The sequence below is a fragment of the Microtus pennsylvanicus genome, chromosome 7 (genome assembly GCF_037038515.1).
Source record: "Microtus pennsylvanicus isolate mMicPen1 chromosome 7, mMicPen1.hap1, whole genome shotgun sequence".
NCBI lineage: Eukaryota > Metazoa > Chordata > Mammalia > Rodentia > Cricetidae > Microtus > Microtus pennsylvanicus.
Window position 1 is genome coordinate 108,150,459 of NC_134585.1, and position 60,948 is coordinate 108,211,406.

At 38.3% G+C, this 60,948-nt stretch overlaps 1 protein-coding gene across 1 annotated transcript; it reads left to right on the forward strand.

The window, feature by feature from the left end:
- Window positions 1-16,504: 16,504 nt before the first annotated feature.
- On the forward strand, window positions 16,505-45,246 carry Cd53 (CD53 molecule). The gene is made up of 8 exons (XM_075981661.1): window positions 16,505-16,612; window positions 28,904-28,982; window positions 32,141-32,329; window positions 36,201-36,275; window positions 36,800-36,895; window positions 40,742-40,822; window positions 41,935-42,018; window positions 42,883-45,246. Exons 2-8 carry the CDS (start codon window positions 28,920-28,922, stop codon window positions 42,952-42,954), a joined length of 660 nt encoding a protein of 219 aa, XP_075837776.1. The 5' UTR covers window positions 16,505-16,612; window positions 28,904-28,919; the 3' UTR covers window positions 42,955-45,246.
- Window positions 45,247-60,948: the final 15,702 nt, after the last annotated feature.

Sequence of the window (60,948 nt, forward strand, 5' to 3'; positions counted from 1 at the left end):
TCAATCTGTAGAAGAATGAAAATAGATCCTTATCTATCACCATGCACAAAACTCAAGTCCAAATGGATTAAAGACCTCAATATCAGTCCGAACACACTGAACCTGATAGAAGAGAAAGTGGGAAGTACTCTACAACACATGGGCAAAGGAGACCACTTCCTACGTATAACGCCAGCAGCACAGGCATTAAGGACCTCATTTAATAAATGGGACCTCCTGAGACTGAGAAGCTTCTGTAAAGCAAAGGACACTGTTGCTAAGACACAAAGGCAACCCACTGACTGGGAGAAGATCTTCACCAACCCCACAACTGACAAAGGTCTGATCTCCAAAATATATAAAAATCTCAAGAAACTAGACCGTAAAAGGCTAATCAACCCAATTATCAAATGGGGCATTGAGCTGAACAGAGAATTCTCAACAGAAGAAGTTCAAATGCCCAAAAGACACTTAAGGTCATGCTCAACTTTCTTAGCGATCAGGGAAATGCAAATCAAGACAACTTTAAGATACCATCTTACACCTGTCAGAATGGCTAAAATAAAAAACACCAATGATAGCCTTTGCTGGAGAGGTTGTGGAGGAAGGGGTACACTCATCCATTGCTGGTGTGAATGCAAACTTGTGCAACCACTTTGGAAACAGTGTGGCGGTTTCTCAGGAAATTCGGGATCAACCTACCCCTGGACCCAGCAATACCACTCTTGGGAATATACCCAAGAGAGGCCTTATCATATAACAAAAGTATATGTTCTACGATGTTCATAGCAGCATTGTTTGTAATAGCCAGAACCTGGAAACAACCTAGATGCCCTTCAATGGAAGAATGGATGAAGAAAATATGAATGTATACATATTAGAGTACTACTCAGCAGTAAAAAACAAGGGCTTCTTGAATTTTGCATGCAAATGGATGGAAATAGAAAACACTATCCTGAGTGAGGTAAGCCAGACCCAAAAAGAGGAACATGGGATGTACTCACTCATATTTGGTTTCTAGGCATTAACAAAGGACATTGAGCCTATAATTAGTGATCCTAGAGAAGCTAAATAAGGAGAACTCAAAGAAAAACATATAGGCATCCTCCTGAATATTAACCTTCATCAGGCGATGAAAGGAGACAGAGACAGAAACCCACATTGGAGCACCGGGCATAAATCTCAAGGTCCAAATCAGGAGCAGAAGGAGAGAGAGCACGAGCAAGGAACTCAGGACCGCGAGGGGTGCACCCACACACTGAGACAATGGGGATGTTCTATTGGGAACTCACCAAGGCCAGCTGGCCTGGGTCTGAAAAAGCATGGGATAAAACTAGACTCTCTGAACATAGCGGACAATGAGGGCTACTGAGAACTCAAGAACAATGGCAATGGGTTTCTGATCCTACTGCACGTACTGGCTTTGTGGGAGACTAGGCAGTTTGGATGCTCACCTTACTAGACCTGGATGGAGATGGGGGTTCCTTGGACTTCCCACAGGGCAGGGAACCCTGATTGCTCTTCGGGCTGAGGAGGGGGACTTGATTGGGGGAGGGGGAGGGAAATGGGAGGCGGTGGTGGGGAAGAGACAGAAATCTTTAATAAGTAAATAAATTAAAAAAAGGTTTCTCTGCAAAAGACCTTACTAGAAATACAAAAAGGCAGGCTGTGTAGATAGACACTGCTGTTATCCAAAAAGATTGCTCAACTCCACTGTGGTGACTGAGGTGTGAAGAATTTTTGTTTGGTTTGGTTTGGTTTAGGAAGGGGAGTGACGTTGTTGTCGCTGTTGTTATTGTTGTTGTTGTTGTCATGAGAGATTGGGCTGTGGAAAAGGGTCTCACTACATAGCTAAGCTGGTTTTGAACCCCTGCCCCTCCTGCCTTTACCTCTCAAGTGCTGGTATTAGCGGAGTGTGAAGCCATAACTAGCCCACCCCTGGTGTGTTATTAAATGTATTGTTCATCAATGAAAAAAAAGAACTAGATTGAGAATAATTACAACATCATATTATATTTAGAATTTTTGGGATCACAGAGACAGGGTTTCTTGGTGTAACATTCCTAACTGTCCTGGAACTCACTGCAGACCAGGTTGGCCTCAAAGTAACAGAGATCTGCCTGCTTCTACCTCTTCAGTCCTGAGATTATAACCATGTGCCCCCATGCCCAGCCATACTTATACTTTTATAAAACTTTTCTACACTCCTCATTTGGTTCAGAAGCACAAATAATTCCCATGGTACACAAAAAGTCACCAAGGCTCAAAGATACTAAGTAACTGTGCTGAATAGTTTTATGTCAACTTAGCACAAGTTAAAATCATAGGAAATGCCTCTATAAGACTGGGCTGTACACTTGATGCACAAAACTCAAGTCCTAGTGGATCAAAGACTGCAACATAAATCTAGTTTCTCTAAACTTGATAGACAAGAAAGTTGGTAATAGCCTTGAATTCATTAGCACAGGAGAAAATTTCCTGAATAAAATATTAGTAGCACAGACACTAAGACTGACAATTAATAAATGGGTCCTCATGAAACTAAAAAGCTTCTGCAATGCTGTCAATAGGACAAAACAAGAGCCTATGGAAAGGGATAATATCTTAACCAACCCTATATCTGACAGAGGGCTGATCTCTAAAATTTATAAAGAACTCAAGAAACTAGACATAAAATATAAATAATTCAATTAAAAAATGGAATACTCTAGGATCACGAATTATAGGCTCAATGTCCTTTATTTATGGCTAGAAACCAATTATGAGTGAGTACATCCCATGTTCCTCTTTTTGGGTCTGGTTTACCTCACTCAGGAGAGTATTTTCTATTTCTGTCCATTTGCATGCAAAATTCAAGAAGTCATTGTTTTTTACTGCTGAGTAGTACTCTAATGTGTAGATCTTCCACACTTTCTTCATCCATTCTTCCATTGAAGGGCGTCTAGGTTATTTCCAGGTTCTGGCTATTACAAACAATGCTGCCATGAACATAGTTGAGCACATACTTTTGTTGTGTAATTCGTGATCCTAGAGAAGCTAAATAAGAAGGTGAACCCAAAGAAAAACATATTGTCATCCTCCTGGATATTAACCTTTATCAGGCGATGAAAGGAGACAGAGACAGAGTTCCACATTGGAGCACCAGACTGAAACCCCAAGGTCCAAATCAGGAGCAGAAGGAGAAAGAGCACGAGCAAGGAACTCAGGACCGCGAGGGGTGCACCCACACACTGAGACAATGGGGATGTTCTATTGGGAACTCACCAAGGCCAGCTGGCCTGGGTCTGAAAAAGCCTGGGATAAAACCGGACTCTCTGAACATAGCAGACAATGAGGACTGCTGAGAAGTCAAGAACAGTGGCACTGGGTATTGATCCTACTGCACGTACTTGCTTTGTGGGAGCCTAGGCTGTTTGGATGTTCACCTTACTAGACCTGGAAGGAGGTGGGAGGTCCTTGGACTTCCCACAGGGCAGGGAATCCTGACTGCTCTTCAGGCCGATGAGAGAGGAGGAGTTGATTGGGGGAGGGGGAGGGAAATGGGAGGCGGTGGCGGGGAGGAGACAGAAATCTTTAATAAATACATAAATAAATAAATGGGATACTGACATAAACAGAAATTTCTCATCAGAAAAATCTCAATTAACAGAGAAATAGTTAAAGAAATCTATATCATCCTTGACCATCATGGAAATACAAATCTAAATGAATTTGAGATTTCATTTTACACTTGTTAAAATAGCTAAGATCAAAAGCACAAATCACAGCCTATGCTGGAATGGATGTGGAGCAAGGGGAACACTCCTCCATTGCGGGCAGGAGTGCAAGCTTCTGCACTCATTTTGGAAATCAATGTGGCTATTTCTCAGAAAATTGGGAATAAATCTACCTCAAGACCCAGTGATGCCAAGCTTGGTCATATACACAAAGGATGCTCAATCATTCCAGAATAACACTTGTTCAACTACATTCACAGAAGCTTTATTTGTAATGGTCAGAACCTGGAAACACCCTAGATGCCTCCCCCAACTGAAGAATAGATAAAGAATATATGGTACACTTGCACAACAGTGTATTTATTACTCAGCTGTTAAAAAGAGTAACAGAGGCCAGAATGGGCCTGAGGCAGTGGACTCCAAAGGAGCAGGACTGAGCCAGTGACCTGGGCCTGAGTGGGCCTAGGATGATGAACTCCATGGGAGCAGAACTGAACCAGTGACCTGGGTCAGAGTGGGCCTGAGATGATGAACTCCATGGGAGCGGATGCAGAGCAGGGACATTTGTGGAAGCAGGACTAGGCCAGCAACCTAGGCTGGAGCAGGCCTGAGTCTGAGACCTCTGACGGAGTAGGCCTGAACCAGGATCTCTGCTGGTTCAGGTACACCTGACTCTGGGACATCTGAGGGACCTTTGCAGGACCAACCCCAAGCCAAGGACCTCTGAAGGAGCAGATCCTGACCAGGGACATTTACAGAAACATGCCTGAGCTGGCAACCTATGCCAGAGCAGGTCTGAGAGAGTGAACTCCATGGGAGTGGAACAAACCCCAGGAACACTGGGTGACCTCCTGGAACACAGAGTGACCAACAAGGTGACACTGACTGCACCACAAGAAACAACCATCTGACCCTTGGATCCACTGGCACCTGAAAGACTGATCAGCAGAGTCACAGACAGCCCCAACTACACCTTTGCCATGCCTCTCCTTCCTGCATGGTCACCGCACATATACTTCCTGCCTGGATACTGGCCAATCAGCATTCATTTAAAATATAATTGACAGGGTACAGATCATTGTCCCACAGCAGCCAAGTAACATATAAAGGTAGACCTATTAGAATTATACCTGACTTTTCAATGGAGACAATGAAAACCAGAAGGTCATGGTCAAGCATTATACAGACATTAAGAGATTACAGATGCCAGACCAGACTACTATACCCACCAAAACTTTCAATCACCATAGAAGGACAAAACAAGATATTCTATGACAAAACCAGATTTAACCTAGCCACAAACCCAGCCCTACACAAAGTACTAGAAGGAAGACTCCAACCCAAGGATGTTGCTACATCAACAAAACCACAGATGATTGATGATCTCATAGCAGCAAATCCCAAAGAAGGTAAAAAACACACAAATTAACATCACCAACAATGAAAACTAAATTAACAGGAGATAGCAATCATTGGTAGTTATTATCCTTTAATATAAATGAACTCAACTCATCTATGAAAAGACACAGGCTAACAGATTGAATACAAAAACAGAATCCATCCTTCTGCTGCATACAACACACCTCAACCTCAAAGACCAACATTGCCTCGGAACGGGTTGCAAAAAATATTTCCAATCAAATCGTCCTAAAATTCAAGCTGGTATAGCTATCCTAATATCTAACAAAATAGACTTAAAACTAAAATCAGTTAATAGAGACAAAGAAGGACATTTGATATTAGTCACAGGAAAAATCCATCAAGAGGAAATCTCAATACTGAGTATTTATGCACCCTTATATGTAAAAGAAATACTTCAAAAGCTTAAATCATACATTAAACCCCACACACTAATAGTGGGAGACTTCAACACTCCACTTTCACCACTGGACAGGTCAGTCACACAAAAATGAACAGAGAAATAAGGGAATTAATAGATGTTATAGCTCAAATGAACTTAACAGACATCTATAGAATATTCCATCCAAACATAAAAGAATATACCTTCTTCTCAGCACCTCATGGAACCTTCTCAAAAATTGACCACATACTCAGTAACAAAACAAACCTAAACAGATACAAAAATTGGAATAATCCCATGTATTTTATCAGATCAACACAGTTTAAAACTAGAATTCAACAACAACACTAATTACAGAAAGCCCACAAACACATGGAAATTAAACACTTATGATCATGCTCTACCTCCTTAGCAATCAGGGAAATGCAAATCAAAACAACTTTGAGATATCATCTTACACCTGTCAGAATGGCTAAAATCAAAAACACCAATGATAGCCTTTACTGGAGAGGTTGTGGAGGAAGGGGTACACTCATCCATTGCTGGTGGGAATGCAAACTTGTGCAACCACTTTGGAAATCAGTGTGGCGGTTTCTCAGGAAATTTGGGATCAACCTACCCCTGGACCCAGCAATACCACTCCTGGGAATATACCCAAGAGATACCCTATCATATGACAAAAGCATTTGTTCAACTATGTTCATAGCAGCATTATTTGTTATAGCCAGAACCTGGAAACAACCTAGATGTCCTTCAATAGAAGAATGGATGAAGAAAGTGTGGAATATATACACATTAGAGTACTACTCAGTGGTAAAAAAACAATGACTTCTCGAATTTTGCACGCAAATGGATGGAAATAGAAAACAATATCCTGAGTGAGGTATCCCAGACCCAAAAAGAGGAACATGGGATGTACTCACTCATAATTGGTTTCTAGCCACGAATAATGGTCATTGAGTCTATAATCTGTGATCCTAAAGAAGCTAAATAAGAAGGTGAACCCAAAGGAAAACATATAGTTGTTATCCTGGGTATGGGAAGTAGACAAGATTGCCAGACAAAAAATTGGGAACTTGGGGGTGGGGTGGGACGAGGGTAAGGGGAGAAGGGGAGAGAAAAGTAAGAAGGGGAGAATGGGGGGAACTTGGGGAAACGGGATGATTGGGAGAAAGGAAGATTGGATAGAGGAGCAGGGAATCACATAACTTAATTAAGGGAGCCATCTTAGGGTTGGCAAGAGACTTGAACCTAGATGGGCTCCCAGGTGCCCCCGATTAGCTCCTTGGGCAGCTGAGGATAGGGAACCTGAAATGACCCTGTCCTATAGCCATACTGATGAATATCTTGCATATCACCATAGAACCTTCATCTGGTGATGGATGGAGATAGAGACAGAGACCCACAATGGAGCACTGGACTGAGCTCTCAAGGTCCCAATTAAGAGCAGAAGGAGGGAGAATATGAGCAAGTAAGCCAGAACCACGAGGGGTGCACCCACCCACTGAGACAGTGGGGCTGATCTATTGGGAGCTCACCAAGGCCAACTGGACTGTGACTGAAAAAGCATGGGATAAAACCGGACTCTTAACATGGCGGACAATGAGGGCTGATGAGAAGCCAAAGACAATGGCACTGGGTTTTGATCCTACTTCATGTTCTGGCTTTGTGGGAGCCTAGCCAGTATGGATGTTCACCTTCCTAGACCTGGATGGAGGGGGGGGAGGACCTTGGACTTTCCACAGGGCAGGAAACCCTGACTGCTCTTCGGACTGGAGAGGGAGGGGGAGAGGAGTGGGGGGAGGAGGAGAAGAGTGGGAGGAGGGGGAGGGAAATGAATTTTTTTCTTTCAATAAAAAAAAAGAAAAGAAAAAAAGAACCACATTTTCTGAAGCATGAAGAAGTATGAGTAGAAGAAAGTTTACATAAATGGATGCTCATTAATTTTAAATAAATAACTATTAATTCTAAAAAAAAAAAAAAGAAATAGAAAGAGTCATCAAAAGTCTCCAAACCAAAAAAAGCCCAGGACCAGATAGTGTCAGCTCAAAATTCCACAAGATTCTCAAAGAAAACTAATATCAATACTCCTCAAATTATTCTAAACAATACAAACAGAGGGAACATTGCCAAACTCTTTCTATGAGGCCACAATTACCCTGATACCCAAGCCACAAAAGGACATTACTAAGAAATGAATTACAGACCAATCTCACTCATGAACATTGATGCAAAAACAGTAAAATGAAATACTGGCAAACTGAATCCAAAACCATATCAGAACCATTATCTATCATGATCAAGTTGGTTTCATCCCAGGGATGCAGAGATGGCTCAACATACAAAAATCTGTCAATGTAATCCGCCATATAAACAAACTGAAAAATAAAAACCACATGATCATCTCATTAGATGCTGAAAAAGCTTTCAATAAAATACAACATCCCTTCGTGATAAAGGTCTTAAGAACAGGGATACAAGGAACATACCTAAACATAATAAAGGCAATATACAGCAAGCCAACAGCCATTTTCAAACTAAATGGAGAAAAACTCACAGCAATCCCACTGTAATCAGGAACAAGATAAGGTTGTCCTCTATCTTCATATTTTAGGTCCTAGCTAGAGCAATAAGAAAACAAACGGAGATCAAGTGGATACAAATAGGAAAAGAAGAAGACAAACTCTCACTTTTTGCTGATGATATGATAGTTTACATAAGCAAACCCAAAAATTCTACCAAGGAACTTCTACAACTCATGGACACTTTGAGTAATGTAGAAGGGTACAAGATTAACTAAAAAAAAATCACTAGCCCTCTGTTACACAGATGAAAAATGTGCTGAGAAAGAACTCAGAGAAACATTACCCTTCACAATAGTCACAAATAGCACAAAATATCTAGGAGTAGCTCTAACTAAACAAGTGGAAGACTTGTATGACAACAACTTTAAATATTTGAAGAATGAAACTGAATAAGATACTAGAAAATAGAAAGATCTCTTAAGCTCTTAGGTAAATAGAATTAACAGAGTAAAAATGGTAATCTTACCAAAACCAATCTACAGATTCAATGCAATGCAAATCAAAATTCCAGCAAAATTCTTCACATAACTCGAAAGAACAGTATTCAACTCCTTATGGAAAAGCAAAAAAAAAAAAAAAAAAAGGATAGCCAAAACAATCCTGTACAATAAAAGAACTTCTTGAGGCATCACAATCCCTGACTTCAGACTCTACTACAGAGCTACAGTACTGAAAACAGCCTGGTATTGGCATAAAAACAGACAGGAAGACCAATGAAACCAAATCAAAGACCCAGATATTATTCCACATACTTTTGAACACTTGATTTTTGACAAAGAAGCAAAAAATCAAATGGAAAAAAAAGAAAGCATATTCAACAAATGATGTTGGCACAACTGGATATCAACATGTAGAAGAATGAAAATAAATCCATATCTATCACTATGCATAAACTCAAGTCCAAATGGATCAAAGACCTCAGCATAAAGCCAGCCACACTGAACCTCACTGAAGAGAAAATGGGAAGTACACTTCAACACATTGGCACAGGGAACCACTTCCTAAATATAACCCCAGCAGCACAGATACTGAGAGAAACAATTAATAAATGGAACCTCCTGAAACTGAAAAGCTTCTGTAAAGCAAAGGACATGGTCAACAAGACAAAATGGCAGCCAGCAGAATGGGAAAAGATCTTCACCAACCCCACATCAGATAGAAGTCCGATCTCCCAAATATACAAAGAACTCAAGAAATTGGTCATCAAAAGAACAAATAATCGAATAAAAAATGGAGTACAGAGCTAAACAGAAAATTCTCAACAGAGGAATCTAAAATGACTGAAAGATTCTTAAAGAAATGCTCAATATCCTTAGTCATCAGAGAAATGCAAATCAAAACAACTCTGAGATTCCATATTATACCTGTAAGAATGGCCAAGATCAAAAACACTGATGACAACTTATGCTGGAAAGGATGTAGGGTAAAGGGAACATTACTACATTGCTGGTGGGAGTGCAAGCTGGTACAGCCCCTTTGTATAACTCAGTATGGCGATTTCTCAGAAAATTAGGAAACAACCTTCTTCAAGACCCAGCTATACCACTTTTGTGTATATATCCAAAGGAAACTCAATCATGCCACAAGGACATGTGCTCAACTATGTTCATAGCAGCATTGTTTTTTATAGCCAGAACCTGGAAACAACCTAAATGCTCCTCAACCAAAAATGGGTAAAGGAAATGTGATACATGTACACAATGGAATACTACACAGCAAAAAATAATAATGACATCTTGAAATTTGCAGGCAAATGGATGGAGCTAGAAAACATCTTATTGGGTGAAGTAACTCAGACACAGAAAGATAATTATCGTATGTACTCACTCATAAGTGGTTTTAAAATATAAAGCAAAGAAAAACCAGCCTACAATTCACAATCTAGGAGAAGCTATACAACAATGAGGACACTAAGAGAGACATAAATGCATCTAATCTACACGGGAAGTAGAAAAAGACAAGATCTCCCGAGTAAATTGGGAGTATGGGAGAGGGCTGAGGGGGAGGGAAGAGGTACGGAGGGGATCAGAGAAAAATGTATAGCTCAATAAAATTTTTTAATAAAATTAATTTAAACAAAGAGTAACAGAAAATTTGAAGGCAAATGGATAGAACTAGAAAAAAAATCATCCCAAATGAGGTAATCCAGACCCGGAAAAAGGAATATGGTATGCCATCACTCTTAAGTGGATATTAACTGTGAAGTAAGGGATAATTATCCTATACTCCATAGGCTCAGAGAGTCTAGGTAACAAGGAGAACAGAAAGAAGGGCACATGGATCTCCCAGAGAAAGTGAAATAAAGAACATCTCTTAGTTGGATTGGGGTTGGGTAGGCACGGGAAATTGAATTATTGGGTTGGAGAGTTAAGTGGAGGGGGAGAGTGCTAATAAAGATGACTGGAAAAGGGGGTTTTATAGAGCTGGTCAGAAGCCTGATGCAAGAGTAACTTCCATGTGTCTACAAGGATTGCCCCAGATAAGACTCCTGGTAGCAGTGGATGTATAGCCTGAACTGGCCATCCCCTGTGATTGGATTGGTAACTACCTTCATCCAGTGACTGGTGGAGGCAGATTCAGATATCCAGGGCCAAACATTGGGTTAAACTGGGGAGTCCTGCTGAGTAGAGGGAAGAGGGATTATAGGAGCCAGAGGGGCCAGAAACATCAGAAAAAAAGCCCACAGAAATGCTAGCCTGGCTTGTGGGAACTCACAGAGTTTGAACCAACAACCAGGGAGCCTGCATGGGGCTGATCTAGGCCTCTGCATATATGTGAATGTTGTGTAGCTTTGTCTATTTGTAAGACTCCTGGCAATGGAAACAGAGCTGTATCTGGTACTTTGACTGACTCTTGGGAGCATATTCCTCATGCTGGGTTGCTTTGCCCAGCCTAAATACAGGGGAAGGATGTTTGGTCTTATGGCACCTTGATATGCCATGCTTTGCTGATGCCCATGGGTGACCTGCCCCTTTCTGAGTGAATACAGAGGTGGAGTGATTGTGGGTAGGTGGTGGAGGGGAGGTGGCAGGAGAGAGTGAGAGGAAAGGAGGGGAGGCTGTAGTACAAATGTAAAATTAATTAATTAATTAAAAAATTGGACTGTACACAGGTGCATAGGGTATTTTCTTAAGTACTGATTGATGGAAGAGGGCCTGGCCCATTGTAAGTGGTAATACCCCTGGGCTGGTGGGTAATCCTTGCTTGATAGCTGTTTGGGTATATGTAATTTTACAATGTTAAAGTTGAGACCTTCCTTTCTAATTAGACAGAAAAGGGGAAATGATATGGGATGTCCCTCAGTATGCTGTCAATGTATCTTATAACCATTTGCTAATAAAGAACTTGATTTGGCCAATAGCCAGGCAGAATACAGCTTGGTGAGAAATCCAAACAGAGCATGATGAAGAACTTAGGATCAGGGAGGTGCCTGCATCTGATGATGAAGCAAGATATGAGATAACAAGTCATAACCTTGTGTTAAAATACAGAATAATAGAAATGGGTTAATTTAATTTATAAGAATCGAGCAAGTCATGAGAGCAAGACAGCAAGTAGTCCCCTCCATGGCCTTAATTGGCTCTTGGCTCTAGGTTCCTGCCCTCATTGATGAAGTGTTGTATGGAACTGTGAGTGGAATAAACCCTATCCTCTCCAAGTTGCTTTTTGGTCATGGTGTTTCATCACAGCAATAAGAACCCAAACTATGACAAGTTGGTAACAAGATAGTGGGGTATTGCTATGACAGGCCTGACTGTTTTAGGGAGGATCATGACAGGACTTTAAATTTTTGGACAAGAAAAGACATAGCATGCTGAGAGCTCATTGAGCTGTTTCGTAGGAACTCGGGGGAAAAGAACACTGTGTGTACTGCAGGAGATGGAGGCCTGGAGTTTCAAAGTTTCAAAGGGAAACAAAAGCTCTACGAAGGCAATTTGAATTAAGAATCTGTGGTTCTGGTTATCTGGGACTGAAGAATTGGCTGTGATTAACATGATACTATAATATCTAATCTGTAACTTTTGCTTTGCCAAGATAAATGACGTTGGCCATGTGGGGCTGAAGAATGAGTTGTGATTAAGAAGAGACCAGCATCACTGAGGTGAAGTCGTCTGGGAAGTGTTTTCTCAGGGTTAGCATACAGAGCTGGGTTCCAGAAGTGACTAAGGTTTTACCTCCTGTTGGCAACCAAACTTGGTAATGTAAGAGTCACCCAGGTGGTTCTGGGTTTAAAAGATTGAAGGGGTCAGGGAGAGGAGCTGAGGCTTAGTAATATGAGAGGTCAGGGATGCCATTAATGAAGGTATAGCCTCAGTAGCAGATGAAGTACCTGGACTGAAAGGGTCTTGCAGAGAACTTGAGGTTAGGGACCATGAAGAGAGCCTAGGAGAGGGTAGTGAAAGTGCAACCCAGTAGCAGCAGAAGACTCGGGCAGTTTTAAGGTACCCCAATAGTGCCATGGGGAGGGCCACTAAAAACAGCAACATTTGTTGTTCTTGTTTTATTAAAAAATTGTTTTATATTTTGTAATTTAAAACCTTAAAATATAATTACATCATGTCCCCTCCCCTCTTCTCCCTCCAACTCCTAACATGCCACCCTCACCCCTTTTCAAAACATGGTGCCAACCTTCAACTCAATCCATGACCCCTTTAGTTCTGGGGCTTCTACTGTAACTGAGGCTGAACCTTCATCAATGAACTTTGTTGTCCTCACTTCTGAAACTCCCCTTCTGCCACACAGTGCCAAGTCTCAGATACTCTCCATGAATCCCTTCATGTCTTCAAAATCAGTATCCCCTGGGTGACTCCTACCTACATTATGAAGTTCAACTGCCAGAACAAGATTGAGCCTTGGATTCCTCTGGACCACAGTTTTTGTGTGCTGTTTCTGAGGAAGTGGTCCCATATTTATAATCCTCAATGATGGTGGTCTCACTTTGATTAACTCTAATGTCTCAGCTCTAGCTAGCCAGCATCAATTGTCCCAGTAAAGAAAACATTTTACTTCACTGGCATTTTCTCTCATTGATTACCACAAATTCTTCAACGCCAGCTGGCCAGACACCATAGATTCTTGATTCAAAACGTTCTATGGCCCCAACAGAATCTTTAAAGGACTCACAGAATGTTCCTCTGAAACCTCAAAGCCCAGGCTTCCATCTTCTGCACCATTATCAACAGTCTTATCTTCCAGACTTCGACAGAATAATCAACTGATTGCTGAACACTCAATGACATTTCTATCACAAAGTTCAAATGTGACCACAATCTTACAAAAATACATGATCAGGTCTGTCACAGGAATAGTCTGTGACCTGGTACCAATTTCTGTCTCAGTTAGGATTTATTGCTGTGATAAATACCATTACCAAAAAGAACTCAAGGAGAAAATAAATGATCTCAGGTCATTCTGTTGCTGGGGAAATCAGGGCAGGAACTCAAGCAGAGCATGAACTTGGACACAGCAGCTGATACAGAGGCGATCGTGGAGTACTGCTTACTGGCTTGCTTACATAGCTAGTCTTCTTAGAGCACTCGGGAGTACCAGTCCAGGAGTGGCAGCACCCACAGTGACCTGGGTTCATATTAATTATCAATCAAGAAATTGCACAACAGCCTTGTCCACAGGCCAATCTGGTGTGGTCATTTTTGTTTTCAGTTGGGATTTAGTTCCCTAAATAACTCTAGCTTATGTCAAGCTAAAAAACTAGCCAGAACAGTTGCCTCCCAGAAGTTTGAGTTAAGACCCCATTGCTGAAGACATGATGCATTTCTGACACAGGACTGGGTGGATTTGAGCTGGGTTTGACTTTAAAGTGTCCCTCTTTGAAGACCAGCTTTCATAGTATCAGAAGATGCTATGTAGTCTGCAAAGGGAGGGACACAACCAATAGTTCTACACAGCTGGGTTGCATATGAACCACAGCAATGGCCATCATGACATGGTAGCCCTAAAGGAACAATAGTGACACTCACATTTTGGTGATAACTAGTAGCTCTCTAATTGAACTAAAAGCTTGTTCAATAGGAGGGATATCATGCTTGGTCCCGGAAAGTTAGCCAACTACCAGGGTCTAGTGAAGTCATGGATGTTAGAGGAGAATCCACTACTTCCACCTCATCAAAACAATATAACTCCTGTTGTGTTCTAAATGCTTACCATTATACCCACAGGTAATTGTAGGTCTTAATCCAAAGAGAAGAAGCTTCTCTTTGCAGCAAACAGAGATCATGATAGAAAGACACAACTAGTCATAATGCAGAGAACATCTGACCATGGGATACCCAGTCTCGGTGGAGATATCTCTCACACCTAAGGGATCAGAGAACACGAACAAGGGGATTGAAAGACTGCGAAATCCAGAAGATCAGGATTTCAAAGTAGGTTTTTTTTTTAAAAAAAAAAAACCAAAATGTCAAAATGTCTTTATTTGTAAATGAAATGATTTTATACATAAAAGAACCTAACATTCTGCCAGGAAACTTCTAAAGCTTATACTTTCAATGAAGTAGCAAGATAGAAACATAATTACAGAAACTTGTAGACTTCCTCTATGCAAATGCAAGTCTAAGGAAGAAATCAAGAAAACAATAGCTTTTAGTTCTCTAGAACATTTTTCTTGAGATAACTCTAACCATGCATCATATTATAAAAACTTTAGGACATTGAAGATAGAAACTGTACACATAGCCGTACAATTTGAGCAGCTTCGTTTGTTTATGTTGCTTCCATTTCACCACTGTGTAGTTTTGTCTTCTTTACCAAATACCACATATCCATAGGACAAACTGCAATTTGATTCCATTGAATAACATGTCTATTTTTGAAACAATACCATGATGTTGCTATTGGTATAGCACTGTTATGCCCCTTGAAACATGGGATGGTAATATCCCCAGCAGTCCGTTAATTCAAGATTGTTTTAGCTATTTTGAATTTTTTGTTTCCAAATGAAGTTGAATACTAATTTTTCAGATTTTTGTGAAGGACTATGCTGGAATTATGATGGGGATTTTTTTATTGAATATGTAGATTGCTTTCGGTAATGAGGTCATTTTCAAAATATTAATCCTACCAACCAATGAACATGGAGATCTTTGGGTTTCTTCTTTGGTTTCTATCTTCAAAGTAGTTTTTTTTTTTTACTAGGCAAAGAATTTTATTAACCCTTTTCCAAACTTTATTCCCAGGCTTCTTCAGCTTAATTTGCTGCAAAGAATGAATTGTGTTTAAGCAAAAACTGAAAAGAGCTGCAGTGTCCAAGGGGCTTGGGCTTAAAAATACTAGCGATCTAGATTTGATCAGATCCATAAACAAAAGACCTTTAAAAAGCAGCCATGATATAAAATAGCAGCTCCTGTAACTTCTGCAAGAGTCACTTCTTCAGAAGTCCCCTCCGTTCAGTTTGTCTCGTTCTTAGAAGCCTCATCAAAATTCTCCACCAGGTCTGGGACTTCATCATCATCATCCTCTCCAGTAGCAAGGGGTGCTTTTCCATCCACAGTTTCCCACCAATGCGCACTTGTGCCTGCAGCTTGGCCAGTTTTTCCTGGTTCATGATCGTTTCTTTCATCTTGTCGGAGTGGAAATGGGGCCGCGCGGGGGACTAGGGTTCGCGCTCAGGGGGTCTCGGGCGGACCAGCTGAGATAAGGCGCACACACGCGGGGACGCAAGATGGCAGCTCTTCAAAGTAGTTTTAAATTGCATTTTCTTGCAGGCGAATGATGCTGAACACTTAAAACTATGTTGCTCATCGGTATTTCTTCTTTGGAGAACTGTTTCTTAAGGTATCCATACCTGTAAAAGTTTATTTCAGCCGGGTGGCGGTGGCACACAACTTTAAACCCAGCACTCAGGAGGCAGAGGCAGGTGGATCTCTGTGAGTTTGAGGCCAGCCTGGTATACAAGAGCTAGTTCCAGGACATCTAGGACTGTTACACAGAGAAGCCCTGTCTTGAAAATCCAAAATTAAAAAAAAAGTAAAAAATAAAAAATAAAGTTTATTACTGTGTCCTTATTAGGTTTTATTGGTCTACAAGTATGTTTTGGTTCCAGTACCAGGCTGTCTTTGTCACCATGGTTTAATTGTATAGTTGGTGGTCAGGTGGTGGGGCCACTTACACAAGAAAAGATCCACAGGTAATTCCTAGGTGCCATTTCAATCCAGAAGTCCCTGTTCTCTAGACAGGAACTATCACCCAAATCACTGTAGAGTTCCCCAGGATTTAAATTGGTGTACTAGGTCTTTGGTTCTCAGAAACTATCTTAGAGTTGTCTGTGGGTGGGAGCCTCTGAAAACCCACTGGGGAACAGTTGACTATCAGAGCCTAAGAGAGAACATTCAGTCTCACTTCCTCACCCTTCTCGCTTGGGTTTCCTGTCCTCACGGCACGACCATATTTTTTCTCTCTTCACTTCTCCTTTTACACAAATAGACCCAGACTTCTGTGTTACCAGCCGGTGTTGGCCACCTTAAAGATAATCAACAAATTCTAGCTGAAGTGCTGAGGGACACTGCCTAGAAAAGGTAAGACTTACAGCTTTTAACATCTCCGAACACGCTCATGTGGGGGCACATCACTTTAAGAGTCCCCATTAATCTCTCTAGTAACTTTAAAATTTCTGATTTCACAGATAGTTAGATCAGCAGTTCCTTTAGGCAACCAGGCTAGAAATACTTGGTGACTTTGTTATCCGATATCTCTTTGGGCCTGCGCATCTTTGAGCCTACCTATCTGTAGCACTGAATTGCTTACTTTGTATGGTGGTTTCTGATGGTTGAAGTTTTCTGTGTGAGGCGAGAAATGGGGGAGATCTTCTCTGTTGCTGGTGCTTTAGAAAACTTGAGTTTTGACTTTAAAGTGGGGAGAGAGGTAATAGCTGGAGTGATTTAGAACAGTAGCCATGAGATGTATTGTCTTCATCTGAAAACATTTTATAAGGGAAGTTAGTGCTCTGACCATTGTGTTTTGGTATAAAATAGGATTTAAAGGAAGCTGTAACACAGTAGGTGCCTTGTAACTGTGCTTAATGCTTTTATTCCAAGATAAAACTGGGGATGTTTAGTTTGGGGGCTTTCAAAGAGCAATGCAAACATTGTAATCTAAGGGCTTCTTTCTCCATATTCACTAATCCTTGATATATGAAGCATGCACATGAACAACTTCATATGAAGTGCTCAGCTGAGAGGAAACACAACACCTGATATAGCAGTAGTTTTCAGCTGCTAATTTACTAACTAACTAACTACCCAAACTAATTCTAGGCTGCAGGTATTCAGCAGAGTAATAGTCAAGCTTTGGTCCTGATTTTCTGAGACTAATGTGGTCGTCCCTTCTCAATACAAAATGTCTGTGTCAGGTCCTTCTTAGTCCAGGAACTGTGAGAGCTCTTTTGATTATGATCTAAAGGAGAGAGAAGAAAGTCCCCTGTGACCTCACTTACTCACCTAAAAATCAGGGGAGAAAATGGGGAGAAAGCGACAGCTTACCATAGTTTCCCTCAGAGGCTACTAAACCTTATAATTAGAAATAACGATCAGTTTTTAGTGAACTGTGTTAACAATCAGGGGTTAGGCATCTCTTGTAGTCTGACATTGCTTTGGCAGGTACTACGGATAAGGAGGACAAATGAGGAAGAAGGGAGAATTTGTCCAAAAATAATTTTGCCCTTACGGGACTCTTCAGTCAATCATATATACTAGAGGACCAAGCCAAAGAATGGTATCTGTTGGGCAGCAACGTTTTGGTTTCTCAATCTTAAAACGGAATCTTCACTGTTTCGAAACTTGTTGATTAGGAGCAGATGCTGAACTGAAATGTGGTTTCCTGTGTGGGTCAGTTAAGATTATTTCTCTTTTAACACAACGTTCTCTTACCTGTATGCACAGGAAGTGATCCAAAGTTCAGGCCAACACAGCTACCTTACTATCACTCAAAGCTTTGTTAAAGTGAGACAGAGCTGGAAAGGAAAAACCCTGTTGTTTTCTTAGCTTCGTATGCCCTCTGGTTAGCCGCTAACTGGCCGGAAGCCCTCAAACTACAGCTTTCCTTCCCCAACCCCTACCACCCTACAATGCTCCAATGGCCAGGCATTGTGTTCAGGTTCTGAACACACAAAGATAACTGATGTGATTCTCAATCACAAAGAGACTACCATGGGTGGGGGGGCAGACAGAGGGGTACAGAGAACACAATACAATGTGCTCTTTTCTATAAAGTAGAGAGAATGTACACACATTACAGGTGTTTGAGAGTCTGCCAAAGACTCCTTGAGAGAAGACACTGTTATGAATTTATTATCCAGACCGGGTCTAGGAACATTACAGCTACAGAACACTGAATATGCACTCAGAGAAGCATTACTCCCCCACTCCTTGCCACAGGCATGATAGAAATGAAATTAAGCAAGAGAAAATAGTCACACGATCACAAGAAGCACCACAAGCCCTTTCTCCTACTTGGCAATTCAAAGTAGATGGCAAGTTTACTGAACAGACACGTCCTGGGTCTATTTCAGGGCAGAGCTATGCTTGACATCTAGACGCAACAATTTCAATAGGTTTCTACGGATTTGATTTGGGACACAGAGGCAGATTTCTTCCTCTTTAACCTTATTGTTTCCCTCGATCAGAAGGAAAAGTAGAGGTTATTTTTGGGTGTGTGTGTGTGTGAAGTTGCAATCATTCTTTATTCTGAAGTTTCCTTCCAACAATTAGTGTGTTGATTTAGTTACAGTGGCTTGTGTTCATCTTGGCTTCTTCATATATTGGCTTGTGTTCATAGTCAGCCTATGACACTTCCTTATACCTCAACAAGCATCCACTGTGTAGGTCGCTCTGTGCACTAGGTACCTGTCCTTGGGATGTTATCAGGGAGAGCTACCACTTAGGTATAGATGTTGAAGCACAAAGAATGTGTAGAAACCAGACACCTGTCTAGATCTGGTCTCTAAGGTTGCAGATGCTGCGCAAGAAAATGGTTGGGTATTTGGATTGTGAAGACTGTCTGAACAAAGGTTTTTAGAAAGAGAAAATATATACTTGCAAAGCCAGTAAGTAGGAGCTCACAATATAAGCCATGAGTTATTATGTTGGGGTATAGAGGCAAATCTTCCCTACTGATTATCCATTTTCACCAAGTAGAAAACAAATATGTTTTACTGCAAAATTCTTCATGGTTTTAAGATAATAAAGAGGATATGACATCTACTGGCTGGACTGTGTGAAGGCTCTGGGTAACTGGTCCTAGCTTAAGTAATAGCCTTATTATAGAGATCTCTAGCCCTGTTAGTGGCTAGTGTCATCCTGCTGAGCTCCCTAGTGGGAGGAGACAACTCCCCACGATCATCTGAATCTATCTTTCCTCACTTCATTTTTTTTATCCTCCTTATTTGTCTTTTCATGAACTTTTTCTTATAAAAGGCAAAACTTTTAAAGAAGTATTTCCAGGAAACACAGCAAGGGAAACAGTTATTAAAGCCTTTCCGGCCCCTAAGGCATTTCACTCCTGAGAGCTCTCAGGAGCTCAGGGCTCACTCAGCACTCACTGAACCTCTCTGGCTCGGAACCATTCAGGAAATTCTATCATATTGAATCCTTAGAACAACTCTGAAGGCAATATTAAATCCCTCTTTAAAGATGAGGAAACTTGAAGTTTGACAGCTTAAGGAAGCTGTCCAAGGCTATAATTGTAAGCGGCAGTGCTTGAACTTAAACTAAGCTTGTTTCTAAAGTTGTGTTTATCAAACAATGATCTTTACGCTTTGAGCTCAGTGAGTCATCTTCACCAAGTTACACTGCTCCCACCTGGTTCGTCAAGCCCGGAAGCAGCTGCAGATCAGTGATAACTTGACTCCCCTAGATCCTACATGTAGAGCAGCAAGTCCACCAAAGCTCTGTGCTTTGCTGAAGCTTCCATGAGGCTGACATGCAGGCCCAAGTGCTAATATATCTGTGGAGCATAACAGCAACAGACATGCTCTTCCATCAAGGTCTGCCTGTCTTGAGTTGACGCAAGCTGACCTGTCTATAAATAGACCTGACCAGACTAAAAAGACCTCAATGTAATGACGCAGTATTAGGAATGAGGAATTTTCAGTATAGGAAAATTGTGTAGTTTTGTAAGTATACTTTTCTCATACAGACCCACATTATTGTTAATTTACAACAAGTTTATTAAGAGGTGCACATAAAAGCCATTCACTTTTGATTTTAAATTATTTCTATTACCTTCTGAGATTATAATTACATCAAACCCCTTCTATTTCCTCCCCATAAGTCCCCCTGTATACCCCTCATAGTTCTTTTTCAAATTCACAGACTTTTTTGTCATTAATCATTGTCACACACACATTGATACGTACAGAATTACACCTGTTTAGTCTATATATTACTACTTACATGTATGCTTTTGTGACTGACCATTTGGTATTAGGTATTGATGTGCTCTTCCCTGGAGAAGATTTTTTTCTTCTATTCTCAGCATCCTTCAGTTGCCTGTAGTTCTTTGTCTAGGTTTGAGGCCTTGTGGGCTTTCCCTCAGTCCACATTAGAGTGCTTATTGTTGTCCTTGTGTTTAGGCAGTCACATGGATGAGACTTTATGTGTGTATCTTATAACATTCCTGAGAGATAAAAAAAATAACCCTCTCTGATCTTCTTGCTCTTACAGTCTTTCTGCCACCTTCTCTGCAATGATCCCAGAGCCTTAAGTATGGGCGTTGTTGCATAGATGTATTCATTGGTACTGGGCTTTGGTTTTGGGGGGTTGTGGTTTTCTTAATGGCTTTTGTCTGTTGAAAACAGAAGTTGAACTGATGTGGAATGAGGACTACACTTCTCTGTGGGCATAAGGATAATCATTTAGAATGCAGTCAGTGATTATGCTGGCTTAGTAAAGTGGCTGTTGTAGGTTATCCCTCAGGAGCTACAACTTCACTAGCCCTGGGTAGTTGGCTAGGTTTCTGGTATTTCCTTCTTGTTCAGTGAGTCTTAAGGACAATTAGACACCTGTTTGTTACCCCTAAGTATTGCCATTACTGCATCCTGTGGGTTACTGTGCCATGCTGGTTCTTGTGGTCCATAGGCATCATGTCTGTGTAGTAGTGTTGGTTGGTGCATGGCACTTAAATTGTTATTTAGTTTCAAAAGTTCTGACCATGGAATTTTTGCATTCCTTACTGCCTTGTTTTTGGCTTTTTTGAGAATCACTTGTTTTTTTTTTATTTTTTTGTTTGTTTCTTTGTTTTTTTTTTTTGTTTGTCAAGCTGTCCTGGAACTGGTAGATTAGGCTGGCCTTGAATTCACAGAGATTCTCCTGCCTCTGTCTCCTAAGTGCTGGGATTAAAGGTGTGTGCCACCACAGCCTGGTGAGAGTAACTTGTTAATATCTTATAAATTGTCTATGTAGAAAAAAGCAAAGCTACTCACTGTAGCTACACATTGGCCTCTGCAACTGAATTTTATAAAGACAGAGCTTAAAAACCGTTAGAGTTTTTTTTGAAGTTTCTGTCTAACCACAACCACCTCCAAACTTGATCTCACTCAAGACAAGAGTAGATGGTGCTGAATTATAGATCGAGAGAGAGAGAGAGAGAGAGAGAGAGAGAGAGAGAGAGAGAGAGAGAGAAATCAAACTAGGAACCTACAAGATAGATCACAAGCCCAAGCTCTTTGCTTGGAGTAATTAAACGGTGTTTAGTCCGGTTCCCGCACTGGGTCCTGGGATGTGGCCTCAGAGCATTGTGGTTTAGTCTTGAAGGTTTCCTGGAAATTGACGTCAGGAGCTTTCCTCATAAAAAAGAAACCCATGAAAACACTGTGAGTCACGGGGTGGAAGTGACAACTTTAACTGTCAGGTCAGGGTCAGTTCCGCCGAATGGTATAGGAGTGGGAGTTTTAGAAACTGCCCAGTAATGGTGTAGAGAGGATAGGAGACATTTGCCTGGGCTTATAAGAACATAGGGCCTTTTGCAAAGGAATCCTTCAATTTGACAAGAATCCAAGTAAGCAGAAAACCAGAAAGGGAAGAAACGGAAACCCCGTTTGCTTTCTGTAAAGGTAAGAGTCAATGGTGACTGACACACACAGGCTTGAGAGTATCTTGGTCATTGATGGAAAATGGTTGTATATATATTTGAAAAAGTTGTGATAGGACTCAAGGATGCTGGGACATATGTGACTCTAGGAGGCAGATGACTTGATAACCCCCTGATAGTTGATAAAGAACTTATTTTCCTTTGTTTAAAGCATCATTTGTTAACAACAACAACAAAAATCTCAAGGCTACTGACTTTGTAGTATCTTGTTTATTCTACTATATTAGAATATGGAGTTATTAAATGAGGTAAAACTATTTGTTTGTTTAACAATCTTACTAATTTTGGGGGTTATTATCTGAAGTGCTAGGTGCCAGTAATTCAAAGGTGAATGGGTGTGCCTACTTTCAAAGTTTACCTCCTAATGAAGGAAGAGATGCTTGTAATATAGATTTTGATATAATGAAAGAGATGTAGAGATAGTGCAGGCACCCCTTTTAGGAGTGAGGACTAGCTATAAAAAATTAGACAGCATAGAAGATCTCATGGAAAAATGATATAATTGAGTGAAAAAACGGTTAGTAACTGATCAGAATAAATGTTGAGGACAGAAAGGAACATATTTTAGCAAAGAACATGAGTAAAAGAGAGGAAAGAGGTTTTAGCTTTCCATGTAATCTCTGGTCCGATTTCTGTTTCTACACTTTTTTCATTTTTTAAATATCATATACCTGGAATCATGCATTATGCACTTTTATATCTATCTTTTGTTACTCACCATAGTTATTCTTTTACATTTCTATTGGTTCTTTGAAAGTTTCATACATCATTTTTATTATATTCTCTACCTCTCCCACCTCTTCACTGATTTACCCATTTTCCTACCCTTTTTCATCCTTTCATAAAAATATTCAAGACCAGCTTGTGGTTTCAAAATATTCTTGGATATGAGGTCTCCCATCGGAGAGTGGTTGACTTAGCAGGGCCTATACTCTTAGAGTAAAATGTTACTCACAGCCCCTAATAATTGTCAATATTGCCCCTGCTTGGGGGTAGAATAGTGTGCTCTCTATGTTGAGATTTGGTCTGGATTAGGCTTGGGTAGGGCTTGTGCATCCTGTCCAAAGCAATGTGGGTTCAAATGTGCAGTGGCCCTGCTGTGTCTAGGAGATAATGTTTCCTTGTAGTCATCCACCACTTCAGGCTCTTACTTCGTTATGCCTCCTCTTCTGAGATGATCCATGAGCCATGGCAGGGAGGTGGCTCCATCTTTAGAGCTGAACATTCATCAATTTCGTATTCTTTGTACCTTGGCAAGTTGTGGGTCACTGTGCTAATTATTGTCTACTTAAAACAGAAATTTATGGTCATAATTAGGAGTCGGTTTAATACTATGTGTTTTATTAAAATAATAGTAGATTCCTTCCTACTGTTTCTGAACTGTCTAGACTTCTTAACTTCTAACTTCTTAGCCTGGTGATGGTGGATGGATACTGTTTTAATATTCATTCTTTTAGTCTGTGCCATTTTATTGGGGAATTGTGGCTATTGATACTGAGTGATATCAATGACCATGATTTTTGATTCCTGTTATTTTGCTGTTTGTAGTGCTGGTGGAGGGGTGTGTGTGTGTGTGTGTGTGTGCACATGCACATGAGTGTGCTTCCCTTCTTTTGATTTTGCTGTGCTTTCATGTTTCATGCTGTGTTTTCATTGATGTAGTTAACCTCCTTAGGCTTAAGTTTTCCTTCTAGCACCTTCTGTAAGGCTAGATTTATAGCTAAATGTTTAAATTTTACTTTATCATGGAACATATTATTTTCTCCATCTGTGTTAATTCAAAGCTTTGCTGAGAATAGTAATCTAGGTTGGCATCTGTAGTCTCTTAGAGTCTAAACACCTTTGTTTAGCCACTCTCGACTTTTAGAGTCTCCATTGAGAAATCAAGTGTAATCCTATTAGGTCTGCCTTTATATGTTATTAGATTTTTTTTCCTTGCAGCTTTTAATATTCTTTCTTTGTTTAGTGTTTTGATAGTATGTGGCAAGGAGACTTTCTTTTCTGGTTCAATCTATTTGGTGTTCTGTATGCTTTTTGTATCTTTATAGGCATCTCCTTTAGGTTAAAATTTTTTTCTTCTATAATTTTGTTGAAAATATTTTCTGAGCTTTTAGTTGGGTTTCTCCTCCTTCCTCTATACCTATTATTCTTGAGTTTGGTCTTTTCTTAGTGTTCCAGATTTCTTGGGCGTTTGGTGTCAGGTGTCTTTTTAGATTTAGTATTTTATTTGACAGGTGAATCCATTTCTTCTATTGTATCTTCAGTGCCTGAGATTCTCTCTTCCCTTTGTTATATTCTGTTGATGAAGCTTGTCTCTGTAGTTCCTGTTCAAATTCCAAAATTTTTTGCTTCCAGAATTCCCTCAGTTTGAGTTTTCTTTATTGATTCTGTTTCCAATTTTAGGTCTTTAACAGTTTTATTTATTTCCATCTACTGTTTGTCTGTATTTTCCTGGATTTCTTTTTTTTTATTAACAACTCTTCAATTTATTCAAAGCAATTCATTTTCAAAACTTAAGTTACAGCAGTCAGAAAAAAAAAAGCCAGAACACACAATTAGTTTGCCTGTCCTTGTGTTTGACACTGTGGTGGCTTTATTCAAAATACAGTTGCACAAAAGCAGTAATTTCAGTCTCTAAGGACTTAATGTGCTGTGTACACAGGCAGTCCAGAGTATTAAAACCACACTCAGAACTACAGAACGAGGAGCCCACCCTTGCTCATTTGCATGAAAACACTACCTACAAAGCTAAATTAGTCTTAATAGTTATTTGTTTTTAAACCCATGAACTCTAATTCTGATTGCACAATAAATGATTGATTTTAAAAAGTCAATATATAGCTTTCCTTTCTCTAAGGGATTTCTTTATCTTCTCCTTAAGGAACTTTATCATATTCATAAAAGCTGTTTTGCAGTCTTTCTTTTTCTTGTGTTTAAGTTATGTTGAAATATTTAAGTCCTGCTGTGTTTGCATAGCTGGGCTCTAGTAGAGGCATTGATTGTATTTTTATTCTGGCATCTAGGCATCTGAGTTGGGAATGAGGTTTAGGTGCTGTTTTCTGGGTTTGTCTTTGTTGGGTAGATACTTTGTTCCTTGGCTTCTATTTCCTCTCTGGTTATGTATTGCCTGTTGTCCTGGCCTGTTTAGCTGGTGCATTTATAGTGAATACCTACTGGTGTTTGCGGCAGTAATATTGGAATGAGTTGAGGAAAGGAAGGTTGAGGGAGAAAGTCTTTTTGATCTGTTGGTAATGGGTTCAGAGAAGAAAGGAAGATCATATCAGGCTTCCAGTTACAGAGCTGGTGGTGAGCTGAGGGATTGGATCTCAGGAGCAGTAGGAGAGGTGTGGATCTGCCTTCAGAGTATTTGTTGCCCCAGAAGGAGCAACCCTTTGATCAGTAGGGGATAACTTGAATTGGGGTTTGAGACAAAGCAACAAGAGGGAAGAGGAAGGTTAGAAGGGAAAGGAAGGTTTACCTATTGTAAATAGGGCAGCAATGAATAGTCAACTTATTGGCATATGCCCCCAAACCTGCTATCCCACTCCAAAAATACTTGTAATTTTTTTTGTAACAAGCTCTAATCATGTACCCTGGGTTGGCCTGGAACATGTGTCAATCCTCCCACCTCTGTCCTTGAGGGTTAAGTTTGCAAGCAAGTGTTGGGATTATAGCATGTGCCAACTTTGTCCCTCATCCAACCCCTTCCTCCTGTATTTACATTCCTTCTCCCTCCCCTACTGAACCCTCAATTTATAATTATTTATTTAAAATATTATGTCTAAGTATTCTCTGGAAGTTTTGTGGATGTATATAATGTATTTTGGCCATACCCACTTCCACTGTGTCTCCCTAACCATCCCCAAACACTCCAAAACATTTTCCTCCCAACTTTGTGTCCTTATGTTTTTTTATAAATCTGAGTTTAGTCAATACTGTTCATGGGTTCACTTGTGTGGGGCGTCTACTAGATCATTGGCAACTGGCCATACTTCCAAAACACTCTGACTTTCTATTTCCCAGCATTCAGAAAATGCCAGCAACTCCTAAACTTTGTAAGCTGTCCTAAATTCATGCTGCAATTTTATGTAGGGCACCAATGCATGTAGGGTACCAATGCATGTAACCACAGTAGCTGTGAGTTAATGATACTCCACATCCAATACAAGAATTTTCAGTTTTTTTCCTTTCCAGACTCAATGTTATTGTTATTATAAACTTCTTTTTTATATGTATTTTAACGTCATATAATACTGTTTTTCACAGTCCAGTGTTTATTAAAGATATTTAAATAATGTGAAGTTTACTTTCCATTATTGTGACAAAAATCCTTAGGAAATCAACTTAAAAGAGGAAAAATTGTCTTTTAATCACAGTTTCAAAGGACGCAATGTGTGATCACTGGTGCCATTAGTTTGGGTGTGTTCTGAGGTTCAAACACTGTGCTGAGAGCACAGAGCAAAGCAAAAGTGTTCTTGTCATATGGTTGAGAAAGAAAGAGGGACGTGAAGAAAGGAGAGAGACAGGGGTAGAGAGAAGGAGAGATATAGAAAGACACGCCCTGTAATGGCATGCCCTGGTAGCCTAAATCTTTCAATCAGGCTGCAGTTCCTAAGGAATTTATCACCTTTTGATCACATGAGAATTTATCACCTTTTTGAATAGCATTATCAACTGGGGACCAAGTCTTCATTTAACACATGATTCTTTAGGGGTCATTTAAGATTCAAATCACAACTAGCAAGAATACATGGTCTACTTATCTGTGCAGTAACGTTGGTCTTGCCTATGGCCTAACAATTCTCCTAGAGGATTTCCCTAAATGCTTCTTGTAGTGTGGATCTGCTGAGAAGAAATTCCCTTAGCTTTTGTACATGTTATAATTATGTCTTTTTAATATCATGAACAAATCTCATATGTATATTATATTCTTTGCTTTTTCTTAGTTTTTCCAATTTTTTTTTACTGATTATAAAATCCTGATGTGATTTTTCTGGGGTGCATTTTAGTATTTTAAATGCATTACTTTAGTCTTTCTTGGACTGACTGTTTTCTTATAAATCTTATCTTCATATTAACTATTTTGTGCCAAACATATCTTGTTTCCTTTGGCTATTTTAAGATTTTGTTTATAACATTGATTGTGTACTTTATTTAAATTTTACTACAGAGTATAAATTTCTTATTTTTGGATTTCATTGATCTTCTTTGTCATGTGAATAAAGTATTTTAATCTTCTTCAGAATTTATTAAAGGTATTAATTCTTCGAGTATTTTTCTCTCTTTACTTGGGTACTTCCATTACATACAAATTATGATATTCAGTATTACTTTATTTAGAGGTGCTCTATCATTTAAATTTTTATTATATGTCCTTTTATGATTTTTTTACTACCTTAAAGTTCACTAATTTTTCCTTATATAATATCTACTAATAATATGTCCCAGTGTATTTTTATCTCAAGCATTTCAGCTTTAGCTTTAGTAGGCTAATTTTCATATATATAGCAAGTATTATATTATGTAGCCTAGGATGACCTCAAATTTGCAATCCTCCTGTCTAAGGCTCCCCAGCACTGGGATTACAGGCATTTGCCATCATATTCATGTCTTGAAATGAGAGATAACCCTGATTTACCTAGATGGGTATTGTCTAGACATAATTTTCTCTCTGTCCCTTCCCTCCCCTCTTTCCTTCCCTCCCCTCTTTCTCTATCCCTTCCACTTTCTTACTGTCCATCCCATTTGTCTCCCTCTTCACCCTCTGTGTGTGTACCTCCCTAAGGACATACATAGTGACAGAATTGGATACCATATGTACTTCTCTAGTGTCTACACACACATATATGCATATACCTACCATGTAATACATCATATATATCTACACAGTGGTATCCTTGCTGAAACAAATGATAGCCTCACTTAAAAGACTGGGCTCATATTGTGGACCCTTTTAACATCTCATTATGCATTTGTGTGTTTTATTTTTGCTATAAGATCAGCATCTATTGGAAGGTGTCTAATACTTAGCCATGGCCATATCTAGAACAGAAATATCTTAGATAATTGTGCATAAGAGGACAAATAAGGCATATGTATATCACCTTCTATTTTCATCTGGAGAGGTTTATAGACCATTCAATAACAACTGACAAAAAAAGAGGCCATGAATTTGAAGGAGATCGAGGGGGGTATATGAGATATTTGGAGGAAAGAAGGGGAGGGAAAAATGTTGTAATTAAAACATGGTCACAAAAATAAATAAATAAACAACAACAGCAAATTTAGTTAGTAATGAATCTAAAGAGAGTTAAGGAACTGACTGACCAAGTCCCTGGCTTTCTTTTTCTTGAGCAGTCAGACATTAGTCACTAATATCACACAGGACCAAAAGCATTGGCTTAGTCTGTGCCACTAAGACTCACTTTGTTGTTAGAATAGCTTTATCATTGGGTCATGGGGCATACTGCAACATCAAACATTGCTTACTGAATTGGAGTAACATTCAGTGTTCAAGATGATGCTTGTTCAACATGGGCTTCAATTTTTAAAGTTGAAAGCAGAGATTTAGGGAAAATTTCCAAAGGAGAAATAAATAGATCAAAAACAAGCTGGTGGTGACAATCCTTTGACTCTAAACACCTACATTTTGGAGTCTGTTGTGCTACTTTACAATGCCAAATCCTCTAAAATATTCCTTTCTTATTCTTTCTGCTTTTTAGGTCATACTCTCCCAGAATGGGCATGAGCAGCCTGAAATTGCTGAAATATGTCCTGTTTATCTTTAACTTGCTCTTTTGGGTAAGTGTCTCCTTTGAATATGTCTGAAATAAAACCCCTCCATCCCAGTTAACCTGTCCTTTCTTTTCAGCTAAAGAATGTAGTATAGAACGTGAACTGTGCACACCTTGAGACTATCTGGAACATATCATGTATATATAAAGAAACAATAACTTTCTTCCCTCCTGCCATTTTGTCACTATAAGCCTACAAAACTGAAAGGTGCCAGGTGGTGGTGGTGCACGCCTATAATCCCAGCACTCGGGAGGCAGAGGCAGGTGGATCTCTGTGAGTTCGAGGCCAGCCTGGTCTACAAGAGTTAGCTCCAGAAGAGGCACCAAAGTTACAGAGAAACCCTATCTCAAAACAACAACAACAAAACAACTGAAAGGTATCAGTGCAGTCAATAATGGAGCTGCCAACTCTCTCTGGGGGCTTTAGGATAATATTGCAAATAGCTGGCATTTATAAATGAGAAATGGACTATAATTTCGGTGTTAAATTCTACACTCTCCTACTCCCTGACCGCATGGAAGAACGTTGACAGACAGAGAAATAATATGGAAGTTCTGGTTTTTAGAAAGAACCTCAGAAATGAATTCTGCAGTATCTAGGCTAATTTTTATTCTCACCAATAGTGTAAAAAGGTTCCTTTTTTCTGTCATCCTGGTCAGCATTTGTTGTTGATAATTATCTTTGATAGTTATTCGACAGAATGAAATGGGATCTCTATATAGCTTGGATAGTTGAAGATGTTGAACATTTTTCCATATTCTTATTGGCCATTTATACTTCATTCTTTTAAAACTGCTTTTTCCATTGTTCATTTGTCACTTGTACATTTTTTAATTCTCCTTTTTTCAAGTTTTGGAATTCCAGATAATCTAGCAATTTTACTACTCATTTTGTCTCCGAAAGAAAAAATAATCACCTTATTACAAAGATATTTGAACCCCATGCTTTTCACAGGATCTTTCACAACAGCTAAATTGTTGATGCAGATTAGACATCCATCAGCAGAGAATAAAGAGTAGGTGGTATATGTATATAGTAGAGTTTTTCTTAGACATAAAGGAGGATGGAATTATGAAGAAAAATAGATGAAAATTGAGGTTATTCTGAGTGAAGTAAGTCAGCACCATATAGAAAAGGATTGCATCTTCTCCTTCATGTGTGGAAGTCAAGAAAAATAAAGAAAGACATTTAACTAAAAGGGGACTATTAGGAGTGAGGAGGGGGAAAATGGAAAAGAAAAATCACTTAAAGATTAATAGAGTGGTGAATATGATCAAAGTACACTATATACTTGATGCACAGACAGAAAAATGAAACATTTTGTTTTTGGTTTTTCGAGACAGGGTTTCTCTGTGGTTTTGGAGCCTGTCCTGGAACTAGCTCTTGTAGACCAGGCTGGTCTCGAACTCACAGAGATCCGCCTGCCTCTGCCTCCCGAGTGCTGGGATTAAAGGCGTGTGCCACCACCGCCCGGCGAAACATTTTGTATAATTAATTTGAATTAATAAAACTGTTAAGTTTCAGACACATATGTCCACGTTAGTAATTTAACATGAAAAAAAGAGATATTTAAGGAGGTTTTACTGTACTGAATTCAGCAGCTGCATTTCATCTGTAAGATTAATCTGTACTCATGTATTTATGAGACTATTCTTATAAATGTGGTTACTCTAGTAGTCTGCCTATCAAGGTAACTTTCCTCAAACAGAGTATCTTCTTTACGTTGTCATACTCTCCAAAGAAAAGGCCATGAATGGACAAATGAGCAGACAAGAGATAGATCAACTGAAGAATATATATATACACACACATATACATTCTTTATTCTAGATATAAGTACACACATATATGTACTTATATATAGAATAATATATATATATGTACTTATATGTAGTAAAAGTATTAGGTCCCTCATAGGTCTGACATTATCTTGGCATCTGAATATGTGTTGTAAAAAATGCAAGTGTTACTTCATATGCAGAAGCTGTTATTTCTTTTCTATATGATAGTGGGAAACTGAGTAAAGAGGCAAGTCTCAAGTGAGCCCAACCCCCCTCCCCTCAGATGATTCTGATCTCAAGGATATGAGAATATAAGTTAGGAGATACTTAAGAACCCCAGTAGCACATACACTGAGAGAAACAATAAATGGGACCTCCTGAAAGTGACTGAGAAGCTTCTGCAAAGCAAAGAACATGGTCAACAAATCAAAATGGCAGCCTACTGAATGGGAAAAGATCTTTACCAACTCCACATCAGACAGAGGGTTGATCTCCAAAATATACAAAGAACTCAAGAAATTGGTCATCAAAAGAACAAATAGTCCAATAAAAAAATGGAGTACAGACCTAAACAGAGAACTCTCAACAGAGGAATCTAAAATGGCTGAAAGACACTTAAGGAAATGCTCAATATCCTTAGCCATCAGAGAAATGCAAATCAAACAATGCTGAGATTCCATCTTACACCTGTAAGCATGGTCAAGATCAAAAGCACTGATGACAGCTTATGCTCGAGAGGACGTAGGGTAAATGGAACACTTCTGCATTGCTGGTGGGAGTGCAAACTGGTACAGCTGCTTTGAATTTCAGTATGGTGATTTTTCAGAAAATTAGGCATACACCCAGCAATACCACTTTTGGGTATAATACCACTAGGACATGTGCTCAACTATGTTCATAGCAACATTATTTGTCACAGAACCTGGAAAAAACCTCGATAAAAGAATGGATAAAGATGTGGTACATTTATACAATGGAGTACTACACAGCAGAAAAAATAATGACATCTTGAAATTGGTGGGTAAATGGATGGATAAAGAAAACATCATGTTGAGTGAGGTAACCCAGACCCAGAAAGACAAATATCATATGTACTCTTTTATAAGTGACTTTTAGATATAAAGCAAACAAAAACCAGCCTACAGTTTACAATCCCAGAGAACCTAGACAGCAAAGAGGACCTTAAGAGGGACATACATTGATCTAATCTGCATGGGAAGTAGAAAAACACAAGATCTCCTGAGTAAATAGGGAGTGTGGGGATCATGAGAGAGGGTAGAAGGAGAGGAGGGTTGTGAAGAAAAACATATAACTCAATAGAAACAATTAAAAAAAACAAAGAATTACATTCACCTTAGAATGCTATGGAATTTTTCTTTTCAGGTCTGTGGCTGCTGCATTTTGGGTTTTGGTATCTACCTCCTGGTCCAAAACACCTATGGAGTGCTCTTCCGTAACCTTCCCTTCCTGACACTGGGCAATGTACTCGTCATTGTGGGCTCCATTATCATGGTGGTTGCCTTCTTGGGCTGCATGGGCTCAATCAAGGAAAACAAGTGCCTGCTTATGTCGGTGAGTCCTGTGATATTCTGAGTTGGGATAGATGATGGCTCAAGTCCAGAATGATATGTTTCATGGTAGATTACTTTTGGATGATATATATAATTAAAGAACTGAGAGGGATAAGAAAGGAGTGGTGGTGCATGCCTTTAGTTCCAGCACTCAGGAGGCAGAAGCAGAGGGATCTCTGAGTTTGAGGCCAGCGTAGTCTACAGATCAAGTTCCAGGATAGCCAGGGCTACACAAAGAAGCCTTGTTTTGGAAAAAGAAGAGCAGAGAGGTAATAAGCACAGAATTTTTGCTTACTTACTGCTTTTCTTCATTCTTTTACAACTCAGATGACAGCTTAGAGAATAATGTACCCACAATCAGTTGAGCCCATAACAGTCAAAATAAAAGCAACCCCGGAAGACATCTCCACTGGCCAGACTGATCTAGATAATTCCTCAATTAAAGTTCCTTTCCCTCTTGATTCTAGGTTGTGTCAAGTTTACAATAAAAACCAACCAACACAGACCATCACTTGTCAATTTCATATATACACACATCACTTTGAACCATAACTTTCTTGCCCCATATATGTCATGTTAATATCAGGATATGAAATATAGTCCAATTCCAGAAATCTCCTAAAGCCTTTCAAAATTTCCAAGACTTCAAGATCCAAGATCTTTGAAATCTGAGCACCTGTAAAATAAGAAGTTACACATGTAAAGCGTTGTTATTCTGAAAGAGAAGAAACAGGGTATTAAAAGCAACCATTCCAAAACAAAACAACATAACAGAACTAGCAGGTTTTATTTAGTTATATACCAATAATTAATCAAAAAAGGATATGTGTTTGAAAACACAAAGAAAAGTATTTGGGAGAGTTTGGAGGTAGGAAATTAAAGGGGGGAAATGATGTAATTATATTATAATTTTGAAAAGCAAAAGAAATAATAACAAAAGCAGTTTATAGACCAAATCTTCTAACTCCGATGTCTAGCAGATGGATCTTGTATTCTGGACTCCAAACAACGTAGGTAGCCCTCCCCACCAGTTATATTGCCTATAGTACACACATATTTTGTCTTGGGAGTAGACCAGTTCCACTCTACAGGTGTAGGTTTCCTTTGTGGATATCCTATGGATAGAGCATTTTCAGTGTCCTGAGGTCTCCATTGTAATTGAAGCAATACATTCACTAGTGTCCTCTCTGCAGAAGATCCAAACTTGTCACAAAGTTCCAATACTCAGTTGCTATCTGTGACCACTCTATGCCTTCAGTACCACATGGACGGCTGTTACATTTCAGATTCTACTGCAAGCTCAAGATGTCCCTTTGGGCCAAAGCTGTATCAGTTTCTACATGACGACTCTGAGGAGACAATCTCAATTGTCCCAATGAAACACAAGAATCTCACCTCAGTGGTACTCTCTTTGACAAGTGTAACTGCTTTTTTAGTCCCAAGATGAACAATACAATTATATTACTGGGCAAAATATGACACTAAAAGTCCCTATTGTATCATCCCAGGGAAGAACAGGAGGACTTACTTCAATGGTGGCAATCTCTGATAAATCATAGCTTTCCTCAGCTCCAGCATAAACATCACACTTAGGTTCTTAGCCAAAATGTCACATGAATATTCCCTAGCCCAGTTATTGACCAAGTCTATGATCTGGACCTCCACCATTAGTGTTACTCTAGTAATCCTCTTTTCAACACCCCACAAGAATAGCCCATTAAGCTCTACCCATGTCACTCAATTAGATTTTCCAAATCAATATTCAACACCTTTATTCTTCAAAAAAGTAACAGCATCAGGTTCATTACAGCAACAGATCCACTTCCTTAGTACCAGGTTATGATTTTATTTCCTTTCTGTTGATGTGATAAAAGAGAAATTTAGAGGTAAAAGGTATTTGTTTGATCTTATAAATACAGGAAATATTTCAATTGTTAAAAAAAATTACATCTACAGTCAAGAGTGTAAACAGAGACTATGTTTTCTTTTCCCATCTGCCCAGACCCAAATATCACATATAAACTATATTAATTACAACATTATTTGGTCAATGGTGTATTCCTAGCTAGCCCTTCCTGTTAAATAACCCATTTCTATTAATCTGTGTATTGCCGTGAGGCTGTGGCTTACTGGTTAGGTTCTGGCATCTTTTTTCCTTCTGTGGCTACACCGTGTTTCCTTTGACTCTATCTCTTCTCTTTATCTCTGTTCAGATTTCCCTCCTGGCTTGGCTCTGCTAAGCCATTGGCCAAAACAGCTTCATTCATTAACCAACAAAGCAAAACATATACAAAAGGACATCCCACATCACAAGAGAAAATAGAGAACAGTGTATGAACAATTGATTGCTTGCTGTGTATTCTTTGGTAACTTTCTTTACACTTACACAGTTCAGGGTCCAGCCCATGAAATAATTCTACCAACAGTCAGGGTTGGTCTTCCCATTTCAATTAACAGTCATAATAGTCCCTCACAGACATTCCCACAGATCAACCTAACCTAGACAATTTCTCAGTTTATTGAGTAATTTCCAGTTGATTGTAGGTTGTCAATTTGATAATTAAAGTTAACCACCATAGTATCTCTTATCAGCCAAGATATTATACACCAATATTAGTTGTTTCTGACTGGGATCCCAAGGCTATGTAGAATTAGATATTGCTGTTATCTCTGGTAACCATGTTACACTGTCAATAATGGCCCTTTTCACTGTCATGTCTTTTCACAGGATAATATATTTCCTTGATGTCTGATTGAAATTAGTTCTTATCTTTCTGCCTAAATCTTTATGTGAGAATATACTTCAGATTTTAACACGTAGTAATTAACTAATGAAAAATGATGAGTAGGTTCTTCTGAACATAGTGACCCTCCCCAACCATGTAGAATGCTTCCTTAACGCATGCACAAAGTAGCCTTCATAGTAGGAGTTACACAATTTAGGTAAGGAGCTTGAGTACAAGAAATAGAAGAGAGATTTGTAGCAGTTCCCTGTCAAATAATCAGCCTGAGGAGTATTGTCAGGCTTAGATTTTACCTACTGGCATTGGAGTAGAAAATATACAATTTTTCTAGTGTACTAAGGAAAGAGGTTGATATGTTTGCATCCCAGTTATCCCTTAAGTCATGTGTTCAATCTTCTCTTGCAGATCAACACTTAAACTAGAGCCAAGATCAACAACATAACAATAATTATGATGATGATAATTATTATTATTATCAAACAGTTCTTAGTCAGACAGAAAATGATAGTAAACATCAGAGACAAGACAAAACAAATGATTTAAGCAGTCAAAATAATTGTTTAAGTTTTTTAAAAGGTGAAGAATAGTTGTAATTGTCCAAGCTTTTTCATAAATGTCATGTAGGGATCACAATTCTAAATTTGGAGACAAAAATTTGACTTAGAATTATGATTAGGCTCCTTCTTTCTCTCTGTTCAGATTCCCTCCCAGCCTTCATCATCATCCACCTTTTCTCTTGAGCTAGACTTGATCTGATATATGGGATCAGGACCCAAACTCATGCTTTAACATCCTGGCTTTTTGTACAACTGTTTCACTAGGCTGATGCTAAAACATTGACTCAACAATGTTAGAATAAAGTCAGAGGGTAGCTAATCTGCCCTCTAGAGTCCAACTGTAGGAAAAGAACACATATTGTTCCTAAAACAAGAGAGGGCTTATAAAGCCCTGGGGAGGCAGGAGCAGTTCCCATGCATGATTGTGTGTGTGTGTGTGTGTGTGTGTGTGTGTGTGCGCGCGCACGCACGCGCATATGCCCACATGTGTAGACCTGTTTTCTCCCATGTCAGAGAGAGGTAGATCAGAAGTGGGGATTAATGTTCTGATCATGTCTCTGCTTTGTCACAGTTCTTTGTTCTGCTGCTGATTATTCTCCTTGCTGAGGTGGCCTTAGCCATCCTGCTCTTTGTGTATGAGCAAAAGGTAAGTTATGAAGAACATGGCTTGCTCTCTTCTTACTAAGATAGGGAATACATGGTGGAGAAGTTAGTAAAACCAAATTAGTAGTAAATCATACAAATGAAGTAGGAGGATGAGAGTTAATTGCAGTTGAGGTGAGAAAAAAATGTCATGAAGATTGTATTTGAATGATGCCTTGAAAGATAACGAGAGAAAATGAAGCAAGCTTGTCTTCTTGTCTTCCTCCTGTCTACTTCTCTCCATGGAGTTGGTAGTCTTCTCAGTAAGGTTTGACCTTGGCTTTGTTTGTATCATCCTTCCTTTGTAACTATAGTTATGGAAGGGTAAAAGTCCATCCATTATGTATGTCTTCCTTCAAAACCATATAACCTTCAGCTCGTTTTAACATATAGCCTCCCTCATCTCACTTCCCTAGTTCTGGCTCCTTGGGCAGGGGTATATATTATTTGGTCCACTAGAAATCTCTTATTTCTTAAATATATCTTGTTTTTACTATGCCTTCTCTGATGAAATATGATTTATCACAGCTGAGCAACTTAGTGGCTGAGGGCCTGAATGACAGCATTCAACATTATCACACAGACAATAGCACCATGGCAGCCTGGGACTTCATCCAGACACATGTAAGTACATAAAGAATCCTGCTCAGATGAGTTAAGCTGAATTCCAAGGTTTGGTTCCAAGAAACCAGCATCTCTTTCCTAATGTTTCAGACTCAAAGATCATCAGTTCTAAAGTCCAAAGTATTGTCTGTGCTCTCTTAGGCAGAGAACTATAGGGATTAATCCAACTGGTTCAAATTTTTCTGCATTCTATTTCATTCTTTATCTATTCACATAAGATCATCGCTTTATCCCTAACAGGATGAAAAGAAGACCCGAATAAATCATATTGGATTAGTTTATTTATTTTTATTCCCCAGTCACCAAAATTATTACATTTTATTTCCTAGCCCTCTAGTGTGACGTTCCTCATGCTTCTCCTTACCCACAAACATACATCAATTTTCCATTCTTTCCTTAGAATGTCGAGGGACAAACATGCGCTAGCGAGCCTTGTACGGGCGTGATATACGTCCCAAGAGTACCATCATCACCCATGATGGATTAATATGGAATAGATGATAGTAACATAGGAAATTACAACATAAAATAAAGGGGAGGACTTGGAAAAATTACATCCTCTATCTTTCAAACTCTTCATTTGTTTCATTTCATATTTGAAGTCCCTTTTAATCTTCAGACACATAACAAAGTAAAAACAAAACAAGAAGAGTAAACTCTTGATACATGTCACCAGCTTCATATCAACATTGTCACTGCCACCTCATTCAATCACCAAACATTTTGCTAGAAAATTCTAAAGAAAATGAAATAGTGAACCTGATATCATCTCACCCAATATTACTAACGGGTCTGGCTCAGTGTTTAAAAGCACTTATTGCTTTGCTAGAAGATCTGGGTTTTGTTAGAGCACCAATCCAGTGACTCACAACCTCCTGGAACTCCAACTCCAAAGGCTCTGAAGCCCTTTCCTGCTTCTACATGTTTTTGCATGGGCATAGTGAAGATACACATAAATAAATTAATAAATGAATCCTCAAATATAGTATATATATATATGTATATATATATATGCAAACTACAGTCTTCATTCTAATTATTCTAATTTTCTCAAAAAATTTCAACTGATTTGAACAAATCAAGATATAAGAAGGTCCAAATGTTGCATTTAAATGAAATGTCTCAAAATTTCTTTTACTCTATAATAGTGTTCTTTATGTGTGTATGTGAACAAAAATTAGGTTATTTGTCCTAGAGATTTTACCATTTTCTGTATCTGACTGGTTTATTCTCACAGGTATTTTGATGGCAGGAAATCTGCTTCCCAGAAGGACTGTGAATCTAGAGTCTTGATGAAGTCTCACTTTCTCCTTCTTTTTCTCTTCTTTAAAATAACGTTTTTTTTTATTAATTGAGAATTTCATACAATATATTCTGATCATATCTACCCTTCAACTCTTCCCAGATCTGCTCCCACTTCTCTACTCACTCAAGTTTGTATCCGCATTTTATTTATAAACCCACTGAGTTCAGTTAGTGATACCTATATATTTTTGAGTGAGGTCATCCCATCGGAGTGAAGTTCACCTACCAGATATTATACCTTATATCCTTAAAAACTGCTTATCCTTTCAGAAGTAATCAGTTGCCAATTACTCTTCAACTAGGGACGGAACTTCCTGGCCATTCTACCCTTTATGTTTGTTCTATTTTTGTGAATACTGTCACAATTACTGTGAGTTCCTATGTGAAACTGCCCTGTTGTGCCCAGAAAATGCTGTTCCCTTATAGTGGATTAGTCTCCACTGCCTCTAGCTCTTACAACTTTCTGCTCATTCATTCTTTCACACAGATCCCTCAATCCTGGGAGGAGATGGTGTAATATAGATGTCAGCTTAGGACTGAGTACCCCATTTTCTACACATCGACCAACTGTGGGTTTCTGTGATAATTACTAAATCTACTAAAGAAAGGAACTTCCCTGATGATGGCTAAGTGATGCACTCATCTATGGGTATAGTAATAAGTCATTAGAAACTGATTTGAGGGCTGGAGAGATGGCTCAGAGGTTAAGAGCATTGCATGCTCTTCCAAAGGTCCTGAGTTCAATTCCCAGCAACCACATGGTGGCTCACAACCATCTGTAACGAGGTCTGGTGCCCTCTTCTGGCCTGCAGGCATACACACAGACAGAATATTGAATACATAATAAATAAATAAATATTTTAAAAAAACTGATTTGATATTTTGTCCATTTTAGCAAAACCATTCTAGTAGGTTCTCCCCAAGGGCCTATAGACTATCCAGTCACAGATTATTGGCCCTCAAAATGGTGTCAAGTATGTGTCCCATCTTATGTAAGATGCCTTAAGTCCAAGCAGAAAGTTATTGGGTACTCCCGTGGCATCTGGGTCACGATAGTGCTAGTAGTAGTGTCTTGCTAGGCTGATCATTATTACAACTCTCAGGATTACAAGTTTGTAAGATTTATGACCACATTTCTCCTCTGGTAGCACATACAGAACCGCCCAACACTATGAAATCTAGCCAGTACGTATCAAACTTCCAAATCAATCCAGCTTGGACTCTCCATGTTCTGTGACTCACATATGTTGGAGTTTCATCAATAGGGTCTTATACCAAGTTCTGGAGTGTAACTGGAGATATTGGCAGTAGCTTGTAATATGTAAGGGTCTATAGAACCCCAATGGCCAGCATCTCCAACAAAGGTTTATTTGTTAGTCTGGGGTCTAGTAGGGGCATTATTGTTCAATTATAGATAACGTCACTTAAATTGTTTATATTAAATTGTGTGTATATATATATATATATGGAAACATACCACTGCAAAAGTTTCCATATATCTTTTTTCCAGATCTCTTTAGTGTTAGTTACCCCTCCTAGTATTCTATCCCTTATCCTGCCCTCCTATCCCCCAACTCACTTAACTATTCCCATTCCATTTATCTCCTTTATATGACAGAATTCTATCTAACTCCTCTATCTTGAGAGCATCCCCATACCCTTTTACCAGTTTCCTGGCATCTATCTATACTCCAATTTAAACAAATAATCTAAACATTCAAAGTTAGCATCCACATATAAGAGAAAAAACATGAAATTTATGTTTCTGAGTCTAGGCTATTGTACTCAGGATGATTGTCTCCACCTTTGTCCATTTACCGGAAATTTTCTAAATTTAATTTTTCTTAAGATATGAATAATATTTCATTGTATAAATGTACTACATTTTCAATATCCATTCATCAATTGATGGACATTTAGAACGGCTACTGCAAATAGAATAGCAATAAAGGTGCTATTATATATTATAAACACGTGCCCCTTTAGTAGGATAACAGAGTTTAAGAATATGTCTAAGAATAGTATAGCTGGATCATAAATTTCTCCTATATGTAAAACTACCATTCCTCTTTTCTCATCTAAGCAGGTATCTAAATATTAATCCAAGTTAATCCAGTTAAGAGACACAATGAAGAATCTTTTGTTATACCCCCCCCCCCCTCTCTCTGAGTGTGTGTGTGTGTGTGTGTGTGTGGTAGTTTGTGTAAAACTTGTCCAGAGATTTTCAGTAATCTCAAGAATCAATGTGGTTAGCCTTAGTTCTGTGTTATAAGGCCTCCTGGGGAGAAAGTACTCAATAGATGAATATATAAGCCAAACATGTCCTTTGTATTCTGTGAAGATGTCTTCTATGAACAAAATGATATAACAGTCTGGTAACATTTAGTTCCAAAGAGGCTGCAGCAGTAGACCCATTCTGATTTTTTTTTCTTCTGGAGTCAGATTTGAATGACAAGCATACCTTTTGTATAAAGTTTAGGGCTCATTGTGTTGGTTTTTGCTAATTTTCTAATCATCATGTTTGGGGGACTTGTCTTTCAGCTGCATTGCTGTGGTGTAAATAGCACAAGTGATTGGACTGGTGGTCCACCATCTTCATGCCCAACAGGTGCAGATGTTCAGGTAATTTTGTTAGCAATTTTCCTGTTACTGACTCTTTTGTTCAAACTTAATTACATCAGAAACTGTTCCAAAGGACCTAAACCTTCCACCTAGAAACAGGGAATATGGAACAACAATAACAAAAAGGAGCAGGGAAACAACACCCAGTAACTATAGAAAGCCTCGAAAATCCAGAAGCAAGTTTAAGAGACACAATGAAGAATCTTTTGTTATACTATTCTCTCTCTCTCTCTCTCTCTCTCTCTCTCTCTCTCTCTCTCTCTCTCTCTCTCTCTCTCTCTCTCTCTTTGTGTGTGTGTGTGTGGTAATTTGTGTAAAACTTGTCCAGAGATGTTTCTAGACAATTATTCAACAAAAGATAGTTCTTCTCACGTTTAAAGTATAATTTACATGATTAGGGTAGAATAGCTTGTTAAGTAACTGCTTGTCTTCTCTCTCTCCCTGGAGATGGCAGATGCATTTCCTTTGTGAGATGAGTTAAAAGCATGTGGAGGAACGAGAGTTTTGGAAAAGGAGTTTTTAGAAACCACCTTTCCTCTTATTTTTGGGCTCTCTTCATCTAGAGGAAAACAGAGTCATCTTCCAGTAAACCAAATCCCCAAGACCTTGTCTTGACCACATATTACCTTTTCCTGAGTTTGGAAATCTACAGCAATATTCAGGTCCAAGGGAAAAAAAAAAACACAGGACAACCAGCAATCAACAACTCTGGAATTTTATGAGGTTATGATGCTGATTCCTGAAGCAAATATTGAGATATATCTTGATCCAAAGATCACAACACCTATAATCCCATATGTTATTTTTTAGATCAGCTCTTAGTGTCCAAAGAAAAAAAGGACATGTATTTTTTTACTTACTTCTTGGGTGCTAGTTTAACTCTGTTAAGAGCTAAGTCTTCTGTGTTAAGTGCAAGTATACTGATAATATCAGTAGGAAGGCCTCTGACAATGTTCTCTATGTCTGTCCCTTTAAAAATGGAAGGGAAATAAAACTGCAACATCTGATGTCAGTCTCTGTATTAAATAAATACAAACTGCCATCCCAGATAACCTTCCTGATAAAGTTGACATATTGGATGATACCATTCATGCCTATAATTTTTCCCCTAGGGTTGCTACAATAAAGCAAAACAGTGGTTTCACTCCAATTTCTTATATATTGGAATCATTACCATCTGTGTATGTGTGATACAGGTAAGAGCTTCATCCTGGGATCCCCACAAGGATTAAATGAGTTAAAACACACAGTCTTAGAACAGTACCGGGAAAGAAAAACGAGGCAATAAATGTCATGTTATTCATGAGTTTCTCTATTCAAGGAGCAAATTATTATATTATCAACTCAACTTGAAACATACAGAAAAATGGTTATATGAATATATATCAAATTAATGTGCCCTTAGAGATACAAATGAGTCACAGTCAAATTAGGAGTGCTAAGCAGATTTCCACATTAGTTGCTCACTTAGCTGGTCTGGAAAAGATTATGATAAAATAGTTACTTTGAAAAATTGACCTTTTATGTTAAGAAGGAAGTAATGATGGAAATTATAATTATTTTCCCTTTCTGCTTGTACTTGGCTTGACAAGTGAATGGGAAATTTTGTTGTTTTGTTGTGTGATATTCATAAAACTATTTTCTACCAAAGTATTGAGCATATTACACTTTATTTAAGACTTAGTTAAGTGCTAAGGATTAAATGACCTTTTCTCTGCTTGGAAGCAAAAGAAACCTAAGGCTTGGACAGAGCTGACTTATTTTTCTTATACTGTTCAATAAAGACAACTGGCTATACATTAAGCATCTGTGACTTCTTAAGAAGATAAAAATGTTTCCAAGACCTTCCACTTTTCCATCATATTGCAATTGCTCCCATTTTCTTCCTAATGCTGTTCTTAATCATAAAGAGAGAAAATCCTTAGAAGGGAGTGATGCCGGAGAGTGGTCACAAGGTGACAGAAATCTTGCTTTTCTGTGTTTGTGTTACCAATCCTAGTATCTGTGGGAAAAATGTTTTCTCTTTTGAAGACCTCATATTTTCTCAATTCTTTTCACAGGTGCTGGGGATGTCCTTTGCTCTGACACTGAACTGCCAGATTGACAAAACCAGCCAGGCCTTAGGGCTCTGACTTGCAATTGCCCTGAGCTTAAAAGACTTATCTCTCTCTGGAAAACCAAAACACCCATAGCATGAGGCCCCAAACAATTACCTGCCTGCCTGGTATTTTGATTCCTCTTATCTCTCCCTTGAGTGGGTTCCTGCTTTATATACCCAAGGAAGAGAATATTGGTCATGAACTTCCCATCTCAAGCAGAAGAAAATCACTCACCACCTGATAGCAGTAACCATATCCCTTAAAGATGGGGAAACACAACTGGGTGAATTTTTTGGACATGAGAGGCCAAGAAAACCTATAGCTCTTATGACCTAAGATCCAGGGATGGCTGCCGGTGTGGATATAGCTCAGAATACTGACCTAACATATGTGAGCCCCTGAATTGAGCCCTGAATACTACAAGATAGGCCCAAGTTTAAGTGTTAGATTCTTAACAATTGTCAAATCAATCTCTAGCCTCTGAATCTTGCTATTTTCACTCTGCAAGAGACATACTGAAGGGAATTTTGGAGTCAGATTTACTGGATAATTGATGTACCCTGTTTCCTTTTGAACACAGACTTTGAAAATAGGAATGTTACTCTCTTCAAAGGGAAATGTTTCCATTTCTTTGTTAAAATATCTTATTGATTTCTGTTATATCCATCCATTCAGAAACGACTATCTAATATTCCTGCCCTCTCTTCATTCAGTCTTAAAGCTTTTGAATTATATAGCCATGGAGAACAGCCCAGAAGTACTAATATCTCCACTGTGTTAGCTGGTAATCATATTCATGTTTATATTGTTATTTCTCTACAAAATAAGGTTCTGTTAAGGTACTGCTTTAACACTTAAATAAACAAAATAGTTTATGATCACTGTTAATCAAACATCTGACTCATTTTGATATTTCTGCTAGAAAGCCAAATGTATTAGTTAGCTATTTCTGTATAACAACTTAGTCCAAGATATAATGGTTAAGAACCTATACACACTTGTTTTATTTACTGATTCATTTAAAGACAGGCTTTTACCATGCAGCTCAGGATGTCTTAGATGTTCTATAGAGCTGGAATTGGCACCAAACTCATGATCATTCTACTTATACCTTCTGAATGTTAGAATCACAGGTATGTGCCACTATGTTTAGTCAGGACAAACATTTATTATCTGTTGGTTTTAGGTAATCAGGAATGTGGAAGTAGCTGTGACAAATGATTATAGATTGCTGTTTGTAGCATAACAAAGACTAAGAGGTCAGTCACTCGTGTCTTCAGTCATCTCAAGTCTCACTGGAAGAGAAATCCACTGCATGTTCTCACAAGAGGCCTTGAATCATGGCCTCACATACTTTTACATGGGTAGATTCCTGAATAATGAGACAGCTAAGACATAGAATGAGATACAACAACCAAAATAGAAGCCACAGACCCTTTATAACTTAAGCTAAAAATTCTGCCACTAGTTATTCTTAGAACTGGTTCAAAACATTAATTCCCACTCATGAGTAGAGAAGATTATGCAAGGGTGTCAGTACTAGGAAGTTGAGGTCACTGCTTGCTGTATGAGAGAATGCTATTTCCTCATTCCTGTTGTGTCTAGAAGCTAGTATACTTGTCTATATGATAGCTATATTTTATAATGTAAAATTAGAAAATGTATAATATAATGCCTAATGTACAGAACTCAAAGGACTAAAAAGAAAAGAACTGGTTTCTGTTGTAAACGTTTTCTTTAGGATCGCCAAGCTCCCTTTAAGAAAAATGGCAATTTTAATGGCCTTCTATAGGGCAAACATCTATTGGCATTTTCTGAGGTATATAAAGAAGAGAAGAGACACTTCTTTGTTCAAACTGACACTTAGTGGTGCCATCACTTGGTAAGCTTCCCTACCTAGTGCCTGAGTTTTGTTCTTAGCTCTGTTTTGATCTTCACTCCCAATAACCTGTCGCAGAATTCTAAGAATTTGCCTACCAAGTATTACCAAACTCATCTATCTCGTCATCTGAGTCCTTGCCACATTCTTTCAATAGTCTGTTTTCTGCAGTCTTAGTAGCCAACAATGGCCCAATCTAACTATTTCTCACACAGAAGCTCATTATATGTGAAAAACATAAATGTAATTATATATATTTTTAATAAATACAACTTTTCATTGACTGTTGTTTTGAGAACAAAATTTAGATACTTTATCTGCCGCATCCCATTCTTAACCTCTCAGATCTCAACCTCTGACATTTTAACTCTTTGTATTTTGTGATTTTATTACTGATGTTTAACAAGTTTTATTAGACTTTATTAAACTTTTCTGTATCTGTTGCATTTTCTAGTGGTTCCCTTTGTTTGGATAACTCTTAACCTTTCCTTGCTGTAAAGATTTCCCTTATCTCTGAAGGTTTACAAATTTTTAAGTCTTTCCAAGTATGAGCTACCATTCGAATCTCTTTCATTTGAGTGAGAGCTGATCTTTGTTTTTGCTGCCTACAATTGAATCCAAGGCCTCCTGTATGCTCACTCAATGTTCTGCCATTACTGCTTCCCCATTTGGAGCTGGGTTTTTAAATCACTTTTTTCCCTTCCTTTCCTTCTCCCTCTCCCTCTCCCTCTCCCTCTCCCTCTCCCTCTCCCTCTCCCTCTCCCTCTCTCTCTCTCTCTCTCTCTCTCTCTCTCTCTCTCTCTCTCTCTCCCTCCCTCCCTCCCTCCCTCCCCTCCCCCCCTCTCTTTCTCTTTCTGGACAGGGTTTCTCTGCATAGCCCTGGCTGTACTAGAACTAGCTCTGCACACCAGGCTGGTCTTGAACTCACAGAGATCCACTGTATCTGTTTACTGAGTGCTGGGATTAAAGGTGTGTATCATCACAGTTCAGCTTTGAATCACTTTTAAGGAGGAGGACACAACAGAATACAGACAAATTCCCATTTAAATTTTCACACAATGTCTCTTTTATATGCTTTTGTAACTACTTGAGGCATGATTAATAAAAGTTCAGAGACAAAAAAATTGGACTTCAACCTGAAGGTCAGAAAAGCAAAACAGCTAGCCACTAGCTCTTATCTCTACCTCAGTTGAAAATGGCGATCCTGCCTCCAGGAATCTCAGAATGAGACTAAGACTGAGAGCTGTCTCTTCCTGTTTTTATTCCTCTCTAGTTCTGATATAAAGGCGTGTACCACTACTGCCTGGTTTCTATGGAAAGTTAGTCTGGCTACTGGGATTAAAGGTGTGTGTCATTGCTGCCTGTGTGGCTGTTTTACTTTTCTGATCATTAGGCAAGCTTTTGTTTATCAAAATACAAATGAAAGGTTTTGTATTTTTTTCTTTTTCTTTTTTTTTATTGATAAAAGGAGAATAAAAAAAACAAATTTCCACCTCCTGCCAGCCTCCCATTTCCCTCCCCCTCCTCCCACTCTTCTCCCCCTCCTCCCACCCTTCTCCCCCTCCCCCCACTCCTCTCCCCCTCCCTCTCCAGTCCAAAGAGCAGTCAGGGTTCCCTGCCCTGTGGTAAGTCCTAGGTCCTCCCCGCTCTGTCCATATCTAGGAAGGTGAACATCCAAACTGGCTAGGCTCCCACTAAGACAGCACATTAAGTAGGATCAAAACCCCGAATACAAAACCTTTGAATGGACAAAAAACAAAAACAAACAAACAAAATACAAATGAAATGCCACTACAGGTACTCCTGAAAAGTTCACAGATATTATTACATCTTTAAGTCTTATCTTGGTAGAACTTATCACCTTGTTTGAGATACATTCTTACCCTGTAGCCCAGACTGGCCTTGTTCTCAGTTTGTGGTTCAGGTTAGCCTTGAACTCAGTATGTAGTGCAGGCTGGCCTATAATTCAGCAGTGATTCTTCTGCTTGACTTCCCAAGTGTTGGATTTATAAGCATGTGTCATCATTACTGACACGTTATCACATTTTAATTATTTATGTCTTTGTTAATTACTATCTTGATTAAATTAGAAAAGGAAGTGAAAATACAAATTAACTATAAGTAAAAATTAGACCATCTTCAAAGAATTATCAGGAATTGTCAAGAGAAAACAATTAATCCTCATAAAAGACGGAAAGTAGTTTTTGTTGCCAGATTTAAGACTTGAACTGAGAAAGAAGAACAAAGTGAAGATAAAGACTGAGAACGTGAAGGAGAGGAGGTCAGAAGGTGACATGTTCAATTAAAATGTAGTCCAAGCTGTCACAAAATCTTTCAAGGAACATTGAGAGGGAACACACTTTTCTTCAGTTATGAGGCAAATACAACTTTGATATTAACAAAAAAAATTAGAAGCCAATTTCATTTATAAGCATAGACACAAAAATCTTAAAAAAAGAAAATGACAAAAAATGTAGTAGTAAGTAAATGCATTTATTTTAGGAATACATAATAGTATTAAAATCAATAAATTAAATATATTATTAATCAAGTAATGTGATCAGGCACCATGGTATAGTACACAATCTCAGCACTCAGGAGGCAGAGGCAGGATAATCAATGCATCCTGATACAGTGTGCTTCAGGCTAGCTTGGGTTGCAGAGCAAGATTGTCTGAAACCAAAACAAAACACAGCAAAACAAAAGTGTTGTAGTGATTCCAAAGGAAAGTTAGTAAAACTCAACATACATCTCTTTTTAGTAAAATATCATGAAGTCAGAAAGAGAAAGTTTTCTATTTTTCGTTCTCAATTTCAGTTATTAGGTCTCTATTTTCTAAATATTAATTCCTTTTTATGCATTTCAATTATCTGGACATTTTCTGATTTCTTCTCTTTTCCTTCATTTTTTTCTTCAGTTAATTATTGTAAATTCTTACCCTATACTGAAATAACCTCTGAGTCTATTTCTATTTTCAACTTTTTCCTTTGAATGAACTAATGTGTCTTGGTGCTTTCCTTGACCACCAAACATTATATATATAGAAGAAGTCTTCATATGATGTTATTTTTCTTTATGGGTGTTCATATTATTCATTAATAGTCATTTAGAATAGGATATCTTAATCTAGTCGGAGATCATAATATCTTCCTTCCTTCCTTCCTTCCTTCCTTCCTTCCTTCCTTCCTTCCTTCCTTCCTTGCTTTCTTCCTTTCTGGTTACTCGAGACAGGGTTTTTCAGCGTAGCTTTGGTGCCTGTCCTGGAACTAGCTTTTGTAGACCAGGCTGACCTCAAACTCACAGAGATCCACCTGCCTCTGTCACCAGAGTGCTGAGATTAAAGGCGTGCACCACCACCACCTGGCCAGAATATGTTTCTTTCAGTGAAGCTCTCACTACGACTATTTCATCTCCATTACTATGTCAGAACACTGAGAATTTCATATGACTGAAACTGTGCATTCTTAAGGCCTGCTAACTAATTTGCCTGAACTGAAACCCTTTTGTTATTAAATGCTACTGGGAAATTTTACTTTGCGTTTCCAAGGTTCTTTTTTCCCCTTAGAATTTAACAAATTCACTGGGGTTAAAGTAGAACCCCAGTGAATATTGATTCAATACTGTAACTTCTTCTTCTTGCTGGAAAACTGTCCCTGAAGTTTATATTTGTCCCCCAGGCCTATATAGCCCCAAAGTTTGGGCTCTGTAGGCAGAGGCTGCTTGTTCATTCTGGGGCCACCCAGACCCAAGATAAGCACACAGAAACTATATTAATTGTAATACTGTTTGGCAATAGCTTAAGAATATTTCTAGCTAGCTTGTATATGTTAAATCAACTCATTTCTATTATTTTATATTTTACCACAAGGCTTGTAGTTTACTGGTAAGGTTCCAGGGCCTCTGTCTCCTTCAGCAATTACATGGTGTGTCTCTGACTGCACCTACTCTCTCTCTCTCTCTACATCTCTGGATTTCCTGCCTGGCCTTTCTTTGTTAATAAAACATATTCACAGCATACATCACCTCCCACATCAGGGTCTTCTAAGGAGTGTTCAGCTGTTGGTGTGCACCAATGATGGTCAAATGTTCAGAGTACAACATGGATGTGAAATACCAGACTCCCAATCAACAGTATCCTGATTTCTGGAATTTTTATATCATACAATGATAACTGTCCTATCTGGTCTTTGAAATCACCTTATAACTATAACTACTATTGGCAGGACTGTAATCTGATACAACATTTTATTAATCATCATTGAAGAGTAGAAGCCACCAAGTGACCTTTAAAGGATGATAATATATGTGACATACTCTATTTAAGCATCAAACTAAATCATGATTTATTGGTGACTTTCTCTGTGGGACCAGGAGTAAGATCATCAGGCCGTGATAAAGTACTTGCCTGAAATGTAAGCAGCTCTGGATACAAAAAGAAAATAAGCCATTCCTATATGTCTGAATGGGTCAGAAGGGAGGACAGAGATGAGGTGTAAAGAATGGAACAGATGCAAATACCTGTTTTTAATACCCAATACAGAAGTATAAGGATGGGAATCCAAGGCAATGATAAATGAAATATGAGAAGTATTAGCTAAAGCTTAGCAATGGTGTTCGGCATGAAACCAACACAGAAAACAATAACAATAAAAACCCAACTGATTTCTATATGCCATATACAGAAAATGAAAAGATAATTTATTTTAATGATATCAAAAGCAAAAAGAACACAAAAATATAGCCTGACAAAGAAATATAAGACAATTATAAGTGAAACAATCAAGTTTTATTAAATGTTAAATAAGAGAGAGCTGTCCTAAACATATACAATCATAGGACCTCTATTTCCACTACTAATGGGAAAACTCAGCATTTTATATATGTCCATTCTTTACAACATAGATCATATAGTAAATACAATTCTAGTTAAAAGCTTTGACAGCATTTTTGACGAAATATAAACAGATAACTGTCAAATTTATGTGAAAATGCATAGGGTCCAAACTACTGAGATGTCTTTTAAGAGACATTGCAATTTGGAATTTGTTTTAAAATATTAATCCCTGTTATACAGTCATAATTACAATATTGAAGTAAATACGACTGATAAGTTGCATTGTTTGTGAAATTAAAACACAAACGGCATTAGAAAGAGGCCTGCGTTAAAACATGCAAAAGAAGCATCTGCATATAACCGCTCCATCCAAACAATGGTGTCAAAGACTTCATGAATTTCAGTATGACTCTGAAGGCTATCCATCCCTAAAGGACCCCATTCTTGTAAAATGTTTTCCCAAGAAAGCTCAGCACTGACTTGAGAAGTTCCTAGTGAAGTCTTCATGATAGATAAATACTCCTATGAACTATATTCTAGAGTACTGACTTTTGAAATTTTGCAAATTCTAGTCCATTCTCTGTTTTTTGAGATGTCCGTTTCCTACAAATTCACCTCAGAGAAAGCTAATAAATAACAGAATCTTTATCAACATCTATGCCCCTGCCAAGTACCAGAGAACATCACTGAAGAGGAAGTGGAAAGAATGCAAGATCTGGAGGATTGGGAAATTTTATCTTCTATATGTAACTCACTATTCGAGGTAGCTCTGACGACCTGCACAATAAGCCATGCTGAAAAAACTTGAGATCAATGTGTAGAGAACTGAAACAAGATCCCTTTATCTATCAATGATGCAAAAATCAACTGGAAATGGATCAAAGATTCTAATGTAATTCTTGGCACTTTGAAAATAGCAGAGAAAATAATAGGAGAAATACTTCAGTATCTCTGTTTTGGCAAAGGCTTTCTGAATGTGATTTTATAACTCATCAAATAATGACAAGAACTGACTATTGGGATCATATCAGACTAAAATCCTTAGGCACAGAAAAAACAATTAACAGAGTTATGAGACAGCATCCATAAAGGATGAAAATTGCCAATTATTTATCTGGTAGGAAATTAATATAAAATATATAGAATCAAATTATTAATCACAAATTAATATTAAATCAGTAAATGTAATTAAGTGGAATAGATAAGTTTCAAAGGAAGAAATATGTTTAGTAAATACATGAAATATTATACTTTTAAATAAGTGAGGGAAAAAATCAAAACTACATTGAGATCATTTCATTCCATCAAGAAAACGTAAACCAACAAATATTGTTAAGCAAATGGGGAAAAAGAACTTTTATGTACAGTTTCTGAGAATCCAATTTAATTTGGCCTAATGTGAGTGTATATTTAGTCTCAGGACAAAATTTATTCTTCAGGATACCTGCATTATCCACAATGGATCAGTAATAACTGATGTAAGTTCCATTTTGTATTTGTTTTATCATTTACATCCATTTTTTGTTCCTAACTTCCTAGGTCTAATAATAGGTTTAAAAAGTCTATAGTTTTAGGGAATGTTCTTTCAGACCCCAAAATTATACAAAGTCAAATCTTGATAATAAAACGTGTATGCATATCCAAGTGAACATGGACTTCTGTAAACTTGGTTTTAAGTAAGACTACAGGATAACTAATACCATATTATTTGTCTATTTAAAACTCACTGATTTAAAATGATCCTTGAAAGCACATGGATGTAGGTATGTAGGTGCTTGAGATATATCAATGCATATTGCAAAAGTCTCTTTCCTCAAGGAGTTTCGGTAGAAAGAGACCACATTGAAAATAAAGTATTCTGAAAAAGAGTATTCTGAATATTTCATGTGTCCAGATGTATAATTTGCATTATTTTTAACATTGGGTAAATGATGAAGATGCAGAATATACAAGGAACTCTAAAAATAAAACAGCAACAAAAACAAAAACAACCCCCCTAATAATAAGTAAAAATGAAGAGAGAAGAAGATTCTCCCAAAATACAATTAAATATTGGCAATGGGGGCTGGTGAAATGGTTCAACAGTTAAGAGCACATACTGCTCTTTCGGAGATCCCAATTTTGTATGTTGGTACTCATCTCAAACAACTCATAACTGACTGTACGTCAATGTAAAAATAAAGGTCCAACTTAAAAATCATTAAATGGAATCAAAACTAAACACACCATATTGGCTTCTTACAGCTAGTGCAGTAATTGTAAATAGAACTTTTTGCTGTTGGTTTTTCTTATTTTTAAGTGAATTCATTATTGAAATACAGAGAATCTACTAATTTTTATATCTTGATTGCTCTAGCTAAGACTTTGAGAACCACATTGGATAAAAATGAAGTGAGTATGCACCCCTGTATCATTTGAGGTTTTACAGGAAATGCTCACAGTTTTCCCATACTTAGTATAATACTGGATATAGGTTTGGCATGTTTACTGTGTTCTCTTTATTCTGAGTTTCTTCAGGTATTGTTAATAAGAAATGTTAAACTTTCTATATTGATTGAAATGACTATATGATTTGTGACTTTACCTCTATTCGTGAACTGAATCATGTAGCACACTTAATAAAAACCCAGAGACAGATATTCAGTCTCATTCTGAGATTCCTGGAGGCAGGAAGGTCATTTCAGGCTGAGGCAGAGATAAGAGCCAGTGGATGTTTTGCTTTTCTGATCTTCAGGTTGAACCCCAATATCTGTCTCTGAGCTTTTACTAATTGTGCTACAGAATCAAACTTGCATTTATTCATTGAAACCAAATTGGCTGTTGTGTATGATCTTCCGTGTGTGTGACTATGAGCGCATGCATGGTATAGCATATGTGGAGGTCAAACATGTGCAGTCACCTCTTTTCTTCTGCCTTTACATGGGTTCTTTGGATTGAACTTAGGCAGTCAGACCTGTGCAACAAGTTACCTGATCTTCTTAATGTGCTCTTAAACTTGACTTGCAAAATATCTTGATGGGTAAAGGAACTTGCTTCATAAGCCTGGTAACTTTGGTTCAATCCCTGGAACCTACATGTATGGGGAAGGAGATAAGTGACTCCACAAAGCTGTCCTCTGACCTACACAATATTCCACATCACTCACATGCATATTATATATACATATATCATGTGCATACACATACACACACATAATATTGATGATGTTAAATTGGTTGGTAAGAATTTTACTGAGAAATTTCTTGCTCATATTCATCAGGGAAACTGTTTTATAGTATTCTATCCATGTTACATGATTTAAGTATCAAAGTAATATTGCCTATTTTATTGAACAGTTTGATGAGCAATGGCTGAACTCCCTTTTAAAGGCTTTTTAGAATCCAAGTACTAAATAATCTGATATGTGGCTTTTCTTTGCTAGAAGGTTTTTTAAATTTCTGTTAAAGGTTGTTAGGAGTGTGCTTATATCTCCTTGATTTAACATGTGTCTGAGAGTGACTTTTCAGGTTTTTTGCAATCTAAATTTAAAAATATTTCCATATTCTATGTATTTCATTGTAATCTACATTGACCACCTCATTTTTATCCTTAGTTTTCTCTTTTCAAAAAATTATTTTTTATGGAAAATTGTGTTTTGCCTGCATGCATCTTTGTTCACTACTAAGCAAGTTCCACAGGAACCATTAGAAGGAATACTTCAATCTGAAGATAAGAATGAGCACACCCAAAAGGTCACAGAGAAATAAACAATTCCAGGAAAGTTAATCTAATGAAGTCTACAAAAACACTACAGAAAAGAAATTAACAGAAATTAATACACAAAATCAATAACTCTTATTAACAATCTCAATTACCCAATAAAGAACCACAGAGTATAAGATTAATTAGGAAACAGGGTGCATCTTTTTGCTGCCTACAAGAAAGACACTTTACCATCAAAGCAAACACTCCATTAGGGTAGATAATTGGAACACAATAAGAATGTGTGAAATCAATAACCTATCACACCAATAAACACATCAGCTGGACAAAAATAAAACAGAGAAACAAATATTAGTAACCACCTGTGTCTTATCAGATCACCATGGATTAAAGTTAGAATTCAACAACAATGCTACCCCCAGAAAGCATACAAACTCATGGAAACTGGACAGTCAACTACTGAACCACACCTGGATCAAGGAAGAAATAAAGAAAGAAATTAAAGTCTTTCTTGAATTCAATGAAAATAAAGACTCAACATACTCAAACCTATGGGACACTATGAAAGCAGTGCTAAGAGGAAAGTTCATAGCACTAAGTGCCCACTTAAAGAAAACGGAGAAAGCACACATTGGAGACTTAACATCCCACCTAAAAGCTCTAGGAAAAAAAGAAGCAGACTCACCTAGGAGGAGTAGAAGACTGGAAATAATAAAACTGAGGGCTGAAATCAACAGAATTGAAACACAGAAAATAATCCAAAGAATCAATGAAACAAAAAGCTGGTTCTTGGAGAAAATCAACAAGATTGATAAACCCTTATCCAAACTAATCAAATGACAGAGAGAGAATATGCAAATTAATAAGATCAGAAATGAAAAGGGGGACATAACCACAGAAAGAGAGGAAATCCAGAGAATCATTATATCTTACTACAAAAGCCTGTATGCCATAAAACTAGAAAATGTAAAAGAAATGGACATTTTTTTAGATAAGTATCATATACCAAAGTTAAACCAAAACCAGGTGAACAATCTAAATAGACCTGTTAATCGCGAAGAATTAGAAGCTGTTATCAAAAACCTCCCTACCAAAAAAAGCCCAGGTCCAGATGATTTCAATGCAGAATTCTACCAGAACTTCCAAGAAGACCTAATACCTATACTCCTTAATGTATTTCACAATATAGAAACAGAAGAGTCATTGCCAAATTCCTTTCATGAAGCTACAGTTACCCTGATACCAAAACCACACAAAGACTCAACCAAGAAAGAGAATTACAGGCCAATCTCACTCATGAACATTGACGCGAAAATCCTCAATAAAATACTGGCAAACCGAATCCAAGAACGCATTAGAAAAATTATCCATTATGATCAAGTAGGCTTCATCCCAGGGATGCAGGGCTGGTTCCACATACGCAAATCTATCAATGTAATCCATCATATAAATAAACTGAAAGAAAAAACCATATGATTATTTCATTAGAAGCTGGAAAAGCATTTGACAAAATTCAACATCCCTTTATGATAAAGGTCTTGGAGAGATTAGGGATACAAGAGTCATACCTAAATATAATAAAAGCTATTTACAGCAAGCTGACAGCTAACATCAAATTAAATGGAGAGAAACTTAAAGCCATCCCACTAAAATCAGGAACACGACAAGGTTGTCCACTCTCTCCATACCTCTTCAATATAGTGCTTGGAGTTCTAGCAATAGCAATAAGACAACATAAGGGGATCAAGGGGATTCAAATTGGAAAGGAAGAAGTTAAACTTTCGTTATTTGCAGATGATATGATAGTATAGATAAGCGACCCCAAAAACTCCACCAAAGAACTCCCACAGCTGATAAACACCTTTAGTAATGTGGCAGGATACAAGATCAACTCCAAAAAATCAGTTGCCCTCCTATATACAAAGGATAAGGAAGCAGAGAGGGAAATCAGAGAAGCATCACCTTTCACGATAGCCACAAATAGCATAAAATATCTTGGGGTAACTCTAACCAAGGAAGTGAAGGATCTAGTCAACAAGAACTTTAAGTCTTTGAAGAAAGAAATTGAAGAGGATACCAGAAAGTGGAAGGATCTCCCTTGCTCTTGGATTGGGAGGATCAACATAGTAAAAATGGCAATTCTACCAAAGGCAATTTATAGATTCAATGCAATCCCCAACAAGGTCCCATCAAAATTCTTCACAGATCTTGACAGGACAATAATCAACTTTATATGGAAAAACAAAAAACCTAGGATAGCCAAAACAATCTTATACAATAAAGGATCGTCTGGAGGCATTACCATTCCTGACTTCAAACTCTTGGTATTGGCATAAAACCAGAGAAGTCGACCAATGGTATCGAATAGAAGACCTGGATTTTAACCCTCAATCCTATGAACACCTGATTTTTTATAAAGGAGCTAAAAGTGGAAGAAAGAAAGCGTCTTCAACAAATGGTGCTGGCATAACTGGATGTCAACATGTAGAAGAATGAAAATAGATCCACATCTATCACCATGCATAAAACTCAAGTCCAGATGGATCAAAGACCTCAATATCAATCTGAACACACTGAACCTGACAGAAGAGAAAGTGGGAAGTACTCTACAACATATGGGCACAGGAGATCACTTCCTACATATAACCCCAGCAGCACAGACATTAAGGGCAACATTGAATAAATGGGACCTCCTGAAACTGAGAAGCTTCTGTAAAGCAAAGGACACTGTCACTAAGACAAAAAGGCAACCCACTGACTGGGAGAAGATCTTCACCAACCCTGCAACAGACAAAGGTCTGATCTCCAAAATAAATATTATAAATATAATTCTTGCTTGAACCTATTTTGTTATATGTAAATTTACTACATTAAAGTTAAAACCTTCCTTTTATTCAGACAGAAAAGGGGAGAAGATGTGGGACTCCTCTCTGTATGCTATGAATATGTTTTATTACCATTGGTTAATAAAGAAGCTACTTTGGCCTATATATAGCATGGCAGAATATAGCCAGGCTGGAAGAAGATGTACACACACACACACACACACACACACACACACACATATATATATATATATATGGAGAGAGAGAGAGAGAGAGAGAGAGAGAGAGAGAGAGAGAGAGAGAGACTAGGCATAGTCAGAGGCATCATGTAGCTGTCAAATAAGACAGACACTGGAGCCTTACCCTAAGTCAAAACCTCATGCTGATACATAGGTTAATAGAAATGGATTAATTCAAGATTTAAGAGCTAGCCAGAAATATGCCTGAGTCATTGGCTGAACAGTGTTGTAATTAATACAGCTTCTGTGTGATTATTCTGGTCTGGGGAGTAAGGAAACAAAAATGCAATCTCCACCTACAAATGGTACCCCTATGGCCAAAGTCCACACTATTGCCGGGCCCTGACCAGACCTCCATCTGTGGCCTTCTCCCACCCCACACAACTGAACTACGTCTCCGCAGCTGAGCTACTCCTCTGGCATATAGCTGAATACCCTTTGGCTGGCCCACTATGTAGCAACATGGCAATTCCTCACTGTCTGTGCCCCTGCATGTCTTGGTCCCATCTACTAAGCAGCTGACTTACTGCTGCTCACGGCTTTTTGCCAAAACTCCACCGTGGGCTTCTCTTGGAGAACTTTTACCCAGCCTGCTTGGGAGCAGGGGCTACTCTGACTTGTATTCCCAGTTCTGATTCGTGAATGCCTGACCTAAGTTCAGGCCAGTAACCTTGCAGCTCACTCAGCCTGTAAGCTCTAAGTTCTTTGATAGTCTGCCCAACTCAAACCTTCTCCATGTATGGATGTGCTGTTCTTAAGTAATTAACTAATTTTGTTAGTAATTAAGTCTCAGGTAATTCAGGTACTGATCTAGGACCAGCCTTACTGCCACAACTCTGACACCTGCTGGTCAATCAAGGTTATTACACCTACAACAATTATCTGAAAATCATTATGGAGTTAATTTAATTAGCAAATAAGTAAATTTGAAAATTTCAAATGATCCCAAAGATAATTGAAGACAATATCACCATTCAGGAATTTAACAACCTTTTTGCTTCTATTATGTATGGAATTCTGCAAGAGCTATATGAGTTATCTTGTACATATATTTTTGTGATCATAGTGGCCATTAGCTTTGTTCTTCCTTATAGGAATGGTATCATAACAAAGTCAAGAATGAGAAACTTTTAGGAATATTACAGTCTTCAGCTGAAAGGATTCATACTTTTGAAAATGATAATCTTAATATGACAGACAAAATTCAATCCATGTTAATGAGTTATGAAACCTTACAAAAGGGTAGTGAGGATTCATACTGTTGAAAATGACAATCAAAATCTGTTAAAAAGTTATAATAAGCTAACAGATTGAACATCCCTCCAGGAAGGCAATATACATGCAACCCCCCAAATAAAATAAATAAATGCAATCCAAATAATATCTTAGGATGAGAAGATATCATTAATGGAAAAATTTTAAATTTCGGAGTCACATGTGCTGAATTAGAACCAGATTAATCGATTTGATGAAATAATTAGACACATTCACAGTTCAAGAAATTCGGGGTTTACAAAAGACAGTGGTAAAAAGATTTGAATCTTTCTGTGTCTGGGTTACCTTACTCAGGATGTTTTTTTTTTCTAGTTCCATTCATCTGAATACAAATTTCAAGATGTCACTGGTTTTTTTTCTGCTGAGTAGTACTCCATTGTTTAAACATACTACATTTTCTTTATCCATTCTTTGGTTGAGGGACATCTAGGTTTTCCCCAGGTTCTGGCTATTATAAATAATGCTGCTATGAACATAGTTGAAAATGCTGGCTTTCTGGGCCATGCTGCCAGTGTGAACTCTAACTCTTTCCAGAGATCTGGCCAAGCATTTAAATGAAGTTTGTAAGCAGCATGTTATAAACTGCTTAATGGTTTGGCATAGACCTGCTGCATACTTGAAACTGTGTGTAGCTCAGAGGCAGTGAGCAGCTCTGCTCCTCCACACTGAACTGAGCAAGGCATGCAGGAAATGTCGTGTTTCCCTTAGCAATGGCACAGCTTAAGTTTTTAAGAAGTGCTTAAAAGAAAAAGAAAAAACAAAAATAGTGCTTAGCATTCTAAGAAGCACTCCTGGACAGTAAATAATTACAGATACCATTAGAACAGATTCAGACATAAAAGACCTCTAAATGGGTCACAGTGTTGGATAAGTGTATGTAGGCTTGGGAGAGAGGAAAGAATATAGACAGTTATAAAAAGAAGTAAATGTTTTTTAAAGTCTTTAAAGAGAGTGTAGATAGTCATAGATTAAAGGAGTAAAGATAATAAAAAATAAATATTAAAAAGTAATAGAGTAAAAACAAGCCACGTAAAAATAAAATACACGCAGAGATTCTGGATTATGTATATTATTGTGTTTTCTTTGAATTTTTGGACTGTTAAATAGTTAAGTAAAGAGACATTTCATTGTATGAATTGCTAAGCTAAACCAACATATATACTTTAAAGGTTTCTTGATTTCAGAATTTGAGTCTAAGGATATGTTGCTTTGGAAAAGAGGTTCTTCTTTTGTTTCCACATATGATGAGAACCTGTGGATTGCTTTCGGACTAATATGGTTTTGTGGACCAAAACCCCCTAAAAGGTCACCATGAATATACCCAAAAATAATTCACCCAATAAACAGCAGGAAGAAGTCTGGAGGAGAACTATACCGATATTCCCAAATAGTGCTTATAAATGTTTCTTTACATTTAAAGGGGAATATGCTATAGAGTTTTGCATTGGTATGGATCTTGGTTTACGGATACAATTTAAGGTCAGTTTTGTTATATTGTGTATATGTATTTCTGATCTTAATTAAGGTATTGTGTTGAAGGATTAAGTCAGCCCCTTTAGGGGGCGGGGTTTGCCTCAGGTGAATGCATACCCATAAATGGGCGTTCGGGAGGCGGCTCCTTCCCTTTTTTCCCTTTTCCTGCCTCCTGTGAAACGGCTGAGCGGAAACCTCGGTTCTGTAAGTTTGTTTAAACATTAAAACTGTACATGTATTCTTTAATATCTGCCTTTGCATTTATTTACTGCCGATACATTTGGCGCCCTCCCCATGGGCCTTTGCCGAGACCCAGCCCAAATCGGAGTCTCTTGGGGCCACTGTTCCCAGCGGTGGTCTCCCTGGGCGCGTGGAAGCAGCTGAGATTCTGAGCAACTCGATTTTCCCTGCTGCTTGCTAGAGAATCAAGCGGGACGAGAGAGCTAGCACTCCCCAGCATTTTGAAATCGGCAGCACCTCTGTAACAGCGTGATCAGTCTCTGTTCCCCTCCCACCTCCGCCGGCGCTCGGGTCATGTGACAGCGGCCCTGCGAGCCCCAGCTCAAACACGCCGGCATCCCTTTGATTTGTTCACTTTGGAGGCTTTTCTCTCTGTTCCCTTTCTGGCCCAATTGCTACTTGTCAGTCTGGTGTCTGTTTCAATTTTGCTTTTGAGTCATTTATTTCAGATTTAGGCCACGTGGACTCAACTGGACTCTTTCGCCACCACTGGCAGGAACCGATCATTGCAGGTAAAAGAATATTTTCTTTTATAAATAAAATGTCTGAGAACGTGACAGTTTCAGATTTCAACAGCTTTTTGGAGTGTACCATCTGGGAGATTTTACAAGAGGTGTCTATCACCCCACATCTATGGATATTTCTGGGATTCTTAATTTTCCTTAGCACTATTTGGTTTGATAATAGGAAAATGATGAAATCTCTTAAGGCAGAGGTTGAACGTTTGAAAACTATTGAGAATGACAACAATCTTCTCAAGAATTAGTTTGAAGTTCTCCAGAAAGAAAACAGATCTTTGTTTAACATGACTCGGTTAACTGAGCAAAATTTAGAAAAGGTACAGGCTGATGTTAAGGAGAAATTCATTACTATGGAAGAAGGAACAGCTGAATTAGATCATAAGTTCCGGCAGTCCCTTTCTGTAGGAGCTGAAACATTAACTGAGAGAATCAAAACTGCTGAATGTGACAATCGAATTTTGTCTAAAGCTTATGACAGATTGGTGGAAAGATTATCAATACAAGAAGGCACGGTTTATGCCATAAAAAATATGTCAAAAGATGACAAGTTATCTCTAATGGACAAATTTCATACTTTAGAATCCTCAATGAAGGCTTTGGAACATAATTCTGGACAGGAGATTCAGACATTACAAAAAGCAATGGTGAATAGAATTGAAAAGATTTAGGAATTTCTAAATTCTGATGAAGAAGAACAAAGGGTAGAAAGCCAAATTTTAACTACATCTGTGGATAAATCCCTCCGGGACAATTTCCACAAAGCTTTACCTACAGCTCTACATGCCTTTCCAGTAATAACAACAGAAAAGGTGATTGGTTCCAGAAACCCTAGGGTCATCAAGGAAGATACATGGGAGCCTGTCCGTATGAATGATCTCAAAGAAATTAAACAGGCCGTCATGACTTTTGGGATGCACGCCTCTTTTGCTAAAGAGATGCTAAAATCTTGGGCCACAACAAGCAGAGCAACCCCCTCGGACTGGCTCCAGCTGAGCTCTGCGGTCCTTGAGAGTGGACCGCAATTAAAATGGAAATGCTT

What these genes read in the sequence shown, in the direction of transcription:
- Cd53 (XM_075981661.1), top strand. Translation starts at nt 28,920, where the DNA reads ATGGGCATGAGCAGCCTGAAATTGCTGAAATATGTCCTGTTTATCTTT. An exon ending in TCTTTAACTTGCTCTTTTGG is followed by an intron (nt 28,983 to 32,140) that starts GTAAGTGTCTCC and finishes TTTTCTTTTCAG; the next exon opens with GTCTGTGGCTGCTGCATTTT. An exon ending in TCTTTGTGTATGAGCAAAAG is followed by an intron (nt 36,276 to 36,799) that starts GTAAGTTATGAA and finishes GATTTATCACAG; the next exon opens with CTGAGCAACTTAGTGGCTGA.